Below are 72,089 nucleotides of genomic sequence, written 5' to 3'. Positions count from 1 at the left end.
CATGGGCAAGCAAAAAGTATTGGGTTGTTATCTTCCAACCGTAGCTATATCTGAATAACCATATTAAAAAAAAAAACGTGTGTAAACTACATTATCAGTGCTTCCAGTAGTTGCAATAACCTCTTGCTCACCCTGCCTATGCCCTTGTAGACTGTCACAAGTTTTGTCTGAGAAGTTTCAATCTTTCCTTTAAAACTGACCCAGGAGTGAGTGACAATACCTGACTTTTATATGAACAGACTGTTGTCTGCCTTGGGTTAGAAAACACTGTCTGAATTTTATCTTGGTTTTTTTTTGTTTTTTTTTTTTCAGTTAGAAATATGGGTCATTTTTATCACTCTTCCTTTGGTTTGTGGTGACGACATTTGGGGACCTCTTGTTTTTGTTAAGCATTGGCAACTTCTTTTCCTTCATCCACAGGTCTCGGGTTCTCAAGTCTGGTAATTCTAATAAGTGACACTCTCTTTAAGAAAAAGCTGTTATATTGTTGATGCTTTTTTTTTTAACCAATTTCTCTAGAATTTATCCTGCATTTTCTCCAGGTACTTGTGACCATAAAAGCCAGGATGTGTTATACTTGCATTGATATAACAGACAATTAAAAAATTGAGGCAGTTGCAACTTGTAATCCATTATCTATGACCTTTCATGGAATCCCATCTTGGCCAAATTATGATGAGCCTTTGTTATTCAGCAAATTCCATTCTAACCCTGTATTTAAGATGAAAATTGATCAGAGGATTGCACCACTGGTAGAAAGATTCATCCTATACAAACTCATTGAGGGGGTTTTGTTCTTTTTCAGATTTAAAAAATAATCAATATTTGTTTCTGTATCTTCTAGAAGGGTTTTTTTCCATGCCAGTTGTATTGCCCCTGAGGTTCAGCCTGACAGGAATATGAAACCAGCAGCTGCTCAGGTACCTCAGCATGGAATGGTTATTTTAAAGGCTCACCTTGTCTGCAACTTCCTTTTGGTGCTCTGATAAATTTTCCAGTGAATACAAATTCTATGTAGTTTGTTAATCCTTTCCTGACATTTGGTCCCTGAGATGGGTAACACAAGGCTGTCTCTCAAACTATGAGAATAATAAATTTTACTTCACAGAAGCAGCCCAGAGATAATCAGTTCTTCTAAATATTCAGATCAGAGCATTTTGATAGCTTTTAACAGTTGGGCTCAGTTAAGGCTGAAGAGAAAAATGGGAAAAAAATTACTACTAAGAATGGATGTAACACTTCTGGATCTCCTTTACTGAGTTGGTTCTACTCAGAGTAATGCTTTTTTTTTATTATTTCAATAACAACATTTCTGCATTTCAGAATGCACTCAGGGTATCTCCCACTATCTTTCTGTCTTCATCTTGTTTTTTCAACGGTGAGTTATTTTTACCTTAGGAGAAGTCTGAACTTATTCAGTATGATTTTGACAACTTAGCTTTCTCTTGGTGTTAACAGTTCAGCACAATGGAATTTATGCCAATGTGTTATCTTTTGCTAAAAACAGACAAAGAACTTTAGAGAGTGCTTATGAGATTTAAGAAAAGCATTCAAATCCTGATCAGCAGAGAAGGTCTAACCAATGCACAGAGTTGATAGTTTGATTCTGCAAAATCAAAGATTCCATCCAGATTCACACTGGATCCCTGTTGTATCATTTCAGGTGCTATTTTCGTCTTCTTGTGATGTGATTCAAAGTGTTTCAGACATGAGAGTTCCCATTCTGTTTACATTATTAAAGAAGCATAGCCTTTGCTTTTGACACAGTGTTCAGACTCATAATGCCTCTAGTAATTATCTTTCACTGAATACCAATATTTATTTGGAAATTTAAATATGGCAACTCATCAGGTACAAAATCCTGCTTTGAAAATACATTCAGAGCCTCAGTGAGAATTGCTCCCATGTGATCACAGCTTTGTTCTCAAGCTGTTTGTTCAGATGTGGCTTTGCTCTTATAGCTCAACAAATTTTCCTGTGTGGTGCATGTTTGCATTACATAAGTAAATCATATAAAGTGAAGAAAGGTGGTACAATTTGTTAGAAAAAAATGCCATAAATGGGAAAGACCAGCTTTACAATGTTTCTTGGATTGAAATAAACAGCAAAATTGAAGCTGTTTGGATATAATTATTCCAGTTTAGTTAGACACCATTGCACCCCTTTTCATGGAGCAGTTTTGAAGTATTTCAGAATTGCTCCATATTTTTAAAAACCTATTTGTCATTCTTTTTACCTTTTTGTTTTCTACAGTTGCACCAAGGTGCACATTTCTAAGGACTGCAGTTCAAGTCTGTACTTTTGGACAGAAGAATTTTTCAGCAGCTCTCAAAATATTTAGTCAATTTAATGCAATTGCTTTGGCCTCTTTATTCTGTCTACCATAAATATTTGGCAATATTTTTTTGTCAAGTATTAACGTTGATCAGAGGTGCCTTGAAATACCCTTTAAAAACCACTGTACAGCAAACAAAAAAGGTGCCATCTCACCCCTGGGATTGTTGCAGTACTTTATCCTATGACTGATGGTTGAAGAAGACATTGTTGGCTGCAGTGGGTGGAAATGAATAAAAAAATCACAATATCCTGTTCTTTCTCTAGCTCTGTAAAGTCTAAACTGCAACAGCCTCCAGAGAGAATCAGCCCAGGTGCTCTCCTGGTCTTACCTGGCCAGCACAAGGCATAGGCTGATTTTCAGACAGGACTTGAGGAACTTGGAGAACTTGAAAGCGTGCACAGCTATGGCACATCCACATCTCCAACACCACACTGCAACCACATGGAACATCTGAGGACATCTGAGGAAATCTGGCCAAGTCCCCCTTTAAAAACAAGCCCCTTTGTCATCAAATTCTGTAAGAAATAGATTATAAATTACACCTCAGATTTTTCATCAGAGGAATGAAAGCTTGTGCCCCAGAATTTACCAAAGTTTCACATCCTCAGTTTAACATGTCGAGAGGGGGGAGTAGGGGAGAGTATTCAGCATTCACAATACTGTCAGTCTCTCAGAGAGGGGCTCATTACAGAATATAGAAACTTTGGATTTTTCAGATAAATACCTCAATTTTACTATAAAGGGTCTCACTGTGTGTGTAGGAAAAAGGCCTGGAGTTCCAGTAGTTTGTCAAAATTATTTTGAAAGCAAGACTATAAGTCTCAGGGAGTTTAGTTTTGTCTATCCAGAAAAAAAAAAAATCAGTCAAATCCATCTCCAGAGAAACTCTTTAATTGTTGCAAAAGTCCAGTCAAAAACATTAGGTGCAGGATTATATCATTATTTTGACCTTCCTAAATGATTCTGAAAAATGAAACAGAAATCTGTACAACACTCCCAGAAACCCATAATTTACCCTGATGTTTCAGAACTGCACTGTGGAGACCATGAATTGTCTGTAGTTCTCAAATATCATCTATGCCAATTTTTATTGATTGGCAATTGTGTTACTTCTAAAGCAGGCCATTAACAGAGTCATGCTTTTCCAAGCAGGACTATGGATTCCAGGAATAGCTAGGAATTAAAAATAACACTTTGGAAACAATGATTGGTAGATGTAGTGCAACCCTCAAGTTTCGTCCTCTGTTAAATTAGATAAAGCAACAATGCTACTGCAAAATTTTAAAAAAAGCTTGACACAGTTGTTTAAAAACTCCAGATTCTGAAGTTCTGTATGAACAGGGCACCTACCAGATACTTGTCATTTAGGTATTCCAGTATATTTTCTGTAATAGGGAATTTTAGCCTAAAATAGTAATAATTTCATTTTAGAAAAAAAAATTGTTATCCAAGCCAGAGAAATTATTTCACGATAAAGTAATTTGTAATTGGAAATATGGGGGAATTACTCCAGACTACGAAAAGTGAAGTGCTATTACCTGTGTTTACAGTATCATTAGTTTATCTTTGTTTACTTGTACTATGAGTCCAGAGACTCAAATCAGTCACTCTGCCAGGCAGTGCTCAAGCAGACTGGACGTGGAATTCCCTCCCCAAGGCAACCAGGGAAACCTTGTAAGTAACAACAGAAAAGGAGTAACTTCAAAAGGAGCTGGATGGGGAGTTACCCCAATAAAGACAAAGGGTTTAGGCCTGAATTTAGAATCAAATTGCGCTTGTTCTTACACTATGGCTTTTCCCCTATTGCCCATTTCTTTTGTTCTGCCTGATCTCATGAAGACACAAAGCTGAATTTGCAAAATCACAGCCATTCCCATGGCAACAGATGTGATGTTATGATGTCCTCTCTTGGAGCAAGCAAAACAAGCAACGAGCTGGATTCAGGAACGAGTAGGAACACCTTATAACCCTAAAGATGCACTTCTAAAATAATTTTTAGCTGATATCATACCCATTCATAGACATCAACTACCACTTTCCCCGCAGGCCTGATTCTTCACAGAAGATGAGGAGTTAAAGGGCTCATCTAATAAAGTCAGTGGAAAGTCCCCTGCTGTGTTTTGAGGAACAGGACTGGACAGGAGACCATGTCCTATGAATGTCACATAGGTAAGTATTGTTATCTTGTTCAAATGGGATAAAAAATAGCTTAGTGTCATGTGATTTATCTAGAATCATGGACTAGAAATCAGGAAGATCTATCATGGAATCGATAAATGACAGAAAAAAATAAAATGGATTTGGATTTATTTTTTAAATTAATGATAATCTAACATTAACATTCTACTGACCCTTCAGGTTTGCATCAGAAAATGGAAATAATTCTACTTAGAAACAGTGAGATTCTCTTTTTTTTTGGGAGAGACAATCCCTTTCTGTATTGTGGGGTTAAATTTAAAATTTGATTTAAAGTTCAAAGTTAAACACACAGTGAAGTTCCAAACAATTATTTGGAAGGAGGGGGTTGGTGAACAAAGAGGTGAAAATGAATTGTGCCTCATTATATTAGGAACTTGCTTTACTATAATATTATTTGTAGAAATATAAACATTATATTTAAAGCCATGGAACTCAGTTCTGCTGCCATTGAAGCCAATGGAGATTTTGTTTTAATCATCCCTACTGCCAGGTTTATATTTAAAAAAAAAATTATTATAAAGAGCTATATATTTTAAAAGTGTCCCTTTGATAAATGGCAGCAGCAGAATGGAATCTTTGAATAAGCTCTTTGAAGCCTGCAGTTTTATGAGTTCAGTGCCTTCAGAAGCTTCTAAAGTAGTTATAGACAAATGGAGACAGCCAAGGCTTTGCACGCCTACTTCAAACATGAGTGAGTGACTAACATAAAATTGTAGTGGCCATTAAAACTTCAAAGGAGAAGTGTGACCTGAATATTACTTGTCATCGTACAGGATTTCTGACTGGAAGATCTAATCAAGTTTTTATAATTATAGTATCTCCACAAAATGCCAAGATCATGACTTAGATAAATTATTCTGCCTCAAATAAAATTTTATTCCTGAGATTTCTTTTGCAATACCAGTGGCAGCAAACACTGGCTGAAGAGTCACATGATGCTGGCTCCCCCTCCTTGCTTCCAGTTAAATCTTGTCTCTGTCTTACTAAAGCTGCAGTCCTCATGATCTATTCCACCTCTTCCTGCCACTCCTGCTGTCTTTGCCCAGAGACCCTTTCCTTCTGCTGCAGGCCATAAAACCTCTTTTCTTACAACTTCCTCTTCATAATGCACAGTATTTCTTTGGCTATGGCCAAACTTCTCACCATCTTACAGACACAATCATACAAATACTTATGATAATGAGGAAGATTAAGAAGTCACTGTTACCAATTCCTCTGTTGGCTATCTCCCTTCCACCTCAGTATATTCTATTATTATATTGTCCCTCCTATCAGAAATGTGGTCACTTCATGTGATTTGATAATCTTTTGAATAAATCAAGTCATTTATTAATCTTGCATATATTTATCTTCCCTGAGGCTTCATATACAATGATTTCTATAATTATATGTGTATATACAAAGTGCTATGTACTGGTGTCAATATCTCAACAGTTTTTCTTCTTTCTCTGGAAAACAATGAGAAACAACTGAAGACTTTGAATGCTTGACTTTTATATATATGGAGAAAGAAGATAATCTGGCCTTTTACTTTTATTTGCTTTAATTGTAACTTTTAATGGATCCTCTGTTTACGGATTAAAAAAATATTACTTGTATTTTATCCTCTCTTTACCTTTTCAGCCTCTGTAGTGAAGTTGGACAATTATTTGCATGCACAGAGTTGGATGATTGATAAGCAAACCTTATAGTTAGTCTGGGGCTGTGTTTGGGGTTTGTGCTGGAAACAGTGCAGGTAATACAGGGATATTTTAGCTCTGGCTGGGCAGGGCTTGCACAGAGCCCAGACTATTCCTGCTCCTCACCCCATCCCAACAGCAAGGGGGTGGCACAAGAGATTGGGAGAGGACAAAGCTGGGACAGCTGATCCCAACTGACCTGAGGGATATCCCAGCCCATGTGGCATCATGTAAAGCTGGGGGAAAGAGAAGGAACAGAGAATGTTCAGAATGATGGCATTTGTCTCCCTGGGTCACAGCTGATGCGCTCCTGGAGATGGCTGAACACCTGCCCATGGGAAATGGGGAATTCATTCTTGTTTTGCTTTGCTTTAGAGTGCAGCTTTTGCTTTGCCTTTTAAATTGCCTTTATCTGAACCCATGGGTTTATGTCACCTTTACCCTCTGATTCTCTCCCCCATCACACTGCAGGGGAGTGACTGAGAGCCTGTCTGGGGCTGAGTTGCTGGCTGGGGTTAAACCTCCGCAGCTGCACACACTGTTTTGAAGGACTGTGTTGGGAAGCTAAAAGTACAGAATACGTAATGGTTTTGTAGTATATAAGGCTTGTTATTGCAGACTTTGGCTCCATTATTGCAGGAAGTGTTCAAGGTCAACAGAGGACTTAGAAAAGTTTTGAAATCTCCAACCCTCAATTTAGAAAATATAAGTTGTCTTTAGAGCAAAATAGAACCCTTCTGTCTTCAAGTGAATCTTAGTCCCTCCTATTAGCTGTAAGAAGCCTTTCAGCTTGCCAGAATACCTGCAGAAATGTCAGTCACAGTTCTTCTGGGCACAAGCAATGATAAATGAACACATTTATCTCATTGTTTTAGCAAGCAAGGTTCCCTATAATCAGGAGAATTCAAATGCAGGTGCAATGGCATGGGTCCCTAAAAGAATAGATGAAAGTATTTTAGATGAAACACTCAAAATACAAAGCTTTTCACCTATGTTACTGATCTATGTGGACTGCAGTAGAAAGATGTAATGTGGGTATTATGTTATGCATGTAATAAAATAGTACTATAACTTTAAAATGTTGTTTAAAACTCTGCCAAGTGCAACTCCTGATTATTCCACTGATATTAAATAATCCCTAAAACTTAGCCATGAGTCTCATGTTCATTAGTCAAGAACAAAAAACCAATCTCCAGGGAAACAGAACTAATACATAGTGGAGATGTGAGCCACTAAAATCTCATTCTAATCAGACTAAAATCAAACAAACAAACCAATAAGCAAAATAATTTAAGAAAGTAACCCAAATTCATGTTGGAAATCTCAGGAGACAAAAGGAACAACTAGCAGACTGGGGATGCAACTACAAGTAATCTTTGAAAAGAACTGTTGTGGGGGAAAACACAATGAAGCCAGTCCCTTTGGCTGACTTGTTGGAAAGTTCCTAAGTGAGAAGAAGGAAAAGACTCTATGCTCAAGGGGAACTGGACTGCTCTGTAACTCTATTTTCAATTTGCAGTCAAGAAGCTCACCTTCTCCTTTGCTGGAACTTCTGCATTACTCCACAATTTGTTTTGCATAATGTCCATAGTAAATTCAGATGAAACTGGCAATCCTGGAATAGATCATTGCTTCTCTAGAAGAAACCCCAAATCTCTAAAAATTAATCAGAAGTGAGCGTAATGGCCTCTGTGGTATTCTGCCAGGAGGCAGTTTCATGGCTCTTATCTAGAAGTATCATCTGTAATGGAAATCTGATATAGTGAATATAAATCAATGATCCAGTGAAAATAATGGAGACAACAAATGGACCACAGTTGACTCCTCTAAGTTTCACATGAGACAGTAAGGCATGGAAAGGAAAATTTGGAAAAAAATTCCTAATATATAATGAGGATGGAAAGAATTTTGAAGGTAGTGGAAACTTCTTTGATATTGCTGAAGTGAGTACTTAGTCAAAGTACAGCTCTACATTATAAATAAGTTTATTGCCTTTTCACCAGTCCACCATGATGATATATTTGGGGCATCCTGCAGTGACTAATCCAGCAGAGAGTGCCAAGAACATAAGAATTGCCAGCCTGGACTGAATGAAATGTCTCTTCTGTAGTTCGGTCTCCTGATTGAGGCCAACAGGAAAAGTTCAGGTAGTAGTAAGGATAGACAAATGCAAATTCCCTTTAGAATGGCATTGGCGATCTCTTAAGAAAAAAAAAAAAAAAAAAAAGCCAGTTAGGGAACAGGAAGAAAAAGGAAATACAAACTCCAGTTATTCATCAAATATATGCTCAAAAGAGGGTACTTAAGTCCCTGCAATTGACTGATTACACACTTACACTAAAGGCATTAACATACCCATAATTAGCTCACAAAAATAAACCAACAGCCAGAAGATTTTGTAGAACAGGCCTACTATTAATTAGTCTTTGAACTTTTCCTCCCCCTCTGCCCTCTCCAGGTACCTCTCAACACCCCCCAGCAGTGTTTACCTGAAGTCTATGAACAGACACTTGGCCATGTCTGGTTCCCTCTCAGGAAGGAACGAATTTTCATGGAACAGGTAACTATTGTTAAAAAACCCTGTTGTTAAAAATCTATTGTTTTCTAGAGAATCCCTAAGGAGAAGAATCAAGGGATAATATCTTACTCTGGGCTTCATATTAATCCAATTTGTGGCCCTTTACACCTCCTTCCTTCTCAATACAAGAACCCAAAAAGAGCAAAAACAGCACCACATTTTATTGGCAGCATCTCTATGACAAAAAAGAAATGTTGATCTTAGGAACATAATATATACTAAAGTCAATTAATTCCTTGGCCATTTAGAATTAGCTATCAGTTCCAATGATCAACTGAGAGTTATTGCTGTAATAACAAGCAAAACCTCATTTTGTTTTAAATTTAGGAAATTATTGTGTTATTTCAATCACTCACCACTTGATGCCCCTATTTACCTCTGTCTTCTCATGCCGAAAGAAAAACTGCCTCCACAAACCTCCAGAATTAAAGGAATTTTATGTGGAGATTTGTACTTTCTGGATGCAGAAAGAGCTCCTTTCCTTTCTTCCATACTCTTTCAAATATTTCTGTAATCGTCTAACAAGAACACATGCACATACCATGGGCATTGTATTTATATGTGTGTGCATATACAGACACACAAGCTCATAGCTGTGTAAATGTACATGAATATAAATGTACAGAGATTGCCTGAGATACTGCTTGGGCCATGCACAGTAGCTTGTGTTGATGTATAATGAAGCACCACTAGACAGAACAGTCACTTGTGGCAGGTAGCTAAGAAATTTCAATAAAGTAAACTCTCAGTATTATCAAAATTATACATTTGGGGCTGTTAGCATGGCCTAGAAAAAGATGAGGACAGGCTCATCTCATTAAATGAGAAGAAATAGTGGAATTAGCTTGAATCTAATTACAAGCCACACTATCTAATGCAAAAACATGACTGTTTTTTCACTCCCATTCATTTTGGCTAGTAATTAGTTTTGGCCTCTAAAATGCCACCCTTTAATCATCCAAACACAGATGTGATTTGCCGTGCAATTTAATCTTGCTTTAATGAAGAACTAATGGACGCATCGCAAATTACTTTCCCTGTTGGAGAAAAATTCTATTTCCTGCTTTTCAAAAGATCAAGAGTATCTTGTGATAATAGCCCAAGCGGCCCTGGCAGCCTCGTCGCACAGAGCAAACAAGCTCTTTTACTCAACTCCCAATTCAATGGAGAAAAAGAGGCTACAATTAGCAACAAAGCAGGGGAAACGCGGCATTACAGCCGAATCACTTTCTGCAGCTCAACCCCCAGCAACCACTGCCTTGTTAGAGCCAGGTCTAAAGTGTCAGGAGCGAACAATGTGCTGTGATAAATTACTCTCTTCAAACAGCTGCACTGCTAATTTTCAATTATACACACAAATGGCTCTCAGATTGGAAGAAAATGGAGTGCATGGGGAGAACAGTAGTAGATTTCTATGTTTGTTTGGTGGTGAGTGTGGAGGCGGGAGAGTGACATCCTGAAAAGAAAGCTGTAGCATGTGGAGTCAGTGTTTCAGCACCAGATGATGAGCCCTCCCAAATCTTAACAGAACCTGGTGGCTTCCTTCTCAGATCTCTGCTAGGCTGATGAGAGAAAGAAGCAGGAAGGACCCATTAGATCTGTTTTTACAGTAAAATCTTGGCCTGTTTTTAGAGTAAAATCTATGACTGTTGGATGCATTAGTAGCCTTGGCAGGAGGTGCAAAGCAACTGAACAACTTGGAGACACAGGTTCAGATCTCAGAAGAGCTGTCCAACACACAGGCAGTGGATTCCATCTGCCTCTTTAGACAGGAGATGTGCTGAAGCACGAGAGCTCATGATTCTTGTGGACTGTGAACCTATGATGTGTTTTGGTGGCTGCAACAATTTCCCCATGATGAGGGCAAAACTCACTGCCATACAGTCAGCTACTGTTGGATTCAGGTGAAAAATTCTACAATTTGCTTGGAAAAAGGTGATAGTGCAAATGATTAGGAGTTTTGTTTAATTCATGATGCCTCTTTTTAAGCATTTGGAATGAGGAAGGCAATATGGAGCTAGAATTAGGATTACTGGAAACAAAATGTGGCTCAGTTTCCATAAATTAAAAAGAACCGATAAGGATTTTTTCCTTGCCTTCACAAATTTCCCATTGACGTCAAGAGCTATGCCTGAATTTGACCCAATATAATAAAGCTATCACTGTTGTTTCCTAATGATTTGTTTTCTAATAGATAAGAAACAATTAACAGAACTCTATAAAATCAAATATGTTGCACCAAGGTTGAACAATCAGTTCAGTACAAGCTCCACAAAGAATAGGAGAAATGTAGCTGATTTTCCTTGCAATGTTTTACTTGCCCTTAATTTTGATGAATGGGGGATAGGAGGGATGATAGTGGTGGTTTGTAAACTTTTTGCCTGGCCAAACTGAGATAACTTAAACCCATCCTTCTTTAAGATTTGATACTCAGAAATCATTATTTTATTTTTGCTATTAAATCTGATGCCCATAACATAAACATTTCAAATCCTTTCAACACTTTGGGAAATGTTTACATTTTCATGTAGCTATGAGAGAGAAAAAACAATCTTGGCTGATGGGAGTGGGGAATCTGGAATTTGAAAATGGCAGTACATTGTCTAAAGCAATGACAGGGTTCCTGAAGTTCTGTATTTGCTGCAGAGCATCACCCTTAGCCAGAAATGGCCCCTGACACAGCTCTCACAAAGGCACAGGAGAGAGAGGCCCAGTGTGTGCAGAGAACAGCCAAAGAGGGATTCCCAACAGCTCCAAGTTCATGCAGTTCCTTTGACTGGACTTTGGGGCAACAGCACTGTGATTTACATTCTTTAAAGTTCTGGTTCATAATGTTTTCTCTTCGCACACCTTCCTATTAACCCTATGTTCAAAGTGAGTTTTGAAACAGATTTCTGGTAATTGCAGTCCATAGTATCCCTGAGACAGTCAAATATGACACTTGCTATTAAAATGTTTATGGAAAGGGTTGGCAAAGTCATCAGATTTGTTTTATAAATAGCTATCATTTCAAATGAAATGGGCAAAAAAAATCTAGTTGATTTTAATACTTTTCAGCTGAGCTTTTTTTCTACTTCTAATAAATGCTGGCATTGTGTCTCCTAATTATAAAGCACATTACCATACAAAAAGGATTATTTTTAAATTTAAAAATGCCAGTCACAATTTAAAATTACTTTTCTCAAATATGGCTCCTCAGAGAAGCTAAAGAGGGAAGAGAAAGTAAGGGGGGTTGGAATGAGAGGGGGAGAGAGAGAGGATGCAATATTGAATTGTAACAAGACACTTTTATTTTTTTGCTGAAGTGGGATTTCACTCCCTCTAGTTTATAATCGTTACAGAAATTTAAACCTCAAACCATTTCAGTCCAAGCTTATACTAAGCTTGTTAGTGGTTTCTGATGCTGCATATGATAGTGCTACAGCATTACCATAAATCAGCAGAATTAACTATGATCTTCAGAAGCATGCCTGAAAGTGGGTGACAGAAGTCTGCAATTTGGTGCTCTGAATATTATGATAACATTCTATATTAAATGTTTATAATCTACTTAGAGCTGAGCTTCAAGTATATTTTATATTTGTGCTTTACCCAATATTAGAAATTATGGGCTATTATGGCTTTCCATGCCTATGTTGTTTGCAATATCCAAAATTAAAGAAAATATAAAAACACAAAGTGAGCAAGTGTGTTTTCTTGCCAATGCAATGTTATTAATATTAAGAAGTTAAAGTTTACCCACAGGTTTGAAAATTTAAATGTACCTTGCAATAAATATACTTCACCTTTTTCCATTCATATATAAAATAATCTACAGCGCTGACCGGATTTCAGAAACTCCATCCTAATACAATTTACAAAGTCTCTGCTGGTGTTGGAGATACAGACTCAATTTTCCTTCCAGTCTTCGTAAAAGTAACATATCTAAATTATTCATCTAAGAGTAAATAATGATGACGATTTGTAGAGACTAAAAATTACAAACTCAACAGTTTTGATAGCCAGTAAAAAAATCAAGGTTGCCACATTACACAAAGAAATGTTCTGATCCTAAGCAAGCATGATCCAAAATCTAAAAAAAATAGTGCTGCCTGCACTAGGTGCAGGATTCAATTTCTGTCCTTTTCCAATTGCTATCATCTCCACTTTAAAAAAATATAAAAGATTTGATTAGCTAGTGTTTTCCTACTTAGATATATAAATACAACTGACTGCAGGAGAGCAGTCACTAAGACTTCGTCCTCACTAAGACAAATCCACAGATCTCTGTGCACCCCAGCAAAAGGAGGTTCAATCTGCATCAGTCAATAAGCTAACAATTAATTTTCAAGTAATTCTGACCATGGGCTAGAAAACAATGTAGGGGTTAATGTTAAAATTATGATTAAGAGTAGATTCTTAGAGTCTTAGAGTAAGACTTCAGATTTATACTTCCAGAAATATGAACAAATTAGGTAAATTTGCTTTCTTTTTTCCGAAAGAACCACATCCATACACAAATCCACAGGCTGAACTTGCTGTGCTAGTTACCAAACATGGAAAGTGACACAAAAGCAGTTGACAAATTTTGTTGTGTAACAAAATGATTTAATTCTGATTTGAGGAAAGTTTTATAATTAATGGACAAGAAAAGCAGAAGCTCACAAGTCCCTCCCTGTTTGTGAAGGATCTTTGGGCCCCAAATTGCCCTGGCCAGCAGGACTGAAATGCAACCTCCACCTTCACAAGGCAGGTGAGTGGACCAAAGGAGGCATGAGGAGTGTGACATGTTTGGGGAATGCTCCTTCAGGGCAGCAGGCAGGAGTCCCAGGGATTCAGGCTTTCTCCAATGAACTAAATTCTCTTAGCTCACGCTGAGCTGTTCAATACGGACAGGGTTTTCATGGTCACAGAAATGACCTTTGGTTGCTGCTAGGATGGTACAAACAACACTAAATATCATGACATAATTGTTAAAATGCAGAAAAAGAGGTATTAGGTGTAAATGAGTCGGAAAATTGAAAAGCAGCATTCAGCATCCTGGGTTGGTAACTGCTGAAAAGGAAATGGTCTTCTGCAAAGATCGCTTCATAAATTCTAACAAGGCACTAACACCTATTGATGGGCTGTGTAAGTGCTGGCCCTGATCCAGCTTTGCAGCCTGCCTCAATCCCCTTGTTCCTTCACACAGGCTCACCCCACACTCGCCTCTAACAGCTGGGAAATTTTGCCTGAACTTTTTCTGCTACTTATGGTGTTACACTCCAGCCAAAGTAAACCCATGGATCTTCCTAGCCCATGCATCTTCAAAACGGATTATTTTTGAAAACAGGGAAAAATCGATGGAGCAGCATCTGTGGATGAAGTTTCCACACACACATCATAAAATGAAAAAGTACTGAACAGGAGTGGTGTTTGTAAACAGTGTACTTCATGTTTTCTACTCAATGTACTCTTTTCTCCCAGCCCAGGCTTTCTGCTGGGGAAGTCCCCACAGTCCCCACTTGGAAATGCACACAGATGCTTCTGCCTAAAGGCACTGCCTTTTCTCTTTCTTGAACAACACTTGGTAAAATTGAGTTCATTTTACTGTGGTTCAGTACCATTACCTTTAGCAAATGACCAGGTAGGTGCAGTTTCACCAATTTTTAAGAAGAACTGCACCAACAAGGAAACAACTGTACCCCATAATATATGACAGGTAAAAGAGAAGAAAATGCAACCTGTTCTTTCTTTATTTTAGTTCCCTTCTGGACTCTCTTGAAGCCTCCTTACATTTTATTTTTTTTAACTCAGAATACAATGAAGGGTAGCTGAACACTCCAGCAAGTTAGTTTGCTCTAAGTTTTATTAGAGCTTTTAAGTTTCTTTAAGCTGCAGCATTTTCCAAGTGAAGGACGAAAGCAGGGATTTACCCTCACGACATCCACTGAAATATATTTTTTGTGCTAGTATGAAGTCTACGAATTAGCATTTTGTGATGTTCCTGAAATTAGAAGCCCCATGAACTAACCATTTTATGATATTTATGCTTTGCTTCATAATGCATTCTCCACAGATGAATCAAAGGGCCAAATGCAATTGCTGTTGTGAGATAATAAAGCATGAAGTGGTGTGTTTGGAATTAAATTTACATAAGACGAAGGATGGTGGGCAGTTTGTGATGACAGTAACAATCAGAGAACACTCCCTGGTGCTGCATTCCCAGAAAGTGCTGCACAAAACACCGCATCATCTGCATGAATAATTAAAGCACTGTCTGGGGAGTCAATCAATTTAAAAGGGGAGAAGAAAACTTTTCCAATATTCTTCCTGAGCTCTATGATCAGAGCTATGTCTAGGACCTCTATCAGAATGATTTCCCCAAAATAAGACTCATAACTTCGTGTGGATTGCTGGTTTTGTGTTTGCTTATCTCTCAGAGATGTGTTTTATAGTTAGCAAAATCTCTGTTGGATTAATCTGGGCAGAACACAGCACAGAGCTCTTGGGTTCAGCTGAGCCTACAATTTCATCTGTCAGCTTTCTACTCCAGAAGGGAGACAACCTTGTGTCCCTGACTGTGCTCTGCTGCTCCAGGGAGCCACCAGAGAGAGAGAGTCCCTACCTTGCAGAAATTGTCACTGAATGTGTTCTAGAGTGGTGCAGGGACTGCTGCCTGTCCCACTGCACAGCACTTTGTGAGCCCCTGGAATGGAAAAGCATGTGGTAATATTTAATATCATTCACATATTCAAAGCCTCTCACAGATATTAGGGAATTAGTATCCCTCTTACCCTCCTGTCACAGGTTCTGTCTCATTCTGCTGGAACCTGGGGGAAACTGAGGCATGGAGAAAAGGAAATGCTTCAAACTCAGCTTTTCATTTCTGGAACATGTGAGGCATCTCATTTCAAAGACTTTGCAGGCTTGTGGTTTTAAGCTGAAATTGTTTTCAATTTGTGTGCTCAGGCCTTTTAAAGTCATGGCTGCTTAGGCACAAAAAATTAGGATGTTGCTTCAAAAAAAAAAGGTGACATCACCCTCCCTGCCACCTCTGCCTGGGGTCTTGTGCCACTTTGGTGGAAGAGGGAACTTCAGAATTCAAGATTTCTCAACTCTTAAATCTACTCAGCCATATAACCTACTCAATGTAGTCATTAATATCTAGTAATGATACTTTTTCAGCATCGTTCCTGATCATGCTGAAGCCAACTGGCCATGGGCAAGGACTGATGAGGGAAGGAGAAAAAAAGGAACAAATTCCAAGGAGTTTTAAGAACACTGTTGTGTTTAAATCACACAGAAGCTCAGTGTTGAGGGGATTTTTGGCCTGAATGTTGCTGTCAGTTATTACCCTGTAGAGTGCCACAGGAGGGTGGGCACCATCAGCTAAAAAAGACAAGGGTTTCTTCTGGCTGATGAGATCAAAGGCAGACTTTTGCAGGTTTTTACCCTGTGCCCAGGTTACACAACCACTAAGACAATGACAAAACTTCACATCTTGTTCATTAAGGTCTTGCTGAGTTCCAGAACACTCTGAAGTTGGAAAATATCTTCAAATGTATGTTTCTTAAAAAGATTAGAGAGCAGAACTCTAGTTAGCTTTTGTCTGGCTGTTTTGCTGAGGGTGTTATTCTAAGACCATGCCGGAGATGAATGATCTACACTGAAAACCTTGACGCTTCTTTAAATGCCTTATTTTCATTTTTTAAGAAATATGACAGCAAGAATTAGTACTGGCTCTTCTATTTCAATAATGGCAGTCATGTTGAAATGACAACAAACATCATTACATTTATATGCACATTTATGTAGACAAAAATTGTCATTACTTATTTCAGTGGAACATTTTATAATTTGCCCTATAAACAAATAAAATCTGTATAAGCTGTTTTTAGCCTTCAGCAGTATGTCAACACAAGCAACTTAGAGCTAGACTTACTGACACTCACTGGTATCTCCTTGCGTTTTTAAAACGCTTAAGATTAAAAATATAGTATTTATTTTTCAGTTTTTAATAATACAGTGAAAATACTTTTTGATTGCTGGCTGCAAATAAAAAGCAGAAAGTCGAATGCCCTCAAATATTGTATATTAAATGAAAATGGGGGGAAATAAAGCCATATCCATGTGCCTGTTTTGACTTTGATGTTCTGAGTAGGGAATAAAATATGACAATAGAAAAGAAGATGCAAACTGAGAAAAATGTACACCTTCTTTTAGTCCATTTGCAATGAAAACCTACTCTGATGTTCTTCCACCATATTAGCTACTTACTCTGTTCTCACTTCTGTCTTTTGTTGATTCTCTGATCCCTGTTATAATCAAGTTAAATACTTTGTTCTACCCTACAGAAGTCTCACAGTTAAGGCCATAGGTGCTGAAGCCCTCACTATACAGAACTGTAAAGCATCACAGGTAAATAACAGAATCACAGCACTGCTTGGCTTGGAAGGCACTTAAAAGATCACCTCATCCCAACACCCTTCCATGGGAAGGGACACCTTCCATCAGAGCAGGTTTCCAAGAGCCCCATCCAACCTGGCCTTGAACAATTCCAGGGATTGGGCAGCCACAGCTTCTCTGGGCAGCCTGTGCCAGGGCCTCACCACCCTCACAGTCAAGAATTTCTTCCTAATACCTGATCTAAATCGGCCCTCTATCACTTTAAAGCCATTCCCCTTTGTCCAATCATTACATGCCCTTGTCAAAAGTCCCTCTCTGACTGTCTTGCATTTATCAGAAGGCTGCTAGAAAATGGAAATATTATATAGAAAACAGCATTTCCTAGCACTGAAGGAGTTGAACTGGCTTTTCTAAGAGACATTTGTTTGAATGTACAATTGGATGGTGCCAGAAGCCTCAGGAAGTATCTGGACAGTCTATAGAATATCAGGGCAGAACTGAGGATCTATTGTACAGGCCTTCTATAGAAATTGGCTTGGAGCAAAGTTAAAAAAGGAGGGAGATAGCACTGGAACAAACTTGCTGTTATATTTGATTGGTCAAAATTTTTCACGGAGGGATGTTCTGGATCAGCTTTCCAGTTGAGAATGTGGGGCAGAGAACCTAATTTGCTTTTCAGATATTTATGGTCAGAACTAAGTGACATATCTTGAACTTCCTGCAAGAAACAGATTTAGTGGTCTAAGATCCTCCAGAAAGTCCTGACCTAAGTTTCTGTGCTAGGTGTTAGCATCACATACAAATTACCACTGGTCAGTTTACTTGTTAGGAGGGGTGGCACAGAATGGGGAAGGACTGGTCTGGGATAGGGACATACTTCTGTCCCTGTATTTCAGCTCTCCTGTGCCAGCAGGAGCCAGATCTCAGCAGATGCTGGCAAGGTGTCCATACACCTCACTACAGAAATTCCAGGAGGTTTTCTATTTTTTCAGTTACTTTTTTTTTTTTTTTTTTTTTACACATTGGCAAACAGTGGCAAGTGCACCAGAGAGGGACTTAATGAACCTGAGTACATAAAGAGCCTTGTGACGAGCCACTTGAATATTACCACTGGAATTCTAATCCTTATGATTTGATACACTGGCTGAGTCCATGGCCCAGCAGAGCCAAGCTCTGTCCCTCTTTGTGCTGAGCACTGACTCAAGGAAATCCATTGACTCTGGCAGAAGTATTTTGGTCTGCCTCACCATGGCCAACGCCAGCATTTCCCCTGAGAAAAGAACTTATGGTTCTCTTTAGTATTAAGCCTGTTTTCAATATTGGTTACATTGGGTCAAACTCAGCTTTTTTAGCAGAGCACTACATACCCAGATTAGCTTTGCTGAGGTAAACACAGTCATTCTACACTTATACCCATGCAGTTTACCTCAGGATTTTATTTTCCTGTTCTTCAGGGCCTTTGGTAGTCAAGATAGCTCTGTAAAAGTACTGACTGTGGAGGACAATATAAACTTTGCTATCTAAGAAAACCAATAAAATTGTCATGTAATATAAAAAAGTCATGTAAGTGTGACATACATGAGTGCTGATAGAAGAAACTGAATAAACAGCTTAAGAACAGCTGGACACCGTCACCTCACATGGGCCAGGGCTAAAAAGGACTATCTCTGTCACACGACTTGGGTCAGTGCTATTGGTTCCAACAACACAGTCATATCTTCCCTCTTTTTTGAAATTCAAATGTGAACAAAATATATTGCAAACTACAAAGTTGTCACTAAAAGCCAATACAACCATTGAAGAGTAGCGACTGCTAACACCCAGTAGCTGCTACTATTGCTTCTTGAATTTAAAAAAAAATTAAAAATTGAAAGTTTTACCTTCATCTATATCATAAAAAATATTATATGGGATAGGAATTAGCACGGCCTTTTATTGTTTCTTGCCTCAGAGAAAAATACTGTTTGGCCAACGCCATTTATTGTAAAATAAGATGTAAGAGTGCAAAAAGACTTATGCAGGATGTACCTTTGGGTATCATAATTAAAAACAACCAAACTCCTAACAGACTTCTATGAGGTAAGAAAAAGAAAGCTGCATTTGTTTAAGTCAAATGATTGCAGCATATCTGTTGCTGTTTTAAAATACTCTGAATGATATGTGGAGAGATTCCAAATACATTTCTGTTAACAAATAGTGAAAATACAGCAAATAGAGAAATATGTGGTTTGCTTCTCTCTCCTTATTTAGATTATAATAACACTGCAATACATTTATTTAGTTTTAGTATTGTTTTCTTCATAAAAATCTATCCCCTCTCAAGGTGATACAGGTGATAAGGAAGGCACATACAATAGATTTGGTATCAAGGGTTGAAATAATATGAGCAGTAATTCAGGCAGAAGCTTTTTTTTCAGTCTTGGGAAAGGGTAAGGGAAACATAAAACTAAAACATATTCTCATCAGGAGAAAAAAAAATCATTTAAAAGCTGGTCGTAAATGAAAACAATTTACTTGTGCCAGTGTCCTTAAGTGCCACAAACTCTTCTGCTTCTGCTGCTACATTCTCTAATGATATTACTGCATATAGCACATCTCATCTAATCTGTTAGTAAAATCCTAAAGTCACTTATGTCAGTCTCTAATGCAAGCCAAATGAGTCTTCCCAGTAATAAGAAGCTTCGCAGAATTAGTTTTCGTTTTGCAGAAAATTGCCATTGGGGCTGGCACTTTTATCTAAAAATTTCACTCGTGCATAAGCAAAAAACTCATATATTATTTGGTTACATTCCATCAGTATGAGAAATAACATTGTGAGAATTCTATGCATGCTAATGATATATAGAAATCCACCTGCTTTCAGATAAAATGAGTTTAATTTTCTGTTGCCCACTGCCTGGTTGGCCTTTCATAAATTACTTATGCACAGCTATTATTAAAATAGAGGGAAAGCAAATTAGAAAGTCCTCATATCTCTCCACTGGATTTAACCAAGGCAGGGCTGTGACAGCTAGAGTCAGCGTTTTTGAAAAAATTCTGCTCTCTTGAAAAATTTTGCATCTCTATACAATTCTATGCCACTGTTGTAAACGTTCTGACCTGCCTTCTTACCAAATTAACCTAAATCCTTTCTATTTTTCAACATTAATGGAATCCTCTAGAGTCCTGCTGATATATATTAAAATATATTTATTGGTTAATTTGAATTCCAGCATTTTGTACCTCATTTCCCAGTACTTCTGTTATATCTGAACAGCTTGGAGCTTTAGCATTAAAAACTTACAAATTAAGATAAATACATCTGACAATTATCAGATCAAAACAACTTAACTTTCATTGGAATATATGATTGCAAATTTCCCTTCCTGATGAAAGAGAAAATGAGGACTGTCTGCTTGAAACAGTTAATTGGATTTGAAAGTACTGTACGTTTCAGCAATCGGTGCAGCTTTTGGTTGGTCAATGACTACTTGACCTCCTGGTTTTCCAACAGACAATTGGTTTTCATTTCTTGAGGGTCTTTTAAGTCCATAGTTCATGGTGACTTTAAGTTTAATTTTCTGTTAATGATATTATTTTGCTCTTTCAAGATAAAACTTTCTTGTGATGTGCTGAGCAACAGTGGCAATCCCATTACTGCATGAGGAAGGACACCTTCTCAAATTGCATTATTTTAACATTGTCTGTACTGTTATGCTATTTCTAAATGTCATTTTAACACTTTGGAGTTGTATTTCTTGTGCATTTAAATGGATGGCTGCTTTGCTCCTTGAAAAAAAATACAAATTAAAAAAATTTAAAAAAACCAAAAAACCTCAAAATGCCTTTGTGGTCATCTGCCCAGGCAAAGCTCCTTTTTAAGTAACAGGGTCCTAATTCTAATCAGCCACTGGTTTAATACCTTCCACTTCTCTGACTAGACTGACTCTGCTTAGAGGTGGTGTGGGTTAGTTTGGGCCAAGGACTTGCCCTACAGGTTTCAGGCTCAATTTCTCTATTTTCAAGCCCATTAAATTTGCATCCACACCGTATAATATTGCATTAAGCCCATCCACACAGCAGGCAATTTCCTAATGCTAACAACAACTCGGCCCAGAGCTGACATCCCCAGTGCTTGGCTAAACCCAGCCACTCAATGCTGGTCCTTCTTAGAATAGTCTCTGTAGTCCTTACACTAAAGCAGCTTTCCTAATGACTCAAAGCAATTATTTTTTGAGGAGTTTTCCCCTAAATTTACCTAAAATGCATATTTATTTGTTTTCTGCCATAGGTATTATTTTATTTTACACTGCATTCTCAGGAGGGACATAGAGACACACAATGCTGGCCAGCTCTCAGGCTGATGTTTCACACCACAGCACTGAAAACCCAACAGCTCCCTGCCACCATGGGGAGCCCTCCTGCTCTTCCTCTACCTCCAGATTTCAGTTCACAGAAATAAACCAGGAGAAAACCATCCAGTTTTTGGGTAAGGTTAGTTTTCTGAGAACTGAGGTTCCTTATCTAATTGGGAAGATGCCAGAGTGGAATAAAAGCAGAGAGAGCATGTGGCTGTCAGTAAAGAACAAATGATTCCATTATGAAGTATTTCAAAAGACCATTCACGAAGAAAAAAAGGTTATGGATAGACAGCAGAATGAAAAATTATCAGTGGGGGTAAAAATAGTCATAGACTGCAAACAATCTGCAGCGCTCTGAAAACTCTGCTGGGTTCATTACAAAGCTGAAGAGAGAAGAATCAACTGAATAGTTACTTTATGTAAATTTGGATTCTGTTTCTACATTTCACGTGAGCACAGGGTGAGGAGGTGCTCAGCACTGGGTTCTCCCCCTGGCAGGTGGCACAGAGTGTGGTGATCCCTCTTTGGTTTCTAGACCATGCAATCTTGCCCTGTGCTGATGTGAGCCCCTGGGCCAGCACTCAAAAACTTCAGCTGAGTTTTAAGCCACTTCTGTGCATGGCCAGCAGAAGTCCTGCCTGTGGAGAATAGTTCTGCCTTCATGTGTTTAAGCTTTATTCACATCAGTAACTTTTGCCTCACTCAGGATAATCATGTAAGAAAAGCCAACCAGAGTGCTTGGGACTGGGATCTCAGACAAGAACTTCTGATCACATCCTCTCACGTGTTTCTCACCCCTAAGGTAATCCAGTTTTAATTTGTGGAAGTGTCTCCTCTCTGTAGTGGTTTTCAATGCAGAGTGAATCACTGGTTCTATTCAGTAATTCACAATCCTTATGTAGATCTATAAAAGTGAACTAAATTGAACAGATCTCATGCATGGTACATTTGGATAGAACATGCAATGCAAATACATATAGTTTTCACTACATTCCTAGCAAAAAGTACTTTTGTAGCTGCCTAAAATGTTTCTAGAAGTGGATGATGTAAAAGCAAACATATGAATCCAAGCTTTATTGTATATTATACAAATTTAGAAATCTCAGAATTAGCCAAGAAAAGTTGAAATCCTTTCTAATATGGAACTTCCTCAAATTCCTTTCCACATTAATTTTTGAATGAACACATTTTCACTTGTTTCTTATTATTCAGTTATCTAATCAAGAGAACATGTGGCTAACTGATTAAACACCTGCTTTTACCAGCATCAAAAACATTTAAAAATTCATTACTCAGCTTCTCCAAAATCAGTCATTGTTTTAGCTATAATTATTGCAAATAGCTACAAATACTTCAAATCTTTCTCTGATATTGAGATTTTTACACTATTCATTTTTAGACTATATCACTTCCAGGGTTAGAGCTTTACATCCACTTCTGTCCACTCTTCAATGACATTTTCAATAGATTCCCTGTGAATTCAGGAACATTCTTTGTTGGAAACTATATGCTGCAAAATTTGTGGCAACAATTTGTGGTAAAATAATGATTTTCACACAAAAAAAATGCTCATTATATGGTTGTATTTTTGGACAAATTGAAATGTGATGTACTAAACATTACAGAACACTACCGCTCACAATATCTGACACTTTTCTCTCCCTCCTGACAATTCCATGTGTGTAAATCACTTTGATAGAATTCTCACCCTGCACTGCCAAGGCCTAAGCTGTTCATCTTGAGGCCTCAGTGGAACACACATAATGTAAAGACTAGAGACACTGGGGTACAAATGATGTGGCATGAATGACTGGAATTTATGGCTTATTTTATGGGCACACATAGGAATTCTGGTCAGGACCCCTCTGTGGTTGATGGCACACAAACAGGGGAAAAAAAAAGGTCATCCTTCCTGTCAGAAATTTGCAATCCAAATAATTTAGACTTGTAGACGTATCTATGAGCATAATGCACTCTGCTACACAAATCGCTGGTGAGAAACCCATTCTCCTAAAACAATGACAGATGGTTTTGAACAATCATGAGCAATTGCATTAAAAAGATTTAAAATTCTGTTTCCAAACTGTTCTTGAACAGAGTTAAAGTATTCACTCTGTGTAACTTACCCAGATGCAGCAGACAACACTGAGTAAAAGCCAATCAAGAATTTAAAAATGTTCTGAACATAAAGTACACCAAAAACTATGACTTCTTTTTATACTCTCTCAAGTACAGAATGTCCTGTGCACTAGTAGAGGACATACTATACTCTAAGTCTGTTGAAATGCTATAATTAAAGGTCTGTCAGAGTTTCCATTAAATCCCTGATTTTCAGGGTTTAATTAATAATAACAGTGAAAATTAATGTGAGTAGAATTAAAGCCAGTGTCATAGCTCTGCTGCATATTAATTCCTGATTGTAAGTCTCTACAACATGTGGGACTGATCCAGCTGCCTCTCCTCAGTCAAAACTCCTTCACATCACAATGTAAATGCCTCATTGGAGACAGTGGATATTTGTCTGAACATAGAAAGTGTGATCAGACTCTGAAGTACCTATGGCACCCATACAGTAAATTAAATGAACATTTCAAGAAGGTCAACTAAATTGCATAAAGTTTTGGAATAAATGCCTTAAGTTCAGTTTAAGCTCATATACCTGAAAACCAGTAAACACTCAAAATTTCTCAGTGAATTCCTTCCCAGAAATCAAGGTAAGTTTATCCATTTATTTGTGGACCATTAATAACTATAATTAATTGCATTTTTTTCTAAGTAAGAATTAAGAGGTTGACTCCTTAATGGAAGATGGAGAACATATGTAAATATTGGGGAATGAACTTCCCCTGGAACTGCAAGAGAATATCAGATATTCTGTTACTGAAACAAAGGCTCCTGGCATTTTGGATTTGGGTGCAAATAATTTAGAACACAGAACATTCCATGAGATAATTCCCTGGAAATATGCACTGGTATCTCACCATACAGCACAAGAAAATTTAATCTTTCACATAAAAGGATCAAATAAAACTACCTCAGTGTGGAAGTCTAGAGAGGGACCTGGCAGAATACTGGAGGATATTCAGTTCTCTTCAAAGTAAATAGTATTACAGCTGAAAAATGTGAAAGCATGAAATTTTCTCAACACTGCTGTGAGAAACAGACCCAGAAATCCCACATATGCAAAATACTATAGTGAAGGGTGGAGACAGTACATTCAGAAATTGTTAAAAATGTTAAAAACACTTTGTTTCAGATAGAAGAACCCATTTTAAAATACATTTTTGTCCAGATTCCAAAATAGGTGGAATTATTTCATCTTACATTAAAACCTATGTTGTAAGTCAATATCACACATTTCAGAGGTTAATAGATAAAGAGGATCAATGCTATTCACTGTTAGGACTGCTAAGTAGGTCAAGGAAGTTCACAAGTAAGAAAATTTCATGTAATAAAGAAAAGTGGGAATTTATATGGTTAATGAAATCAATGCTGTTGCACTAATGAAAAATGAAGTCGACTTAATTAAAAAGTCACATGATATCATATATAATGATAAATATTAAGCTGGAAGCAAATGACAGAGAATATAATCTGTTTTCAGTGAAGCTGGATACATTTGCGGCAATAAAAATGCTCTGTGGTGGTCTTGTATCTGCTCTGTCTTGATATCTAAATGTGGGGATCCACCTTGATTGTAACTGTCACTAAATGAAACTGTCACTTGTGGCTGCAAGTCACTAAATGAAAGTCTTTGATCTTCAGAACATAAAATCTAAACAGATACTTTGGTAAAAATGTTGGAAAAGGAAGAATTATCTTTCAAAGTGTTGGGAAGGAAAGAATTATCATACCTTTATCAATCTGGAATTGAGGCTGTAGTTCCAGAGCAAGCTAAAGCAGAAGTGTAACTGCCAGGCCCTGCCTCTCTGTGTGCTCCTCAGGCCACTTGCTGAGCAGTCCTAATTCACTCTTCCAGCATAAAAATATTCCTTCAAAACCAGGCACAGGACGGTACTGACACAGATCAGTAAAGGAACTGGCAAATACCTGAGGCAGCAAGAGACAAAAATGTGTGTCCAGGTGGGAGAGGATGGAGGGGGAAAACTCCTGCTTTGGGATAAGCCATACATGGAGATTGAGTCATTTATCCAACTTCACTTGGAAATTCTACAGCGTGCATCACAGAATTTTTCAATTATGAGAATAAGTGGCTATAAGCACTCTGGATAAGTTTGGAATGGACATTTCAGGAGACTTTTTAACATCTGAAGCACCCAAAGTTTGCATCAGCCATCTTGTGAGTTTAATAAGAGCAAAAATTGTAAGAAGATTTTAGATGAAGCTTTGCACTTCATCTGAGTATGAGATGGTTGACAAAGGTGATAAAGGGTTCCAACTCGAAAACTCTAAACTGTCCTTTCAATTCTATGCATTTTGAAATGCCTCAACTAATTCTTAACTAAAATATGAAAAATTTTCCTCAAGTACATTGTATTGGAGGCAGTTAAATCAAATGACTGCTAGTGCTAAAACTAGGAAAAATATACAAATCTAAATCTAAAAACCTTAGAGGTGGAGAATAATGCTCTTTATGATTTCTAAAATCACTAACCAAGGTCTTCATAGAGGCAAATTACCAACCAAACCAGAGTAAACTATGCAATTAATCTGGAGTATATCTTGCTCTGCTTCCACAGCCTTTCAGAGTTTAAAGAATTGAAAAACCAAAGCAAAACCTGGCATGAGGACATAGTTTGCTGTAATGAATATCATGATAAAGCGAGGAATTTCTCGAAAAATGGAAAAAGCCAGTAACTGTGTATCTCTATTGCTGAGCTATGAGCCCTTGTGTTAGATTTAAGCTAAGTACCACACCAGTACATTCTCCTCTCTTGTGTTCTCAAATGCTGAAGTCACATGGCAAACATCTGGTGATCAAAGTGAAATCACGAACTGGATAATTTCTATTTGGATGTTACTTTTTGGCTCCACTTGTCCCTGCAGCTGGAGCATTTCCTCCCAGCAGCTCTATGCTGTTTTGGGAGCAACACTGGAAAAATGCCACAAAATTATGAAAAACTTTGATGGGGCTTAGCGTTAAAGACTTCTGCTTCCCAATCAGTGCAGCTTGAATCAATAGCACTGCTGCTAAACGTAAACAGGCATAATGGGAATTTTACAAAGCAAGACTATTTGTATGTAACATCAAAACCAGCACAAAGTCCTTTCTGTAAGAGTGCAAATCACATTTAGACTAAGACCAGAGAGAAAAGCAAGATTACTTTGTGATGATTTGCTGCAAAGTTCACTACACTCTCTGCTTGATAATGAATTTCACTCATATTGTCATGTACTTCAGGCTTCATCAACAGAGTGCTCAACTGCCAAGAAACATGATTTTAGCACATCAGAACAAAGGTGGAAAAAAATGAAAAAGAGCACACATTATTATTTGATTTTCTGCAAGTAATGATTCATAAAAATATTATTTTACTATAAATGCTGCCTAACCACAAATTCCAAAAGAAGAAAAGGGAGAAAAGATGGAGGATGCTGCTGGAAGGATGAATGTGGATTCAGGTATATGAAATACTGTCTTATTACGTAGTAAGATTTTGCTTCCATCAGAAATAATAAATGGGAAGAGATTGCTAAATGCATTTCCACTGCAAAGTAAAAAGCCTTTTCTGGTATGTCGCATTTGCAAAAATCCAAAAATTTCTTTTTTGGTTTGCCATTATTTACAGTATCTTATCTAAATTAGGGATAAATACAAGACAAGCAGCATCTTTTTTTGCCTCTCAAGTCATACTTCCTGGCTGCTTCACGTGTGCTTTCTAACACCTGTACACACTGGCAGCAACTGGTGAGTGGGTTCAAGCAGTCTTCTCCTGGCTTCTGGACAGGTATAAAAGCATGGCCCAATCGTAAATAATTAAGGGGTTTACTGGTCAGGTCAGGCTCCAGAAGCTGTTGCACAAAACAGAGAACAGCCAGGTTTGGTTCCTCAAGTTCCCACTTGATACAACAGTTACACAAGTAGATCTTTGTCTATCTCCTCTCTGCTTACATTTAGTCTCTGGCTGCTTCTGCTCTTACAGCTGCTCTTCTCAAGCCCATGGATATGCTTTTGAGTTATCAGAAGTCACTGGATAAGGTGGCAGAGGACAGTTGCTTTTGCCAGAGCTTTTGTAAACAACTTGCTGGGAATTCTTCTGGGGAATCAGTTCTCTGAATTGAAACTTTTCACCGGAGTTTATCCATTTAGCAAAACTCTCAGAGAGAAAAGTATCTCAAGTCAAGATTTGTGACAAAGCAAAGAAAGAGATGCATGGCCAGCATCCAGGATAGAGGTACCAGCCTGCAATGTCAAAGATAAAGTGTTCAAGTGAACGTGAGGCAGCATTTGTGAAGCTGTCAATACAACACTGTGCTTATTTGAGCACCTACATTTTGCAGACTGTTGTCAATACAGAAGTTGCTCAGGTGCATGAGACTCCTGGCTAACAGCTCAGGTTATGTCCTGTACAACACTGAGCAGTCCATCAGGAGCCATCTTTCCTGAGATGTGCAGTGCTGGATCAGTGCCCAGCCTGCCCAGAACCCTCAGCCTCAGGGGAGATGTAAATAGGAGCTAATGGTGAGCATTGAGGAGCAATGACTGGAAAGTTGCCTAAGGACTCTGAAAGTGCTCTCCCAACATCCATTTGATAATGAAGTTATGCCAACGACTTTGGTGAAATTATCCTTATTTTACACAGGAGTCAGAGGAAAATGCAGCTGCCTCAAACCGTAAAAACGTACCTTGTACATCTTATCATGCAAATTAAATTAAAAACCCCCATGGAAATAATCCAGAGAACTTTCTCTGCATGTGGCTGTAAGTCATTTAAGTCACTCAGTGAGACGGGATAATGGCCATCCCTTTTCACTTGGCCAGTTCATATTGTGGCACTGGCAGGAAGACAGTCTGTCAAGTTTTTGTCTGCAGTGTCTGATTTTTCACCACACTGCTCCTGCCCTCCCTCCATTGTGTCAGGAGTGCATTAGGTGTTGGAAGGGCAACAAGAGGCTCAACCAGTGGATGGAGAGGCTGGAGAAGGGGAATTGAATTGTAGGCAGCCTGCAGAGTCTGTCGGAAAGGCTGTGCTGGCTCCCTTTGGGGCTGATATGTATCTGTGTCCCTGTGCCACATTACATGGAAGGGATTAGAAATAGGATTTCTGATATTTCAGCTGACATGACAGGAGTGATAATTTCATGCAACTATGTTGCAAGCTAAATTCAAATATTCCACCTTTTAAAGGGATTGTATATATTTTCATCTGTGCTCTTAGGCTCAGAACCTTTCTCTGGAATGACTGATACAACAATAAAATGTACTTTGAAGAGGCTAATACATAGATAATATCCTGTCTCTCTAAGTGTACCTTACTCATTCCCTAATGACTTAAATAACTACATGAAATGGCAGTAAGAGTTAAAATAACCTCCAAAATCTCTGTGTATCACAGTTTGTAAAAGTTGGGGAGATCCTTTGAAAATCAAAAATATAACAGCATTTTTGAATGGGTTTTTTGTGGGGTTTGGGGTTTTGTTTTTTTGTTTGGTTGATTGGTTGGTTGGTTGGTTTTGTTTGTTTTTGGGGGGTTTTTCTTGTTTTTTGGGTTTTGGGTTTTTTTTTGGAGGGCTTTTCTTTTTTAACCAAGGCCAAGAAAATAAAGAAACAAAGTAACATAAAAACATTTCAACTCTAAGTAGAAGGTATCAAGGTCACTGACTATAAATATAAATAATGCTGCTGTATAAATCTTAAACAGCTTACTGCAACTACTAATATAACTTTACAGTATTTACAAGATTAATCTTTTTAAAGTAAATTACAGGATCATAATATCAAACAAGATTATGCTATGTCCTATATAGCATTTTACTATGCACACAGCAGTAACATGACAGCAAATATGCACTTCAGAGATATCAAGCAGTTACTGCATGAAGAGGGTGACACTGAGTGCCAAATACCAAGCACAGCAACAAGTCTTGGGGCCATCTGATCTTCCCATACAAAATATTTTGTTAAACCCTTGAGAGCTTCATTGCATGTCTAATGGGAAATGCAAAATTTTTCATGCCTCCATAGAAATATGCATTGAGTATTCTTACTATAATATACAGGTAAAAGATTTTCTAACTGCTGGGTGTTGAAGCAGAAGAAATACCAGGGATACTATAATGCAGATAGGATCCTTGGATCCTGTCCTTAGGACAGAATGAAGGAACTTTTTCTAGGTTATATGCATTTCTAAAGCTCTTGCAATGGCATTTTCTGTGTTGAAATCATGGAGCTCACAGTCTGCACCAGTTAAATTTTAGTACAGGTCTGTTGGTTCAGGTGAACCCTGTGCTCACCTAGCTAAGGATCTTGTTCACTGTAAGATTTTTCCAGCAGAGGCAAGCAAGATCACCACAAGAATCCAGTTAGTAATTAGACCAATAGACACCCTTCTGGAGCACTGAATAGTGATAAAATTTTTAAATAGAAAGCTTTGTTTGCTAAAGGTTCTAGGTAGTAAAGAGAACCAAGCTTCCTTTCCCTCCCAAAAGCCTAAACCCACTTGATTCACTCCAGTATTTCAGTATGGCCCTGCACAACAGCACAAACACACTGAAGAGAAGCCCAGTCTGGGGCTGTGATTCCAGACCTGAGTGTACATCAGGGTGCTGCTCTCAGAAGCTCCACCTCATTATGTTGCCCTGTGAGTAACTTTCCCTGACCCACCTATAGATGGTGTTTGCAGTAAAGGGACCATGAACATGTTTCTGTGCCCTGCAACAAAAGCCTTTGCTTGGTTCTCCAGAAGATGTTCCTGCCCCTTCCTCTTTTGCAGCTCCCCAAGCAAAAAGCTGTTGCCTTGACAACTCTGGGGTATTCTCTGGCTCCACGGATGCTGGCAGGAGGAAGGCCAGTTTCCTTCCACAAAATACAGAACTGTTGAGGAATAAACAATTAGAAGTGTTCTGATTCCTTCAGTAGCACCAAAACCAGAAAGAAAATGAAGAAACTTGCTACAGACACAGGATTTAAAAGCCAGAAGCAGCAGGATTAAAGCACTGAGAATTCACAAACACAAGTAGGGAACAGAAGAAATTGCAGTTACTTGAGATTTCAGCAAAGAGCTGGGAATGGCTGTGGCTCAGGTCAGGCAAAGGCTCTTCTCTTTGATCACCCTTCTGTAGCTGGAAGGCCTCTGGCCTTCCATGGCACTGCCCTTGCTTTACCATTACACTCTTTATAAAGAAGGTGATAAAAAAAAAAAAAGAAAACAGAATAAAAACAACAGTAAAAGAAATTTTAAAAGGTTTGCAGTTTGCAATGCTTTTGCATACAACCTCTCATAATATTAAGTAGGAGTAACTTCCTTTATTTCTAATTTTGCAGCACATTTTTATTTTTTAACTTCAACTCTACTTCAAATAAACTTTTTTTTGAAACAAAAAAGAAGACAAGAAAACTGACGGTCAGGAAAGAGATCACAGTAGCTGCACTCCAGTAGAAAGGACAGAGGTGCTGTTTGTATGTAGCACAAAGGAAACATGGTGCCTTGAAGGTCTGTTTTTCTGTGTCCTGTAACTGAGCTGAGGGCTACTCAGCCGTGGAATACTCAGCTGTGTGACCATTCTGTCACACCTCACTGCATCCATGAGGAACATCACACCCATTGAAAGGCACAGCTTGTATGCAGAAGGACAAATATGCTGTTGTAATCTGTAAATTCCTCCTTACCTTAAACATATATAAGTACAAAAGCTTTTGGCATTTCTCATTTATCAAACCTTCTCCTCCTTCAAGGGTTAGCCAAAGCACAAGCTGTATGTACTGCCAGCAGATACCTAATGATAACAGATTATGTGCATCCTTTACAGAAAGAAATTATTTTGGCAAGTATCCATTAGTAATTAGAGCTGGATTTTCAGAGCCAGTAGAAGCTAAAAGTACAGGAGAAGCTACTCACAACTTCATGATGCAAATAAAATCTGTAATAAAAAGCAATGCGCTCTGTATTCCAAAAGGCTGCAGCATATCAATAGAAACATCTGACTAAAGCACTTAACATCACTGATACTCTAGCATGCATTATTGTATTTTACTCAAGGAAAACACAGACAAAAGCTACTGGAGCAACCTTTCTGCTAACAGTTAAATTTAACATGCAACCAGGTATGACCAGGCTTCATGATACACCAACCTGCTAGTCAAACTAATAGCACTTCTATTTTAAGCTAAATGGAAGGGGATTAGGGTAAGAAAACTCCCTCTATTGACCACTGACATTGTTTATTACATAAAAGGTAATTGCTTGGAGAAGATTCCATCTCTTTTTGCTGCAGAAAATGTCTTGGTTTGCTGTTAACCCTTCTCCCGTTACAGTGCAGCCACATTCGTGCCACTGCTCACAGAAGCATAGAGAGCCTTCTGCATGATTGAGGGCAAGAACTTTGTAATGCACTACCTTTATCTGTCATATTTTGGTCTACAGCAGTAAATTTTGTATGCCTCTACTGACTACTCCCTGGAAATATGGTAAAGATGTGGCCTTTTATACAAAGATAAGGTACACAGAAATGATATCCAGAGAAAATATGGTAATAGAAAAGAACAGGCTCAAACAACAATGAAAGCTCACAGTCAAATCCAAAAGCATTAGAAGATTTCAGGCTGTGTTGGTAGAGTACAAATCCATCCTGGATCAAATTATTCACCCATTCACTGTGGTCCCTCGCTTGGCCTGGCAATTAGTTCAACTGTGGAATGCTACTTATGAGTACATTCACAATCCCTGCATATTCTCTACAGCACAAATGGACTTTGGGAAGGAAGAACTGGATACAGGCTACCCATTGTAAACAAAACATTACTTCCCCAGAGGTGCTAAAGCTGTGCCTGGAAATAAAGCACAAATTAAAATTTCCAATTTCCTACTTGGTATTCTGGGCAATATGAGGGAATTAACCTCTTCATGCTTCTGTTTTGTCACTCTAGAACAAGGAGCACACTACTGCCTTCACAGGATCACTGCTATATTTTTGGCTCTGACAGGGCTGTGAATTTTTCTGATCTATGTAACATACATGTGGAGCTTGGTAATTCTGTGCATTCCTGTAAGACAAGGCTCTCTTGTTGTAGGCCATGGACAAAGCTCATCTTTCTAGCAAAAAGTTTTGTTAGCAAAATTCATTCAGCAAAACAACATCAACAAACAAAGAAAACCCAAATCTGATCTTCAACACATTCTTGAGGAACTTACCTGCACAGACAGAAAGTAGAAATTAATGTCAGTGCATGGACCTGATCTGCAGAATGAGATTTTTCCATTCCGTTTAAGTAACAACGTGTGGAAAAAAGCTATTTTTAGAATTACAATTTGAAACTCCTGTTGGGAAAATTATGAAAAGCAAAAGTATATTTTTCCCCCTTTTTATACCACTTGTGATTTATCATTGCATGACACAATTTTTACAACGTACAGTAAAATACTGAAATTGGTTTAATCCCTTAGGGATGTAAGCTACTTGGTACATGCGTAAATAAACTGCTTTATGCTAAGCAGTAAGTCTCAGTCTCTTCCCCAAAACTGTTTAAAGTAATTTGGGATATAATTAGCAACCCCTGAGAATGCAATTAGTCTATGACTGGCAATTTTTCAGTAACAATTCCTCTCCTGTCACATGGGTTTTACGCTGAAAGGTCATTTTGGATAATAATTTCTATGATTTTACCTCTATTTCCCCTCAAAGTTCAAACTTGAGTTAACTCTTGGTGTCTTATGGAAAAGGAAAATGTTTTCTTGGAGTGTTTTTGAAAGGTATTATAACCTTGACCAACATGAAAAGCTTTCAGGGGTAAAACTGTAGTTTTTTTCTCAGAGTAAGTCCTTGGCTTTACTCCCAAATTCCTCAGAAAGCTGCTACTCATAGCATCAAACAAAAGGGTGTTTTTTAACAAGTTTTGTGCTTGAGTCTGTAGAATTTTTTCACCTAATGTACAATGCTGCATTTTCCTTAGCATTTGTCTGCTTTCACTCAGTGTAAGCAGGCCCTCAGTGACCCTTCAGCTGACTAGAGTCAATGATAATCACAATACATTTTTATTTTTCGACCACTCAAATCTAAAGGCAAGTTAGCTCTGTACATGCATGCACGCACACACAAATGTAAGTAATATGTGAACATTTCCAAAGGACAACAAGTCCTTTTGGAATAGTAATGAATAGAGAAATCATCTTGTGCCCTGCATGAGATAGGTGCATTTCAAAATTTCCCTGTATAGCTTCCATGAAAATTGGCCCCTAAGCAAGGGTGTGAGTCATTGATGAATACAGCTCTGAGGCTTCACGCTGTGCAGCAAGAGCTGTAAAAGGCATTAGAGGAACAGAGGGGAGGAGGAGGAGAGAGAGAGAGGGTTAGGAGGTTATTAAATAAAACCTGGTAATGGTTTTACATGAACGTTTTCTGAGCAGTGTTTGGGGAAGGCACACCCCACCCTGCCGGGCAGCGCCTTTGCCGGGGGGGGGGCACGGAGAGGCTGCTCTGCCCCTGCACGGATCACTCCTGCCTCACCAAAGGCATTGCTCTCACAGCTGCCCTCCCAGTGCTCGCTGAAACTCGGCACCTACAAGTAAAATAAATTACCCTATGGCATACTGTCTTACAGTAACTTTTCAAATGGATATTGCAGCAAAAGGACGGGGTTTTTGTCCTTCATGTCCATCTCCAGCAAACAAAGGCCACTGCACTGTACCAGGCCCTACAAGTAAAATAAATTACCCCATGGCACATTGTCTTACAGTAACTTTTCAAATGGACATAGCAGCAAAAGGACGGGGATTTTTGTCCTTCACGACCGTCTCCAGCACACAAAAGCCACTGCACTGTACCAACAATATTGCAGCTTTTGCAAGAACAACTATTCCAAAGTGTAGACCAGGATAAAAGGAACAAATGCAAGCTTCCTCAAACTTCAAAAGTATTTGATTTTGGTTCATATTTGTCTTTTTTCTTTTCCCAGGACCAATGTATTAAATCACCATTAATTTAATCATTCACCGGTTAGTGATGGAGTAAACATAACCGGTAACACATCAGACCTGAATTACAAGCAATTCTCCTTTTAATGCAATTGTGCTTCTCCTTCCCAAGTCAGGAGGTCCAGGTTTTAATAAAGCATTGGGCTTTTAGTCAATACCTCAGTCATTACCATGCCAGATCCTCCATCCTTCCTGCATGTCCTGATCTCACACTCACTTGTGTGGTCCCCTCAATCTCTCTTTCCTATTTTTGCTTCTTCCATTGTGCCAGCAGCCTTAGTGCACCCATCTGAAAGAGAAGATACAGTGTGGGCCATTACATCCTATTATCAAACACCCTGCCACTTGCAGGTTCACATGGGAAATTGATTATCAACAATGATTAACTGACACCAACTGGGTTAGTTATAAATAATCCAATAATCCCTTAAATGAGTCTTTTTTCAGAGGATGGCTTAGATGTACAGTCAGGAGTATTACTTTCCCATATTTTATATAGCAAAGGTATCATGTATTAGAAAGAAATCCATAATTGAAATCTTTATTTTCACACAGATAATTTTTAAGGAGCTTGGGCATAAACAAAGAAAAATTATAGGTTTTTAACAGCTACAAGAGGAGCTTAGAGTCTCTTTAAGGCCAGAAACAGAGGTTTTACACTTATGTCTTTTGAACAAATGGGCACAGTGGTCTACAAAAGTGAAAATTCAGCCCAAAAGGAATGTTAACAGAAAAACAGTTTATCATGTTACAAGAACTCCTGTTCCTCTCTACCTTTAAAAATAAGAGATATAATTTAAAAAATAAAACAACCTTCTGTGTGTATATATATATAAGAACAGGAATTTCATATTCCCTTTTAACTGAAGAGTCGATAACTGACTGGTGCTATTTTAAAAACAGACACCAACAAAACCCCCCTGAATCCACAGACACGCAGCACCATCTGGTGGATTAGCACGTCTGGCAAACAGTTCTGCATTTACTGAACACATCTCCACAGGCAGAAGGGAGAAACCATACGAACAAAAGGATATCATAGAGATTTGTTTAGTCAGCCTCAGGCAAGAGAAAGTGAGGAGGGTGGAATTCCCATGAAAATTGTGAAATAATACTCTATACTCATATACTTTTCATATACTCATATATAGTCTATACTTTATACTTTTCAGACACTGTGTATAAATCTGGACTCAAAAATCTGTGAAGAGTACACTTATGATGACAAAAATTCAAAAGTTAGGTATGTAATTTAACTAATTGCATCAAGATTTATTTAATTTGATCTCTTTCATGCATGCACTAAGGCACGTGTTTATAAATTACTATTTTTTCACTGGAACCCTTGCTTAGTGAACAGGACTGATTGCTCACCTAATAACAGTTTTCCAATAATTTTCTTTCTTCTTCTCAGGCTCTATATGGTCTCATGCTCTGTCACACACAAACTCAGCTTGCATAATACAAGATGATCAGATGCTCATCATTGCAAAGCCACAATGAATTACAGGTGTCACTTCAAAAGCCCTGCAAGGCAAGTTGCATTTATTCTTCACACATAGTGAATAAAAGGAGCTTCTCATTTTGGTAGAAAAGGAAAGAGGCCCTAATATGTACACAGGGATGTGCCATTGTAGTCTCTGCTGTCTCTCTAGTAGCTTGTAGTGTCTTTGGAATTCCACCTTTCCATTGAGCCGGGTCACCTTGCTGCACTCTACAACAGGTGGCTCTTGGCACATGACCCTTGAGGGAGTCAAAAGGCTCAGTCCTCCACAGGCCACGCACTCACCCGACACTGCCCAAGCAGCTGAGGCTCAGCTGAGGCTCCCTCCTTGTCATCACACCCCTGCATCACCTCTGCACTGATCCCTTTGTGCTCATCCCCATTTCTGACACAGTGCTGAGAGCTGCTGGTCCTAAGATTTCATTTTGAAAAGATACGGCTACACATGTCCAGCTTCTAGAAGTCACCTCCATGTATGCTAGAATCAGGAATATATATATACATCTTAAGTCTGAATTTTCTGCCTATAGAAGTTTCCCTTCTTCTTAATGGCCATATATCTCAGCTGTCTTTCTGCATCATCTGCATCTTTGTCTTGCCCACATTGGTAATGAAGGTGCAGTCATCCCACGTTCCTCTGGAAGACATTAACTGTACTCAGCACATCTTTCTCACAATCAGACACATCATCACTGAGCTGCAGACTGGGAAAGTTTATAGCAAGATCTAAACACAGGACACTGGCCATCACAATTTCATACATCCCACAGGGCAAACAGGAAGGTGGCAGCAGGCTGTTTGCTGCCAACTGCTGTCTCAAGACACTACGTTTTCCTTGCTTCTTCAAAAATATTATTCAGCACACCTTAGAAGCATCCACAGCCAACCGTGCCAGCCAAGAAAAAAGACATGACATCTATTCCTCATGATATCTATTTTTTTTTCACGGGTAGATTGAGGCACTGAGCCTTGTACCATTCTTTTTTTTTTTTAAAGAAAGTGTTGCCCCTATACATTTTTGTTTCTTTTTCTTTCAATACTTTAAGAATAATACAGGACTGTTCTCAGAGGATGATGAGTGAAATGACCAGCAATTATCTGGAGAACACTTCAAGTCACACTTTTGGTGCGTCCTCATCAGGCCTGACTTTTCACTGTCCTTCAGCACACTTTTGTTCTCTAAAAATATCCCATAATACATTTATAGATATGTAGCAAGACCAGTGTCTTCTGTGGTCTGTGTTGATAGTCTGCCATGGGCCCATGTTTGCAAGAACTCTCACTGCAAACTCCTTGCTCCTCCAAACCACCTCCCGAACATTTGTCAGTGCTTATTGCTGTTTGGCTTAGGCACCTTTGAATCACACTTTGATTAATTCCTTTAACGTCTTTTCAGATGCTTTAGCCAGACAATTGTCACCAAGGGAGGGTTTCTGCATCAAGGCTACTCTTTTTAGGGACTTTTTACAAGAGCATGTAGTGACAGGACAAGGAGAAATGGAAAAAGAGAGTAGGTTTAGATTAGACATTAGGAGGAAGTTCTTTCCTGTGAGGGTGGTGAGACACGGACACACCTTGTCCAGAGCAGCTGGATTCCCCATCCCTAGAAGAGTTCAAGGCCAGGTTGGATGGGGCTCTGACAAACCTGGTCCAGTGGAAGGTGTCCCTGCCCATGGCAGGGGCTGGGACCAGGTGATCTTTAATGTCCCTTCCAACCCAAACTATTCTATGACTCGATGATTCCTGCCAACAGTGTTGTGTCTGTCTCGGTCTGCGACGGTGGAACTCAGTGGCACAGGGTAATGTGCAGCCCAGAAGCACAGGTGGTTTCAAAAGGCAACAGGCGAGTTCACAGGGACATTGCATTAGTGTCTATGGTCACCTGAACGCAGCGTGGCTCAGGAAATGCACCCGTTAGTTGTGGAGATAACGCCAAAGGCGGCACAGGACATGTAGAGTGTACCTGTACCTGTCGGTGTCTCCAGTGGCAGGGGGGGTCAGCCCCAGCCCGATCTGGTGTCCCCAAGCCGCCCCCCTGCCGGCCGCAGACCCGGGCTCCGGCAGAGGAGCCGGGGGCTCTGAGGGGCGGCCAGCGGCTCTGGGGCTGACCCGCTCCTCTGCAGCACGGCCACGAACGGCGCAGCCCCGAGCCCGGCCCGCTGACCCGCACAGAACCCGGCCACGGCACCGGGCCCGGCCCGCTGACCCAGAGACAGCCTCGGCCATCGCACCCAGCCCAGCCCGGCCCGGCCCGCTGACCCAGAGAGAGCCTCGGCCATCGCACCGGGCCCGGCCCGCTGACCCAGAGACAGCCTCGGCCATCGCACCCAGCCCGGCCCGCTGACCCAGAGAGAGCCCCGGCCACGGCACCAGGCCCGGCCCGCTGACCCAGAGACAGCCTCGGCCATCGCACCCAGCCCGGCCCGCTGACCCAGAGAGAGCCTCGGCCATCGCACCGGGCCCGGCCCGCTGACCCAGAGACAGCCTCGGCCATCGCACCCAGCCCGGCCCGCTGACCCAGAGAGAGCCCCGGCCACGGCACCAGGCCCGGCCCGCTGACCCAGAGACAGCCTCGGCCATCGCACCCAGCCCGGCCCGCTGACCCAGAGAGAGCCCCGGCCACGGCACCGGGCCCGGCCCGCTGACCCAGAGAGAGCCCCGGCCACGGCACCGGGCCCGGCCCGCTGACCCGCACAGAGCCCCGGCCACGGCACCGGGCCCGGCCCGCTGACCCAGAGACAGCCTCGGCCATCGCACCCAGCCCAGCCCGGCCCGGCCCGCTGAACCGCACAGAGCCCGGCCCGGCCCGGCCCGCTGACCCAGAGACAGCCTCGGCCATCGCACCCAGCCCAGCCCGGCCCAGCCCGGCCCGCTGACCCGCACAGAGCCCGGCCCGGCCGCGGGGGCAGCGGGGGCGGCGCCGCCCGAGGCCCCTCCCGGCCGTTGCCGCCGTTGCCTGGCGCCCGCATCGCCTCAGCCCCGGCCCCGCACCGCCTCAGCCTCAGCCCGGGCCCCGCACCGCCTCAGCCTCAGCCCCGGCCCCGCACCGCCTCAGCCCGGCCCCGCACCGCCTCAGCCTCAGCCCGGGCCCCGCACCGCCTCAGCCTCAGCCCCGGCCCCGCACCGCCTCAGCCCGGCCCCGCACCGCCTCAGCCTCAGCCCCGGCCCCGCACCGCCTCAGCCCGGCCCCGCACCGCCTCAGCCTCAGCCCGGGCCCCGCACCGCCTCAGCCTCAGCCCCGGCCCCGCACCGCCTCAGCCCGGCCCCGCACCGCCTCAGCCTCAGCCCCGGCCCCGCACCGCCTCAGCCCCGCACCGCCTCAGCCTCAGCCCCGGCCCCGCACCGCCTCAGCCCCGCACCGCCTCAGCCCGGCCCCGCCGCAGCCCCGGCCGTGCGCGGCCCTCCGCAGCCATGGACAGCCTGTACGGCCCCGCCGCCGCCTCGGTGCTGGCCGAGCTGCAGTGGGAGCCCGGCTACGCCGTGCCCGTGGCCAACGCCGAGAACAAGGCGCTGGAGGACGAAGTGAGCTCGGGGCCGCGGCCGGCAGCGAGGGGAGCCCGCCGTTCCCCCGGGGATGGAGGGATGGAGGGATGGAGGGAAACCTCACGGGTTCCGCGGAGCTGCCCGGGGAATCAGGAGGGCGATCCCCTTGGACCCGCGCACCCGCATCCCCGAGCCCCGCAGGAGGAAAAGTGCGAGTTGTCCGTCTCCTTAGCAAAGCTCCGGTTCTTCTCCTGAAATCCCTCATTTCGCTGCTTTGGAGGAATGTAGCTGCCACTTCTTACGTTATATTTTTCATTAATAATTACAATGGCTGTTTTTATGTAGTTTAAGGTAATAAGCGCTCAACCACAAACAGTAACTTGGCGATTCTAACTCTTGAACAGCTGCTGAAGATGCAAAAGGAAAAAGAGAACCTGCAGAATGAGTTGACCAACTTTCAGGAGCGTATAGAAGCAATGACGTCTCATTTGAAAAACGTGAGACAAGAGATAAGCTTCTCTCAGGTAAATCACCACCTCCAGCAGACCCTTACTGTCAGACAGACCTGTCACTTGAGTATTTCTCTGTGGCTGGCATCTGTATCTATTTTGCCAGCTTTGTTAGAAATTTATTAGGTCTTTATTCTAGGATGTCCAGAGGAAAGAAAAGTTAAACTATGTACCTCAGTGATATTATTTGGTGGTCATTAAGACCATCCAAATTCAAATCACTGTACCTAGAAAAACCCAGGAAAGGTACATTTTAGAATTCTTCCTGAATGGAGACTTTTGTAGATATTAATAATAATTAAAGAAATCATCAAGGAAAACACTAGTATAAGGGGAAAAATTGTAATCTTTATAGTGGTGAAGAATTAGTTGTGAAATGCTGGTGAAGACTTAATTCACAGACATGAAAATGAAGTGAGATGGTTAAGATCTAAGTCTTTACCTACGCTCTGAATTAGCTGACCAAAAGGGCTGGTCTAGATTTCTAAAGAGTCTTGAGACTCTTTAGAAAAGAGACAAAGATTTACACCTTTCAGATAAAATATCCTAAGTGAAACAGTCTTAAGGAATGGAACTTCCCTGCAGCTGAAAAGCTTCTTAATTTTTTTTGCCAGATTCAAGCATTAATTTGAATTAAAGGAAAGAAAAGTTACTCAATCTCCAGACACAGGTATAGGCCAGCAGGGGCCTATGTTCTATGCTGTCTCAGCATAGAACAATAATTTTTTTTTGCTGTACCTCCTGGATCTGATGTAAAGTCACTGCTGATCAAGAGACTAAGGTTTTGATGTTGAAATGTAAAGATTCTGAATCGTGGGTGAAAAAAATCTTTGAATTGAGGTTTTAGGGCTACAGAAGTTTGATCTGTGGATACTTGATACAACGTGTATATATATATAAAAGAATATGTGTATTTGAGACACTAAAATCAAACCAATAAAATTTCTCTAAAAATTCCTTCATTTACATGGTGAAACCATCTCTGACTTGGGATTCAATTGTATTAAAAAGTTTGTTGATGTATGCCTTTTGTTGATTGTAAAATACTGAACTCTATTATTCTGCAGTCTCTTTACAAAGCCAAAGAGAATGAAATTGAAACTGAGCATCACTTTAAAGCCCTTGCTGAGAGAGAATATGGACGTCTCAAAAACGACATTAAACGACTGAAAGATGAGATAGCTTCCTTGAGACAAAAGGAAAGCATTCAAGAAGTAAGGTTTGAAATTTTTGGAAGGGAACACCTATACTGCAAAATCTTATGGCTTGCACATACAGCTACAGTAGCATAAGTCAAGAATAGCTAATTATAATTAAAGCTTATAAACTGTAGGAGATGATCTGGATGGGCTTTTCCCTTTGCAGGCAAGTCGAGTGACACTGAGGATGTTACTGCATAGACTGGTCAAGACTTAGCAAATATTAATTAGATATTGAAAGAATTCTGTTCTTAATGCCAGATACATAGCCACACATCCATTTCACTGTATTTCTAATTCTCACAGGTATTTTCTTAATGGTTTAAAAATCAAATGGTTGGTGGGAAATCTTCTCTACATAAAATAAAATTGGGTCATGTGTTCAAGATCGAAGATTTGGTTTAAGTTACAAAGTAATCTAATGCTACTCTGTAACAGGTGGTCTTCTGGGTTTGGAACTGTCTTCTTTCTATTCATTATTCAATTATTTAATAATATTTAATTATATTAATAATTTAATTATTTAATTATATTGCTTTTAATTTGCTCTTTTTTTTCTTAAGTCTGTTTGTAACCTCCAGTCTCTCAGAATGGGCAGCAGAGTGAAGATATTCACACTGTTCAGCTGGATCTAGATTCTCTCATTTTTGTGTCAGGAAGTCTCTTCACAGTCATGTGAAGAGGTCACATTTGAAAATGGATATGTAAGATAAGGGCCTAATAACTGGGCCTTGATGAGTGAGAGAGAAACTTCATCTTTGGAAGCCTCAGATCAGTTTATTACATGGAACAAATACCCTGCAGAGGGTATATCTTGCCAGAGGCTGACTTTTCTGTTTAAAATTATTTGCATTTTAAATTTGTGGCAACCTGCTGTCTGTTTTTTGTTTTGTTTTGTTTTGTTTTTTTCTTTAAGACTAGAATGTCCAGTAGTATTCCTTAAGTATAATACACAAGCAATAAAAAGGAAAACTGTCAGTTCTGTGGACAGGAGGTGGGTAGACTTGTTACAGTAGCTTGAACTGGTTCCTTCAATAAATATTCAATGGATAGTAGACATTTGATACTGAACCTTTTAATTTCCTCTTCTTTTATTAGAATACTATAAATAAAACCACTAAGAAGCTGGAAAACTTAAAACAACAGATGAACTTGGATGAGGAGCTTCTGGAGAGCTGGCTAAAGGAATTACGTCATATAGATAATGATGCTATTGCAATCCAGAAGTATACACTGCAAGATGAAGGGAAACTAGGAGTAAGTAGAAATGACAGCAATTTTCAGAAATCAAAGGAAGAACCATTTTGAAGAACCACTTGAAGACCTTGTTATGTTATCAAGTCAGATAAAATGAAGACAAGATTTTGTACAACACTGCTTTGAAACTGGTTTCCATTTAGCACAACAGTGCAATGCTATATGAGGCTCATTTTGAAGTTGAGAGAACAGGTTTTGCAATGAGAGACATAATTGAAGACATTAATTGGCTTATTAATGTGGTTAAGATATAAGTTTAAATTTTTTGAGAGGGTGCACAAATAGATAATAAAGTGTAGAAAACAATGCCACTGAATTAAGAGGAGTTTGTTCAAAAATTCACACCAAGTATGGGCAAATAGTGTAGGATTTCCCTTTAGAACTGAATTTATTAATATTGCAGAGAATAAATTACAGCTACTTCAGTAAAGCTACCTGAAATAATGGAAAACATAATCATCTATAGCCACATAAAGAAGAATTCCAGTCAAAAGTTCAGAGTTTATAAGGGTGAGTTCCCAAGTATATTATTAATGTAGAGATAAGTAACCCTCATTATTCTTTTTAGCCTTTAAATAGAGTGAGGAGAAATTTGATTTTTACTCATTAAATACTTAACCAAAAAAACCTTGGTGTACACAAACACTCTCACTGCTGTATGCCAAGGGCACCACACACACATTTACACACAGTGGAGAGTTCTTTTGGCCTTGCTGCAGTTTGGTTTTATGGCCACTTGTATTGACTGAAAATTTGGGAGACTACACTGTCAACTTGTAGTTGACAAGAAAATTGATACCTAAATAGTTTAACCCCTGATTGTAGCAAGGCTTTAAGAATTTATAAAATGTGATCTATTTATTTTCAAACACTTCATTTTCAAATATTTTCATATCCTTTCATTTTAGACATTAACCCTTCAAATAGAAAAGTTGACTGTGGAAGCAAACCAGAAGCGCAGAGCTCTGGATAATGAGCTGACAGAAACCATGACAGCTCAGGTTTGTGCTTAAGGTTCTCAAAGATCCCTTGTTTACTTGTGACATTTTTAACTTCAGAAATCATGGTGGTGCTTTCTTTTAAACAGATGGAGCTTGACAGAGCAGCTGAAGATTTTCGCAGGGTTCATCAAGAAAGGCAAGGAGTGATCAGGCAGTGGGAGAATGCAATTCATCAGATGCAGAAAAGAGATCAGGAGATTGATCAATGTGCTTTGGTAAAACTGCAGTAACTGATCCATATCTGGGGTTTGGGTTTGATGTGGGGGGTTTTTGAGGTTTGTTGTTTTTTTTTTTTTTTTTAAACATCAAAACTGCAGTATAATTTTCTGGGTAGCTAATGTTTTATTTAACCTTTCAAAATGCACAATTTTCACTGAGTAGCTATAAATCTGTCAGGTAAAGTAAGCGTCATTAATGCTGGTAATTTTCCTGTTTAATTTCATCTGGTTCAAGTCCACCTGAAGTTTTGCTTAACTGTTTTTTTTCCCCTCAATTCAATCAATCAAGAATTATTTTATTTTCCTAAAGAGTTTACAGTGTCTTTTTGTTTTTAAGTTATTGGAATATTTCAGAAGTTTCCAGTCCAAAGCCATTGTAGTGTTTGGCGTGATGTATCCCTGGAATAAAGTAATTTTAAGAACGATAACTGAGCTGTCTCAGAGCAGATAGTAATCATAATAGGAATTGATCTTCTGGTTGTACCCTTGATTAATCAAACACATCTTAACTAATGCAAGCAAATCTAAAAAAGTTCTTATCCTGATAGCTAATTGCAGAAATAAAACAGGAGATCCGAAACAAAGAAATTTTGCTGAGAGAGAAGACTACCTTTTTGGTAAATGAAACTGTTAATAATATGGAATATGAAAAGAAAATCCTTTCTGCTGAGCGGGAAGCAAACAACCTCCGAAAGGAGTTCCAGGCTCAGGATACTCGCAGGACTCAGCTGCAGGATGAGGTAAGGGAAAACAGACTGAAACTGTAACTGAGCACCAGATGGAGGAAATACACAAATAGCATTTCCTTTTCTCTGGTTTTATACTAGCAACAAAACGTTGCTTTTCTCAGCCAATGCCTGTTTATTGGGATCTGAACCCTCAACTAGATCCTGTCATTGAGAGTGATGAAAAGATTGGAATGTGTTCTCTGTTGTGTAGGTGTAAAATAGATGAATTTTCTCTTAAATGATCTAACACTGTTAGATGCCTCAGGAGGCGTCTTTCCTTTAGCATATAGACTGCAGTATTGTATAAAGAGAGAAATCTCTTCTAGACTCCAGACAGTTCCTGTCCCATGTTCCCAGAAGTGTGTGTTGATGGCCTGGTATTCAGGTTACAATTCCTGGGGAAAACACCCAGTGCTTTCCCCTGGCTTTCTAATCAAGAGGCAGTAGGACAGGGCTGCCCTCTGAACAAGCCATGCTTGATACTGTCCATACTGAATCTACACTTAAATCTGGGAATGAGCTGCACTGCTTAATTACTTAAATGCCTGTAGAAATATTTCTAAGAAGTAATTCAAGTTTCATGGCTTTGCTGAGAAGGAATTCACTTGTATTACCTGAGTAAGTTTTTTCTTAACAAGAAAATGGTAACACTGGGGTACTCAGCAAGCTCAGTGATTTTTGAAAAACCCTGCCTCTGCTGTTGCCTTAACTTTGGATAGCTTTTCTGTAGCAGGTGGTTCATAGATTGATCTCCTAATTAAACTGTAGGTACCTCAAACAAGGTGTAGGCTATTAGATTACTCTATAATTCATGCAAGCTTGAGGGTTTGTAGAATTAGTTGGTTTTCATCTCAAGCTGTGAGATTCTGGCTTGAAGTTTTTTCACAATTAATACTCTGTGATGGCACAATAGAATAGTCTCCCCTAATTAGAACATCTGTGGGATGCATGTGAGAAACAAGGAAAGAAGAAGACAGTTCAGCCAACAACTTTTGACCTCTAAGAAACCTGCTGTACATGCCCTTGATCAGTTTTCTTCATCTGTGAGAGTGAAAACAATTGAACTTAGGCTATTAAGAGATACTGTGAAGATGAAAAAGCTACTGATTGTAAAGTATTCCTATCCTATTTAATGAGTGTATGCTGTCATGTATTTTTTTACCATATTAAATATCTGTGTATTTTTGCCACAGTGATATCTTAACCAAAATAATTTTATGTATCCAGCAAAGTTTCACATAGATAGAAATGTTTATTAGATATATAAGGTTATCCATGCAAACTCAGCTGTGCATTATAGAACATGGTTCCACTCATACAGATGCTGTTGGGCAAGAATTACAGCTCATAACACCTCCATAATTCATTCTATGTTCTTAATTATTATTATTTTTTCCCAGTACTCACACTGTGTAATTAGTCTATTGAATTTACTAGCTGGGCAAATTTACAGTTCTTCAGAATTTGCAGCACTCCTCATTTGGAAAGCACTGTTTAAAAGTAATGGAATACTGTCCAATAAATAGGAAAATATAATTTAAAATATCTTAACATGTACCAAAGTGAATAAGAGCTTGCTTGCTCGATTCTGTAATTTATTAGCTGCAGGCCTTGAAATCCATTGTGAACAGAACTGCTTCTGATCTAGAGTCTCTGAGAACAGAAATAACCATTCTGAAGAAAGAAATTCAGGAAAAACAAGCCAGGTAAGAAACAGACCTTTAAAATAACATTTGTAAGGATTAGTAATACAACCAGATCCCTGAGATAGAAAAGGACCTTAAATAATGTTAATGACTGAAACCTCCAACTTTCTGTTCTTTGTGTCCTGCATAGATTAGGCACTAGGCCATTTTGGCAAAATACTCCTGGTAATCCTTGTTTTTACAGGGTGGTGGAAAAAAATCAGGGCCTTGCTTTACATAGGTTGAATTTTAGATTGAGCCAACTGCTCAGTCAGATTTGGTGTTTCCTTTTGGTAGCATCGTCTAGGCAACCTACATTTAACTTCTGTCATTTTGTGTAGCTTAAAACTTCTCAATGAAAAAAATGAAAGTCTTTCTTGTAAACTGAAGCTTGCCATTGAGGAGACACTCAGTGCAGAAGAGAAAGCTTTGAGGTTAGAAGAAATATTGAAAGAAGAAGAAAAAAGTGTTGAGGTAAAATGTTTTTCATGGTTTCTAGAAATGAGGAGTCATTTGTATTTGCAAGCTTTATGTTTTAAAATTATCCCCCTTAATTTTAAAATTTTCTGTTAAAATTAAATAGAAGTATTGAAATTACATTTAACTATTTCATCAAATACTGAAGTAAGTGTGAGAAAGTGAGAAAACTGTGCTGAGAAAACTGGAGGAAAATAAATGATCCTAGTAATTCCAGCTGTATTAGTTCAGGATACTGATACCCATCAATAAGGTTTTTAAAGATTGAGAATACTGTCAAGATGGCTTTTCAGTATCACTGCCACCAAAAACTTCTTGACTCTAGTAAAACACCACCAAAATTTGTAAACCTGCAAAGAGCAATTTTGGCAAACAGTTTAAAAATATTTAGAAATCTTTTAATCAGATTTGGCTGACCTGATCTGCTCCTAATTTTGTTAATTCTACTGAAAGATACTCTGACACATCTAACTTGTGGACTGTTAAATAATTACTGGCTCACTTTAGATTAATTTTCTGAATAAAGATTTTGATCTGGGAAATGGCATATACAAGCTATACTAAGGTGACTGTTTTTTTAACATGCCTAATAATACTTCTACAAAATTAAAAACCCACTTCTTAGGTTGCAAATTAAGTATAGGGAAAAATTCATTATCATCTGCTTAGCTGTAAAGAGCTTTTGAATAAATGCAGTGTTGTAATGCAATCTTCTGAACTTTCCTACATTTTGGGAAATGCTTTTACTGCTTTGTCATTTTGCTACTAATTCTCTTAAAGTATTTTCACTACTTAGCTTCTGACTGATCATGACAGAAATATTCTTTCACATTTTGCTGGAAAGCTGAGCACTGGAGATGCAGAGGCTTTCATTGCTCTAGAATGACCAGGTTAAATTAATGTGACAGCAGGTGTCCCACACGACTGACAACAAAGCTGTACCTCTGCCTGCTCTTTCATACCACTGTATGCTCTTTCTTTTTCTTCCCTATTTTGTGTTTCCTAGAGCATGCATGTGAAATAATGCCTTGCAGTAGATTGAATGTAATTTTTCAAACTTTTTAACTCCACAGGCATTAATGACACATTTATAATATACTTCCAGAAACTAGAGACGAGATGTCTTTCCTTTATAGAGAGTTTCTTAAATTACAGGCCTTACTGTTTTGGCTTTTCAGATAATTTAAAAACAAGTAATGGTGTAGCATTTCATTAAAATGAAAACCTTCTTTTCTTCCCCTTAAGACAGTTTCCAGGGTGGCAGAAGCCTTAGCAGGGTTTCTTTGCCCATGTCTGTGGTGGATAACCTAAGATGACATTGAGCTTGGCAGCTCCACAGCTGCAGGGGAATATTTTAGCTAGGATGAACTGTTCTTGAACAATGTCTGTAATGTATTAGTCAGAAGCCTCCCTTCCATCACCATTAGACACACATGGCTATTTGCTGCATCTCTTAATTTACTGTGAAGAGATATTTACAGGAACAATGTGGATGAAATGTCAATGTTTTGCTCTCTAGTTCTGTGGTACTTCTCCCTCTTCAGTTTGTGGCAAAACACTGTTGCACAGTGAGGCTTATTGAATATCTTATCTCTGTTAATAACCTTACTTAAAGGGAGAACAACCATTTCTGTTAAATAAATTAATTTAGATATGCAATAAAGACACCATGAAGTGAAGGTCAAATCATGATCCAGTGTCAGTGGATGAATTTATCATTGTCATTAGCTTCAGAAATACAGCTCAGCATTTGGCACGTGCTTAAAACCCAGTTTGCTTCCAGAAGAAAATTCTTTTGTTCAAGCATGATGCAAAGCCAACTGACATGTGCCACAGTCCATAATAATTTCATATTAAACTTACACTTGGCCTTTTACATCCTGAGTTTTCAATTTGGAATTGCACTTACAACAAGTTCAACTACAAAAGGATTCTCTTGGTAGAATGTGCAATGTGATTACAAACCCTTAGAGAAGGCATTAAATTATCTTTCACCATTATTTAAGCCAGCAAAATGGTTACATACATATTAAATCCAGAATAAGCACATTGTTAATATCAGTGTAGAGAAGTGAGTTCTCAGGTGTTTTGCATATTGATTTAAATGTACATCTGTACCAGACTTGAGCTAAATGTAAATGAGTCCTTTTGAACAGGAAGGGGAAATCACATCGCTTGTTTTAGGATGTACCTCACAGGAAACTGGCATGCTAAATGGCCTCAGCTTTGGAAGGTCTTTGGCTACTTGCGTGGGAGAGGTGGAAGAAGGAAGGAAAATAATAAAATCGTTTTCCTTATTAGGATTATAAAAAGAAAATAATCTCAATTTTCATTGTTTTCAGTCCATTTCAGTTTACCTGAAATATTCAGCATTGATTTTTATCCTACTAAATTCCCATTTCCTGCACTGATTTAGATGTTAATGGCAACTTACCTCTGAGAAAAAGGAAGTGATTTTAGAAAGTGTAATTTTTCAGAGTTATTCCACCTTAGATAAACACACATGTACATATATGTGCACACACAGTGTAACAAGATTTAACAAACCATTGCAAAGCTTTGCATTATATTCCTCAAATATTCACGGATCCTGGAGGCAGGAAGGAGGTTTTTCAAAAAGAATGACAGGAATTTAGTTTTCTGAAAGGCTGAAAAGAGTAACATTCCTATAACTGGGAAAAGAATTCATGTAATTGTGGGGTTGGATTAGATTTTTTAAAAATTAATAAAAAGCATTACTTTCTCTTTAAGTCAAATACCTTTTTTTTGCCAACCATTTTGAAAATTTACAAAATTCTGGGTTCATATTAATGGATATAGTAATAACATTTTTTCTATATATGATTAATAAAAACATATAATGTCTCAGAAATTAGTTCTGATGTGATTAATTACTTCTTTCTTCTACTTGATCAATTTGTCACCAGGAAAAAGAAAATGAAATGAGACAGTTAAAGGAGCTACTTTTCAAGAAGTCTCAGGAGTTAAAAGTGCAGAGTGATAAGGAGAAGATTGTTCTGGCAGAAATTGAGGGAGGTCAAAAATCACTTAAAAATCTCAAGAGTCGACTGCGCAAACTGGACACAGAGCTGTTAAAACAACAAGAATTAATATATAACCAGGTAAAATATTACTCTATGTTCATACTGTGATTGTTTCTTGAGCCTACTGATAGCACATTGCTTAAATTCTGTAACCTTTAACACTTTTCCATTTTAGAAATGGTATGCAAGATCATTTGAAGTGTGCATTTATTGCTGTTTCTAGATGTACAGATAAAATTGAAATCACTGAAACTTGCCAAAGTATCACGTACATTTTGCACTTGTGTGTTTCATTGTTTTTTGGATCTGCTGCTTTTCCCACTAATTCCTAAAATCCATTCTTTACTTTGATCCCTCTGAACCACAGACACCTCAGGGTATATTTTTGAAGCAATACAAGAGGTACATGCCAAAATCCTGTTATTTACTAATTGGATTATATGCATATTTCCTATGCACCACTTTGAAATTTTGCTCTTTTATATCAGCATCCACTGGTAGCAACAAGATGGCAACTGCATTGTAAGCCTCCCTCCAGCAGCCTCCAGTGCTGAGTGTGCTTTGTTACTCTTCTAGAAGATTACCCCAAACCATCACTGCTCATCAGTCATCTAAGATATTTTGCTAATGAGGTCTAAAAGCCAGAAACTATTATAAAAACAATAGCTTAATTGGGTGACTGTCCTAAAGCCAACATTTAGATCCAAGTTTATTGCTTATCTCAGACTATTAATTCTCTTCAAATTTATTTTAACAGGATTTTTATATTCAGCAAATACAGAGACGGCTGTCACGGTTAGAAGGGGAGGTTAATTCAGATGAAAAAGAAGTTTTGGAAGGAAAAGTTGCTGAACTTAAGAAAACCTTAGAAGAAAAGAAAAAGGCATATGATGTGCTACAGTCACTGTACAAGAAACTTCAGGTAACTTCCTTAGATTGAGTCTTAGTAATTAAGAATTTGGTATTAGACTAAAGGGAATCTGACCTTTGTGTAACCCATGTGGAAAACTTCATAAATTCCCTATAACTTCTAGAAGAATGGATTATTACTGCCCAAGTGAGACACCTTAGCATGAAGACAAGCTTCCAATGTTGGAAAGACAAGCTGAGCTTTCATCAACATGTGACTCAGTGCTTGCAGATGTCTGAGTTTGTCATTAGGCCCATGCAGAAATAGGAGAATGCTGTTTTGTAAAGCTATTACTTTTATAGTTTTCATAAATTTGTAAGTACAGTTGCATTTAAAGCTGTCCAAAGTCCCCATGCAGCACTCTGCATGAGGTCATGCCAAGCAGTTTGCAGAGCAGCATACTGGACATATCATGATGATGGTTCCTGGTTCCAGGACTTAAATATATCTAATTTAAAATTAACTGGTAGCTTTTGTTGCAATTTACATTCACTGAAATAAGGTCAATATAACTTATTTTGAAACAGAATGATATCCAAATCACCAAGAGAACAATTGATAAGACAAGAGAAGAAACAAGTGGTTTGATAGTGAAGATAGAAGAACTAACTCTTTTCAATGAGAGATCACTTCAGGAGTTAAGAAAAGCAAAACACCTTAAGCAGGTACAGTATTTTGCAGCTTTACTAATACAGGCCACTTGTTTGTTTGGAGTGTCATCTTCCACAGTGCTACATCATTACATCCATAAGTACACTTTCTACAGTTTGCTAATTTACACTTCTTTCCTAAACTTTGAAGTCATCTTCCTCACTATCATCTTACTAGGAAAAGTGTTGTTTCTCCTCCCTACACAGCATAAAGTTTGATGAAGTATCAATTTAATCCCTCATTAGTTATACCACAATATCCACCAGGTCAGTGGATGTTGGGGTTTTTCCCCTGAGAAACAATTACCTTTAAAACAGAAAATATATTTACTGTTCAAGGATGTCTTTACATAACACCGAATTTTTACTCTCAATCTGTGATGCCTACTAATAAGTTTGGCACAGAATTGCTATTAAACTGTAAGCATTTTTTTCTAACAGATGGCTGGAATTGATTTCTGTTCCAGTTTATGGAATTCGAAACAATGTGTAAATCCTTTTCTCACATTTTTATAAGCAGAAAAACACAGTTGCCACTCCTCCAGTTATTGCACAAGTTTTTTTCTGCAGTAAGCTTTAGCCTTCCTAAAGGAGGCACTAACACAGAAGAAAAAAGCAGAGTCTGAGTAACAGGGGAAAGAGTTTTGCCTTTGACTTAGCTGGTGCAGTTCCTCCTCAGTGAAAAGCCTTTCCCTAAACATGGAACTTTTTTGGGGGAATGAAATTCAGGGGAACAAAAAAAAGCTGATGACCTAAAAGCACTCAGATAAAAATTGATCGAGTTGGAATCATATGAGACTTTAAAAGAATGATTTAGGGTATTTGCATGTTAATGAGGTTCACCACTTGCTGCTTTTCATAAGCTTTGCTATATACAATTTTTGCTCATGTAAGAACATGATTTTCAGACAGAATCTACAGAATCCATAATATACTCCAAGACAGTTTCAATGGTTCAAGTGAGATATTAACTGCTCCAGAAAGCTTCTTCTAAGGTCTCTTATTTTATTTGAAACCACTTAAACTGAAAAAGTTGTAGAAGGAAAAGTCTAATAACCCAAAACTGAGCCTGAATTAGAAATTCTGATGAATTTGTATAACACCATTCAGGAAACAATCTACTCCTGTCACAGTCGCTGTATGTTGGCAAATGAGAAAATGACAAGATTTTTAAGTGCAGAACAAAATGAGTCTTACAGTTGCTTATATATTAAAGGTAAAATAATGAATAAATATTAACTTACTAAATTATTAACGATCTTAATTAAAACAATAATTTCTTATTTTGATACCATTTGGCACTTACTAGGAGATGATGGTTGAAGATAATCTCTTAAAAATAGAACTGAAGCGCCTTCAAAATACTCTGTGTAATAAAGCAGAGAAAGTTCTAACACTAGAAAAACAACAATTGGAGTTAAAGAAAGTCATAGCAGAAAGATCTGAGGAAATCAGGATCCATAAGGCAATGCTGGATTCCCAGATAAGACTGCTGGATCAGGAACGACATCGCTTGAGGTAACTGGTCTTATGGAAATTAAACTTGCAGCTTTGATGGAGTGCATTTTTTATATGGACTTTCTAAAAAGAGAAGCTTTTTACCCAGCTTCACCATTAGAGAAATGGAAGATTAAATAAATCTTGCTCAAAGTTATCTACCAAGACAGTTGAGGCCAGCGAGACACCCATCTGTGACCCCCAGGCTTTAACCCCTTGGTGAAGAGATCAGTGGCCTTGCTGTGAGTGAGGAGCCTCAGCAGAAGTGGGAGGAAACCTCAGCCACAAACATCTTCTTACAGTAAACACTGTGTAATTCTGCCTTTTCTAAATAATCTGATATGTGAAACCATGTTGTCTGGAGGTATGCCAAAGTATATGAAACAGAAAAGTTGCTTTTGGAAGAGAGTTTACTCCCAGCTGCTTGATAAAATTGTAATTTCTTTGATTCAAACAGTAAGACTGGTTTGCTTTGTTTGCTTGGGTTTTTTCTTCTTTTTAACTAATGAGCTTTCCATTATATATCCTATATAACAAATTGCATCTTACTAATTACATATGCATCCTCTTATAAAGCAATGACATAGAAATAACATTTCCCTCCTGTAATAATCAAAGTATCTGGGATGGTTTTAGCCCTAAAATGCCAGTATCTAAATTCAGCCAAAGATGAAAACTTCAGCAGCTGTCTTGCCCTGCTGAGCACACCCCTCACAGTGGGAATTAGTGATTTGGTGTGGCTGAGAGCACAGACTGTGGCCCTCTTCCTTTGACATCACCCAGCTGCTGGACACTTCCACACTGTGTGATCTGGGGCTGTTCCTGCTGTCCCTCACACTCATCCTGCAGGGGGAATCAGCAGGGGCAGCTCTGAGAGTGAGTCCAAACCTGGGACTGTGGGGAAAGGACTGTGGCACAGTGGTGCAGTGATTTGTGATGTGCAAACAGAATTGACTCCATTTAGAAGGCACACAGGTAACCAGAACAAGGGATGTTTGTGGCTGGGAGAACACACAGAAAAAACTACCAAGACCTGTAGCAGCACAACTCCTGGTACAGGCTGCTGGAATAACACCAGAAATGTAAGCTGCCCACAAAACACTACCAGACCAACACTTTCTCAACCCATTTATTTTCTCCCCAAACAAATCAGTGCTGAATTCCAAGATCGCCTATGGAGAATTGATAAACTGAAACGCAGATACGAAATTTTTACTCTTTCCATGATGCCACCTGAAGGAGAGGAGATGAAAAGTCAGGCCTACTATGCAATTAAGGTATTTTATCAGTATCATTCATTCTAATTTAATTATTAGAGCTATAGATTTCCCATGGCTCTTAGACAACCTCCTTGCCTACTGCCTACTTTGAGTCTAATTGTTTCATGTTATCTGACACCATTGGTTATTTAAATGTAATAAAATAATTTCACAAGAATTTATGTGGAGCCTTAATTCTGAGCAGTTTGAAAACTTCACTTTAGTGCTCATTAATTCACAAGTACACAAGAATTACTGGTCAAGTGATAATCCACTATCAACTGGAATTTCACATGACCTTAAGTTCTTCTACCTGTCAGAGTTATTTTCAAGTATTCATTTTACCATAAGGGGTTTATACCTTGAAGAATGTCTGCTTTCCCTTTTCACTTTACAATCACCTATGTACACTTCAGCTTTTCACAGGAAATAAGAGAGAATCAGTCTTTATCCAAAATGCAAAACCCTGGTTCTTGAACAAAAATTTGTTTATTTTGATCTCCAAAAATTCTCTGATTTCCTGTTAAATCAACACACTTCCAGCTCAGAGCTTGGCTCTGAAGTTCTTCTTTTTCCTACTCTTAAATGTTAAAATTTCTTAATGATGGTATTTATGCTACTGTGAGATCCAGGACAGCAGAAGACCCTCTGTAGAAGCCATGTGGTCATTGTGGGTATATAAAATAACCCCTAAATATTGCTGTATAATAAATATTTTCTGTATAATCATCTTAATATTTTCAGTATGTCTGCAGTCACATTAAATATTGGGTTTGCTTTCAGGCTGCACAAGAAAAGCAAGCACTTCAACAAGAAGGTGATGATTTGGATGCAAAGATCTGCAAAGCTCAAAAAGAAATCATAGCTATGGAAAACAGTTTGTGTGTAGTTAAAAACTGGAACAAAAACTACAAAAACTCTTTCAAGGCAGCCCCTGAGACAAGTATGTGAAGTAGAAATTAGATAGAAAATAGAACTTAATTCTAAATAATACTCATTATTTACCTTTTGTGCCCTCTGCTGGCTCTGGAACCAGTAGCTTTTAAATCATTCTCCCCCATGAAGTCTGTTACTTTTTCACAGTGATTTGGAATTAGTAGGAGAGTATTTAAAAACCCCTCAGACCTTGAGGCACTGAAATACTGCCAACAACAATACAGTAATATTCTGAAATGCTGGTATATTCAAGTGAAAATTGAGTTGTTTGCACAGCAATAATGCTGCTTCATTGTTTGGGATCACAGGTGAGGAACTTGAGGAAAAACTGAAATTAGAACAGAACAAAAAGGATGCTGATGAAAAATACAGAAAAAAGCAAAGACGGATCAAGGAACTTCAGGAAAATCTCCAGGTAAAATACAAGTGAGGTTCCAGTCAGACAAGACTGCAGCTAAATCCATGTAGCTAAATCCATGCAAGTCATCCTAGAGGAATAATTGGAAATTGTGCTACAATTTTTTTCTGCCCTTTTATGAAGATAGGATTTTTAGAAGGCTCTACATCCCCTTTTAAAAATTAGTGATTATTTGAATCTTCTTGAATCACACCAAAACTTCAGGTGTTTAGTCTCATACAGCTGGAATTTTCAGAATCCCACATGCACTGACAGCTGCTGTTCTGGCAGCCACTAAAGCAGCATGTGCAGCACTCCACCATTGTACCATCCTGGCCAGCACTGCAGATTAAAATCCACACAGGTGGGGACCTCTAGCATCTACATCTCAGGATTTTTCTGGAACAGATTCATTTTTATTAGCACTGAGGGTGCTTCAGTTAAACAGGATTAAATTAGCTGACTTGCAATTTAGAAGGCTGAGCACTAAATGTAGACAAACAAGAACTTGTGTTTTCAGGCTCCATAGCAAGGAGTCACTTACGGCTCTGCTGGTTATCAAAAAGCCACTTGGACCTTAAGAAAGAGGAACACTTATTTCTGATATGTGATATTTGTTATAATTTTATTAGGCAGAAGAAAGCAAAGGCACATGGTCATATTTTACATGATTGTTCTAAGCCCTGAGTCACTGCCTACAGTCAACAATCATTCCTATTGCTTTTTCTAGCAGCACAGGACATAGCTCTTATTTCAGAGATGTTATTTGTTAAGGTAAAGGGACACAGATCTTCATCAGGGAGTAAGTCCTGGGATATAATAAGGTGTTAGAGCAAACCCATTCCTGCCTTCTAATTTTTTTAAGTTTTATTTATTTTAAAAACCCAGCTGCCCTTATGGAGCTGATTTTATTCATTCCAGTCAAAGGTATCCCTCTTCTCCTACAGGACACAATGTTGGGGTTTTTTTAGGATAGCTTGCACTAGTATGTTGGTAGGATGCCAAGTAAATAGTTTGTAGCCACTGAGATACATCTGAAAAGACATACCTGTAACTTCATTAACAGTACCTTTAAGAGATGTAAATTACCTGGAAGTTTCTTTGTCCAGGTCCGTATCCAACAAACAGTTGGACTGGCAGAAAGTTTCAAGTTAACATTAGCACTAATTGCTTGCGCTACATTTAGAAATAAGTACTAATGACAAGAGACCCTTCCACAAATACAAAAGGTGAAAGGATACCAAACCTGCTTCATAAACTAATATTACTGTTCAAATGAATTTGCAGACTATGCAACAACACTTCGATATAATACAGAAGCAGCAGGCCCTCTTTGAAGAGCAGAAGAAGGCAAAACAAGCTCTTGTTTTTCAGCTGAAGAAAGACATTGCAGAACAGAAGCCAAAACTAATGAGGGTCATAAAACAGGTTTGTGTGTTTATTGATGAGAACTTCTAACTTTATAGTGATAGTCAGTAGTGTGGGTTATCTCCATGGGTTAAACTGTGTGGTTTTCATGTAGCAGGTTTCTGAAAAAGTGTTGTATTTTCATAAGAATAATGCTTTAAAAATATCTGTGTTAAGTGTTCCAAACTATCCAGAGAAATTCTGGCTCAGAGAGAGGATGGGGAAGAAACAGTGGAAGACAGAGACATTCATGTTCGTGAACTGAAAGGCTTCAACAGAACCATCGACCAAGTGATTGCTGATGTTCTAGAAGCAAATCCTGGTTTAACTGCAGCCTTTCAAATGTACTTTGACAAGGTGAGCTTTCCAGTTAACTGCCACCAAAATTTTGAGAGAGAATTCCAGCCTGTTTCCTGAGTGTCTCTCCAGGACAACACACAATATGGGAAAACAGGGAAGTGTTCACCTGCTTTCAGCATCTCTTCAAATGCCAAGAACTATAAATGCTCCTGATATCCCAATGCTATTATACAACCATCTGATCAACTTGTTTCTTTTCGAATTTTCTAGTATGATTTGGAGCTTCCTACACCTGCTTCTCCCAGTAAAACTCCTCAGTCCTTACAGAGCTCACTACCTCCTACCAGGTAAGTTCTAACATTCTTGGGTTGCTTTGAGGTTTTTTAAAGATCAAGTTTAAACAGCAAAATTAGTCCCTGACTGGAGGAATTTATTCTTGAAGGTCATCTCAACTGTCTTTTTGCTGAACTCTATAAAAACTTTCTCCTTACTCTGTACTTTAAGTTACTACATTTTACTAGCACATGAGGAAGTTTACTTCAGCAGCCATCACAGTTTAGCAAACCCAATAATTACAGAATAATTACATTTACTTTTGTTTACTGTGCTCTAACTAAAAAAAAAAAGGTGGTTTCATGTTATAAAAGCATGATTTTGAGCCACATTTTACACTTGGTAGTGTGAACATCCCTTCCTAATTAAATGAAGAAGATTTTGATGCTTTTACTGGTATCATCTTCCCCTGTTCAAGGAATTCTCAAATAGAGCCTGTGCCATGCTGACCCAGTTATGACCCAACATCCCCTGGGGTTACTGAAGCCATTTAGTGGTGGTGGCTCCAGACATCTTTTTGGAGGTTTCACCTGGAATGAACATGGCTACTGTGTGGCTTCCTTCTGAGCCACCCTTGTCAGCTCTGTTTTAGATGCAGAGATTTCTGTATCCCAATTGGTAAATTTTTGTCTTTCAGATGCCTCTGTAGAGAAACATCAGCCTGTAGTCAGGCTTCATCAGCCAAAATCGTGCAGCTGACCTTGCCTATGCCCACCCCGGAGGAAGCAGCAGCTCTTGGCTCACAGCCATCCAGCAGAGACAGCACCTCTGGCATCTCTACACGCAAGAAGCCTTAAGTCAAGTTTTGAAGGCCACACTAGTTGAGATTTATCAATTTTTGCAACTTGTATTCCACGGAGTTACCTGGAAAACTTGCAGCTGAAGTACAGTGGTCCTTGTGTAGTTCTGCCACCCACCTTGGCAGATCTCCCTGCAAACTGTGTAACCTTTTCTTCAGCAACACAGCTGCTGCCTCCAAGTGCTTCTAAAGCAAATCCCCACCAAAGCTCAACCCCACGTGAGCTTACCTAGACAATAAATGGTGTTGCAAAACTTGCTCTTCTACTTCAAGTTGGGTTTTTGGGTGTTTTTTACATTACTCTTAGAGAACATGCAATACACTTGCCTTCACAGACACGGCAGGGTTCCATGGAGTAGAGAGCATGTGTAACAGTGCACCAGGATAAAACATCCCAGCAACATTCACAAAAACCCAGACACAAAAAAAATTTAAAAAATTAAGAAAATTTAATGATCAAATGGGCTATATACATTGATGGCACATGACTTCAATCTGTTATCCCTTTTCTATAGCTGGAAGTTAAGTTTGATAGAAGAATATCAACAGTCAGTAGTACCCCAGGGACAAGGAAAACCAATTGTTGAAGTGTGTGTTTGATGGGAGCACAGCTAACTACACCCAGGGGTATCAAGGGATTTCAGCCCATCAGACAGAATATTGTACAGGAACACCTCAAATTAAGAGCACAGGAAACTTGTATTTTAAATAACTAATATTTTATGTATGATATTCTTCCAGCTCTTGCCATCATATGATCTTTTAGAATTCTTTAACGTTCTGAAATGCAGAAAAAATTCTGCACTTCTCTCACTCTTTGCGTGTATTTTCTCACAAGATACTAAGTTAAAAGTTCACATAACTACACTCATCCAAGTAGTGTATTCTCAGATACTTCACTGTTTCTTCTGCTTACTTCCTTTTTCCCTCTCAAACTCAGCTATCTGATTGAATATGTTAACTAAGTTCTGAGGCAGGTTTCTTTTACCACCACTTTCTGCTTGTTCTGTACCATTTAATGACACTTCTTCCTCTGGCTCCTTTGTTTTATCAGTCTCTTCATAACTTCTTTTCCTACTCTTAGACTCACTTTCATTTTTATGCTGCCTGTCACTATCATAACCTTTGTCACCTTCATGTGAGCAGCTGCTAGAATATGACCGGTACTTCCCCCCTGACCTGCCAGAATAGTCAGACCCTGGGGACATGTAATACCTGTCTTGACCTGAGCCATATCTCTTAAACTGCTCTCTTCTCCATTCCCCATCCCTTTCAAATCTCCTGTAATAATGCATTCTGGGTTTATAATCTGATTTATGATACGAACCTGAAGGACCCCTCCAGCTGGAGAAAAATCTCTCTGGTTTACTGTATTTTTCAGTTTTGCTATGACTTGGCTGACTTCTGGAGCTACTGTACGAATCTCTTGAATCTTCAGACCTACCTCCAAAAGTGTCTTCATCATCACCTGAAGTCCTCGAAAAAGAACAGTGTCTGTCTTTCTCTTTTACCTCCATTTTTGAGCACGCTACGCTGTCCTGCCTTTCCAGCAGCTTTTCCACTTCAAAACTTTGGTTAAGAAAGGAAGCAGAGGTATCAGCTGGAGGGGAATACCACTCCTCCTTCCTATCCTGATCTTTATAATGGGAAGAAGCTCTAGATGAGCTTTTTTTGGAGCTGCGAGCAGACTCAGATCTATGCCGACGCTTTTTCCTACGTTTCTTGTGATCAGAGGAAGAGGAGGAAGAAGAAGCTGATACATCTGATGATGAATCGCTTGATGATGATGAGGAGGAGGAGGAGGATGAAGAAGAAGAAGAAGAGGAGGAGGAGGAAGTCGATACTTTCCTTTTCTTCTTCAACCTAAAAAAAGAATTAACCTGTGAGATAACCTTCAGTGTCAGGCAAAAACTACACATAGAAAGCAAACCTGCATACCCCAGCTTGGACTCTAAGGTGGGAACAGAAACTGAGCCTGACTGGCAAGACAATTTCAAATGTCATTTCTTCATCAAAAAATGAAGATTAAATTTGCAATTATGTCACATTACAAAGTAATCCTTATACAACTTCTCTTCCACACACCTCTCCATTAAAGGTTATATGAACTAAAGGACACTATCCACAAAAACATTCCGAGGGAAAAGCAGCTTACCCAGGGAGTTTTCCCCAGCTTACTGTTTGTTGAAATGGATTGCTCACAGTCTCATCTGCACTTATTGCCACACATAACCAGTACACTGAATGTAACAGTTACCTTTTTTCTTCTTTTAAGAGCTTACGCAATTTTTCTGCACTTGTTTCTATTTTCTTTGCTTTCTGTCTCTCTTCTTTGGCAGCTTGTTTCTCCCTCATTTCCAAAGATTTCTTTTTTGAACCCAAGCATCATAAAAAAGATTACATTAGTAGTGTTAACATGGGTATTAACCCCCATTCAACCCCATCCAAATGTATACACCAGGAATGTTTCACCAGGATTCCCAGACCAAAAATGAATATTGTTCAGGAATTTGGTATTGGCCATTGTGACAGGTTTATATTTAAGGACCATATTGCAGTTTTTATTCCATTAAAAAATATATTTGACCAGTCATTGCAGTGATACCCATGATCCAGCACACCAGGAAGCATAGAGCCCAACAGTTACAGATACAACACGAAAAAAATCCCCAGTATTACCAACATGTAGAAAAATACGGGAAAAACCCCCAAACAACGGAAACAGAGAGAAGAGTTTGAGGGAAGTGTCATCATTATTGCAGTTTACAAGAGGAACACGGCAGAACCAGTTGAAGATGAATTCAAGTTGGCCATGTTTGAATACAAACCGTTTTGTAACAATTTCACCGAGCAGTTTGATGCATAGTTTACGTAAGAAATCAAGTTCCAGGGGTTTGGTAGTGATGAGCAGCACCAGGCAGCAGGCACAGCAACAACAGTTCCATTCAGAGGGAAATGCATTGGAGAAAAACACATAATCAGTATTACAGGAAAACACACTGCAGTTGTTTCATCCATTCAACACAGCAGAGAGTATCAGATTTATGTACTAAGTTACAGGTAAATGCAGGAGAGCATCTAAGCAGATAAATAATCCAGAAACTACTTAAGTCCATAAGAGATCAGACTTCTGCCACTTACAGCTCTACAGAGTCACTCTATTGAGATTGAGCAGGAAGTCTGATTACAGTTTTCAAAACTCAGCAACTGTCTTAACAGCTATAATAAAGAAAACCCTTCACTGCAGCCAAGGCCATGCATAGCAACAAACAACAGCTGTCATTTTCTTTATCTGCTTCATCAATGACTGCAGGAGAATGTCAAAGGAGTAACATTTATCTCCTACTTGCTGAGAATATTCATCATTTTAACTGGCACCTCTTTCTGAAGCACCCGAATGCAGGTACTGCTCAAATAACATACACCTCTTTATCTCTGGTGTAGCTCAGTTTTGTCAGATTGTCCTCTCTCCTCTTCCCCCTTGTTTCCACACATCCTGTCAGCATTATGGCTCCACCAACTGAAGAAGTGCTGACTAAGGCCATCTACCCCAGCCTGTGAACATCCTCACATGCAGAAGCACAGAACAACACAAGCCTCAATAGTTCCTCAGTGCTCTATTTTGCTCTTTGACCCACTCTGGAAGACAACACAAGCAAAGGAGGCAAATGAAAGGGAAAAGATGACAACTGAGATTAGCACAGAGACCCAGCAGGCTCACCTGGGAAACATGCTGCGTGCAAGGGAAGAGAAAAAAAAACCAGCAGACAGGAGAGGAGAAAGCTGAGATATTCAAACTGTCTGCCCACCCACCCTCCACCTCCTGCTGTTTTCCTTTAAACTACCTTTTAATTTCCCTCTCATGTAAGCTCCCTGTGCCTCAGCTTTGTCTGGTGTTACTCTCTCTAACTAGCCCAAGGACCAAGGGTCTGGCCAGACTTACAGTAACTGTTTTTATTTGGCTTGTGGAAGTGTTTCACACTTTAAACATTGATTTAAATTAACTTAATTTATCATGCGGTGTGATGGGACATTCTTATCCCTGCTTTGCTCTTTCCCAGTCTCCACTCTGGCATTTCTTTACTATCCCAAAACAGTGGGGTCACCAAGAGGTACCTTTCTTCTGGTAGGTACAGCCATAATGCTCACTAGAAAACATTTACTGTGGAGTAGGGAAGCAGAGAATAAGACAAGCCATCAATTTAACTTCCCTCTGTTCAAAGGATTTAATATGGCTTTTCATGTCAATTTATTGTCACAAAGAGCACCATATGAAAAGAAAGTAAAGAATCACCTGTATGTGCTTACGGAGTTTTGTTAAGGCCTCTTCTGCTTCCTGAAAAGTCTCATCCAAACTTAAGGCTTTTTTATAATAACTTTCAGCATTTAGCAGTTTCTCCTCCTCTTCCAACCTAAAATTGAAGTGATAATTCATATACAGTTAGGACACGGATTTTGACAGCTATTTCTTACTTTAGGGCTTTCTTATTTGCCAGTATTTATCTGCACCATGACACTACCACTGCATCCCTCTGAGACCCTCTCTATCATCTCAGCTCACCTCACTAACACCACAAAACAGTATTTCTGACCTTATCATCTCGTAACTCTGACCTGTACCACTATTCTTTGAAATATCAATTCCAGTTTCAAAAATACTGTCTCTCTCTCTTCTTAACACAGGGCTTAAAAGAAACCTATTTCCTGAATATTCAAAACTCAAATTTTGCATTACAGTGGCTCACAACATTTCAGCAGAGTAACAGAACATAATTTTGTTACAAATTAAAAAAAAAAAAAAAATAATCCTCAACCTTTTGGAATATATTCAAACAATTCACAGGACTTTATGCAAGCCTGGTATCCTAGAAGTGAAGGGGTATCAAGGATTAAAAAGGATATCGAGGATTAAACCTCAAATATTTTGTCAGGATTTTAACTGGGATAGAGGACAAAGTGTAAACCAATTACACAAGGATGGATATTTCCAAGGACTTCTATTTTTTTTTTTTTAACACATAGCCAGGAAGGAAAGATGCCATTCTGTGTCCTCACTAGAATGGTATTAAAAAACATTCTGAGAAAACTTGTTAACAACCAACCAAACTCCTAACCCCAACACTTACTGCCCTCCTCTTTCCACAAGGGTCTGGCACAGGTATTTCCTCGCATTTCTATGGGTAGGACAATTTTCTAAAGCGATTTCAAAATCCCCTATGGCTTTGTTCAGGCTTCCTTTGGTTGCATACCTAGAACAACAGAAAGTTGCATATAAAACAGGGATGCTTCTCTTTCTCAGAAGGGGAAAAAAGTGAAACAAGCAGACTTACAGAGCTCCACGTGCTACCAAAGCTTCAACATTCTGTGGATCGATTTCCAAAGCCTTGTTGTACTCATTCATGGCTTCCACGTGGCGCCCAACCTTAAAATAATCCACCCCAGCCTTTACACTGCAGAAAAAAGTATTTAGAAAATAGTATGTACAGTTAGTCTATGCAGATTGTTCTGTTACTCACAAATTCCAAACAAGGGACAGGTTAAAACTTGATCTTGTTACGGTGTACTTCACACTGGCATTTCAGTTAGGTGATATTGACCTAATTCCACAAAAATGTATTGTCTTTAATCCAATATCTTAGGGCACTCAAGGGCATTTCTGCAGACGGTGCATATTACATTGTTTTTCATTCATGGAATCATTGTTTAAGCAATTTTCTGCACAAAACTATGTGTGACCTACCACCATTAACCTTGAACAAGCTTAATTATATCCAAAGCTAAAAATCCCCATTAGAGCGATGGCACAGGGTGATTTGGGCAGATGGTGCACACTCAAACCAGCTCATCTCACACAAATACCCTGAGGTTTTATATTTCACATTACCTGAACATTTCTTGCACATTTTCCAAGAGATTAACTTATTAGAAGAGGATTGATATAAGTTGATCTTCAGAACAATTCATTACAGATTTAACAATTAAAATTCAATTTAATAATATAAGCAACCTTTTCTACAATTAATCAACGTTGCAAATACACTGCATAGTGTAAAATCAAAAAGTAAATATCCAGGGCTGCTGCTCCATTTAGCTTTCCAAAGACAGCAAGTGCACTTGTTACATATACAGTCTGAGGCTTAAATGACTTGACAAGTATGAGTCATTCAACACTCAATTATAAAATAGAAAATTGTGTTTGGTGTTATCACAAATCTTGATCTCAACTCTAGCATGGGTCAGGATATTAAAAATATTCTCAGAACAACTCCCTTAAACCTGACACACATTTTGTAACTGAACCTCAGGACTTTATCTACCACATTCCCACTTGGCAGATAGGTTTATTTTCAATAAGATCTTGGTTACATTGCTACACATGCAGTGGAAGAACTGTTTCAATGTGTGTTTTCTTTGCAGAAATATAATCTGTAACCCAATAAGCTTGGACAAGAAGTATCACATACCATTTCAAGGCCCAAGATGCAGACTGCTGTTTCCTCAAGGCAGGGGCATAATCTTCTTCACTGAAATTTTTACTTTAAAGAACAAATAAATAAAATCATCAAGCTGGATGTCTAAGTCTACAAAGTTAAGCTTACAGTATGCAGCGCAGTTGAAATAAGCTGAAATATTTTTTGTCCATGCCTTTCTGCACTCTCTCAGTCAGGTCTGTTCTTTCCTATTTCTGAAACCAGTTTTTCCCAAATCCTTCTAAAAGTGCTGAACTTCTACAGCTGTGGAATGTACAGTTGTAATATATTTAACAAAAACGTACAAAGTCCACACCTGCTTTGAGCCTAATATATGTAGGGATTACAAGTTCAATCATTGCATACATTTGACTTTTATTTTATAAAAGGGGTCAAATCTATTACTAAAATAAACACTGTGAATAAACATCTGTCAGAAGTCATTAACACCTCAGCACCCTGGATTTCAATCCATTGATGCTCACAAGAGCTACACAATAAATTCCTTAAGTATCTGATCAAACACTGTGTGTGGTAAGGTATCTTGCTTATTCAGAGCAATAGGATTTCAAATGCAAATTTCTTACTTTTAAGGAGCTTGCTTTTAAATATTTAAGGACGTGTCGCCTGCAGTCATGGAAGTCAAAATGTAAAATTTTAAGTATAAGTGGTCTAGGAGTCCCACTCACAAGTCTATTTCAGTGGATTACAATAATCTCCACAGAGCTACGGGAGAGGAACAATGTAAAAATCACTTACATTTGAAGACTCCTCAGCAAAGACGGTGGATTTGACTCACTTAGTCCCAGTTTTTCTGCTAAATATTCAACTAATGATGGATTAGCAAATCCTGGGGAACGATGCAAAACCTCTTCAAATGTCTCCCCTGTGTTGGCAACTTCCAGGCTTCTCCTTAAAAACAGCACCAATGTACACAAATGAGACCTCAGGCTCTGTACTCATTTCAGCAGCTTATGTTTAGAATAAAAATGTCTATATGGTATCACTGCTCACAAACTGTTCTCCTCTACAGGCACATATTTTCCTGCTATTCACTGACCCTTATGTCCTTAACCCCAGATGAGCTTCTGAAACCTATCTGGACATCCACCTTCCTATCACCAAGATATAATATGAATATTAAAAAATTGCAAATATTACAGACAGCTGTGTCTCCATCTTCTAAGGGGAATTTTAAAATGCTAAGAATTCCAGTCTCCCAAGGTTTTGGGGTTTTTCTATTTGTTTGTTAACATAGTCAAAAAGCAACAGATATCTCACCCTGCCTTTTGCTTTCCTTATATTTTTGGAAAGAAATTAAAAGCCAACCACATCTACATATCCAGACATAATTATGCTAGAGAGAGGAACAGCAAGGAGGATGTGATCACCCAATAAAACCAGAAAGCCCACTGAGGAGTTTAAGGGACAGCCAGCCTGTCAGAGATGCTCTTCAGACAGCCTGAAAGCATCCAGCAAGTGCAGGCAAACAGCACATCCTTACTTATAATGCAGTGGGAAGTCATCAGAGGTGATCACGCCCAGTTTTGTGCTGGAAAGGTTGGGTGGAAGAGCTGAGCTGTAAAGCGACACCGCCAGCTTCTCGTGGTAGCGGTCAACATCCTTGAGTGCAGCTGCAGAAGTAAAACAGGGCAGGATAAAGTTACTGAAATGGCTCAAACCCGAGACAAACCAACTCCTGGCAACTACTTCCGCAGCTACTCACCTCTAATGAGGTCTCCAGTTTGATAATATGACAGAGGATCTCCATGGTTGCTTTGAGGAGGCACATCCCTCACAGGACACAGGGCCTGCAACAGAACAGAAAAGGAATGTCAGAAATGAAGCTATAGGCTTGGGGTTTTTTTTCCCTCTCCAAGATCAAGACAAAAAAAGATAATTTTAAGCTTAATGCACATCAGAACTGCGATTCTTAAAATATGGCTTGGCTCAAGTAAAAATTAATGCATCCACAAATTATGAGCTTTTCAACCCAGTAATGTGGGTGACAGCAAGACGTGTTCACTGGCTGAGCACAGTATAACAAGCTCCCCACAGAGTCAGACACTACCTATTATCCCAGAGCTGTTTCACTTTACACATTCCACTCCATTAAGAGACGCAAGAGGCAACAAACAGATGTCAAAAATGAAGTATTGACCAAAGCTGTATCTTACAGTGATTTCCAAATCTGCAATTTCCCGTATGACACCACTTCCCAGACAAATCAACACCATGAAAAAGCCAAATTCACGGATAGACGTAATCCTCCCAATCACGATGTCGCCACGCTCGATGTCACGGAAGAACAGCTCTCTCCTCTCCTCCCTGGGCACCTCCAAGAACCTCTCCAGGGGTGGCATGACAGCGTAACACTCTGCAACAAGGGCACAGCCGGTTACAAACGGCCAAGCTACACCCCGGGATCATGAAATATTTGACGACAGCAAAACACGTGAAAATATGATATTTTTTTCTTTTTTTGGTGCTAACAGGGAGCTTATGCACAGCCTATAAAAATCAACAGCAAAAATTTCAAGCCTGCTTTTAAAGATACAGGCAATTCAAGTGCTTCCAGAGTGACCCCCACCAACCCACACACACACCCTCATTCTCCTCGATGGTGTCCTCGATCGGCCCGTTGGGTTTCCACGAGTGCGCGAACAGCAGATCCGCCTTCTTGGCGATGAAGCGCTTTATCTCGGTGTCGATGCTCGCCCTGTCTTTCCTGGGGGAAGGAGAAGGCGGTGAGACGCGCCCCGCGGCCCCTCACGGCCCGCCCGGCCGCTGCCCCGGCGCCCCTCACCAGGCGGCCGGCGGGGCCCCGCGAGGCGGCTCCGGGGCGGCCCCGGGCGGCGGCAGCAGCCCGCGGAAGTCGGGGTTGTCGTGCTGCTCGGCGCGGAGCAGCGACAGCAGCGCGGGGCCGTGGTGGCTCAGCGCCTGCCGGAGCAGCTCCCGATCCATCCCGGCGCCGACGCCGCCGCCTCGCCCGGAACGGGAACCGCCGCTCGGCCAACGGCGACAGCGCAGGAGCCGCCGGCCGCAGCGCCCCCTGGCGGGCGGGAGGACCGCGCCGAGCGGCGGCGGCGCTGCCCGCCGTGTTCGCGGGCCCGTGTCTCGTTTATAAACAGAAAGTAATTAAAAGGAGAATAATTAAAACGCACGGCGTTAATTACACGGGTTTTCCCCACCGGAACCCCGCCCGGCCCGGCAGCGGCAGCTCGTGCAAGCAGCGCCCGCAGCGGCGCTGCCGGGAGAGGGCGCTGCGCCCCCGCCAGCCCGGCCCGGAGCGCCCGAACCGGGGTGTCACTGCCCCGAACCGGGGTGTCACTGTCCCGAACCGGGGTGTCACTGCCCCGAACCGGGGTGTCACTGTACCGAACCGGGGTGTCAGTGCCCCGAACCGGGGTGTCACAGGGCCGAACCGGGGTGTCACTGTACCGAACCGGGGTGTCAGTGCCCCGAACCGGGGTGTCACTGTACCGAACCGGGGTGTCACTGCCTCGAACCGGGGTGTCACTGCCCCGAACCGGGGCTGTCACTGCCCCGAACCGGGGTGTCACAGCCCTTAACCGGGGGGGTCACTGCCCCGAACCGGGGTGTCACTGCCATGAACCGGGAGTGTCACTGCCCCGAACCGGGGTGTCACTGCCCCGAACCGGGGGTGTCACAGGGCCGAACCGGGGTGTCACTGTACCGAACCGGGGTGTCAGTGCCCCGAACCGGGGTGTCACAGGGACGAACCGGGGGTGTCACTGTCCCGAACCGGGGTGTCACTGCCTCGAACCGGGGTGTCACTGCCCCGAACCGGGGTGTCACTGCCCCGAACCGGGAGTGTCACTGTCCCGAACCGGGGTGTCACTGCCCCGAACCGGGGGTGTCACTGCCCCGAACCGGGGGTGTCACTGCGCCGAACCGGGGTGTCACTGCCATGAACCGGGACTGTCACGGCCCCGAACCGGGGGTGTCACTGCCCCGAACCGGGGTGTCACTGCCCCGAACCGGAGTGTCACTGCGCCGAACCGGGGTGTCACTGCCATGAACCGGGACTGTCACGGCCCCGAACCGGGGGTGTCATAGGACCGAACCGGGAGTGTCACTGCCATGAACCGGCGGTGTTCTAGGGCCGAACCGGGGATATCACTGCCCTTAACCGGGGGTGTCACTGTCCCGAACCGGGGTGTCACTGCCCCGAACCGGGGCTGTCACTGCCCCGAACCGGGGCTATCACCGGCCCGAACCGGGTTTCTCCGGGCCCGGCAGCGCCGCCTCGCCGGGGCCGCTGGAGGAGGCGCTGCCTGAAGCGCGCTCGGTTCCGAGCCCGGGGCAGCACGGGCGGTGTCGGCCGGGGCCGGCGCTGCGGTGCCGGTACCGGGATACGGCAGCCGAGTGCAGAGGAAGGGCACGGGGCTGGGGAAGGGGCCGGAGCACGAGTGCGGTGAGGGAGCCGAGGGAGCCGAGGGAGCTCAGCCGCAGAGGAGCAGGCTCAGGGGACACCTTCGCACTCGCAGCTCCCTGACAGGAGGGCGCAGCCGGGTGGGTCAGGCTCAGCCCACAGGACACGGGGAAACCGCCTCAAGCTGCTCCTGGGGAGGTTTAGGTTGGGGGCTTGGGAGAATTTCTTCCTAGAAAGGGTGGTGAGACATGAGAATGGGCTGTCCTGGTGGTGGAGTCGCCGTTCCTGGAGGTGTCTACAGAAAGATTGGACGTGGCGCTTGGCTCTGTGCTCTAATTGACAAGGTGGTGTTGGGCCACAGGTTGGACTCGATAATCTCAGGAACCTTTTCTGGCCCGGCTGGTTCTGTGGTTCTGTGAATAAAGGAGAGAGCGTGAGCCGGCGCGGGGCTGGGGCTCAGTGTTCCTGATCCCCGTTCCTGCGCTGTCCCTGGCCAGGGTCCCCTCGGCAGAGCCCACAGGTGACACTGCGGGCAGGGACGTCCTGGCTTTACTGGAGCTGGGAATACGGGCCATTCCCTTGGGACAAGGCCATGGGCTGGGGGCACAACCAAACTACTGCCACGGGCCTGGCGCCGGGCTCGGCCGCCCTGCTCCCCAGAGCTAACTTTAGATGCTAAAAAGACACTTCATTCAGGAGGCTCTTCATGCTAATCACCTCTCCAGCTAATGGAGAAAGGTGCTTAAAACCAGCTGGATATAATCCAAGCCTATTAGAAGGATCGCGGTTTTTCAGCTCCCAAGAATAATTTGTCCCTGGCATCGCATTTAATAATTAATTTTAAAGGGGGAGGTGGGTGGGGGAGAAAACCCACTGCAAACAGCATAATGTCACTTCTCCCCTCAGTACAGTGCTGAAGAAAAAATAGTAATCTGGCTGTCAGCAGATCAGGGACACGGGCTCCTCTAGGAAGCAGCATGACCGAGAGGGCAAGGATCATATCAAAGACTCTGGTCTCAGAAGCTCAGTTCAAAGCCAGCAGGGATATCGCTGGTGTAGCAGACTTGGGGAAGACACTGGAAGGGCAAATTTATATTTTCGTTTCATTTCATGTCCCCCTGTTTTAATATAAAAGAAGATAAAGGAGGCACAACACTTACTATGTACCAAAATGCTGCCAAGATTTTGATTTCAAGTCTTCCTGATGTGTATGAGACCAAGTGTGCTCTTAGATTGCTGGTTACCATGGTGGGGAAACACCATTTACACCAGATGGAAATTTCTAGACATTAAGACTGACTAGACACAGTTTGACATGGGAAGGTTAATACATCTGCATGGATCCAGTGCAAACAGGAGCCTTTCCTGGGTGAGTTATGTGGCAAGTGCAGAGTCCTGAGCTGTGTGGCACAACTGCAAATAACGGCAGTTTTATTTGAGGGAATGGTATTTTGAGTAAGAGTTAATTGAGGTTGCTTAGCAAATTCAAGAGCTAAAAAAAAGAGTTGTTTGAAGCATGAACTCTGCTTGTGTAAGCATTTCTCCAGTCTCATATGCAGATACACACACAGAGTGTACAAGAAATTAGGCATTATGAGTAAAGACTTCCAGTGTGTTACAACTTCTGGACTTGAAACGGCAGCAAAAATCACTGTGAAAGCACAACCACCTACAACAACAGATTCTTCTTACAGACATTTTCTTCTTTGTATAAAATCAATTGTGTTTGACGAAATTCAGTAATTCATAACACAATAATACACAGAAGGCAGATTTATTGTCCCTGAATATGAGGGCTAACTTCATATTTAAAGTGACCCATTCTTTATCTGGGCCAAACACATCCTGAAATTATCTTAATCAAGCAAACTAAATTACCCCAAATAATTTCATCTTCAGAAACAGCTTTGCCAGAGCAGAGTATGTAGCCATGAACTTGTAATTTTTGTTCCTATTTTTCAGGTTATATTAATGAACTGAGAAGTATTGCAAGACTCTGGACATACTGCGCATTGTTCCACCTCATCCAGGGCACACACAAGCTTTTGCATACTTTTCTCTCACAGGATACTTCCTGGATATTCACTGTGATTCTAAAAATATCTCTCCATCTTTTCAGTGGTGGAAGCTTTCTGCTTTTCTTTTCATTCTTTGCTTGCTTTACTTCAGTTGCTCGATAGGAAATGCTTTTGATAAAAGAGAATAGCAGCCACCACAGTTCATACAGGAATAATGATAAATGGAAGAGTTTGGAATAATGCCAGGCTGAGGATGGGGCATGCTCCATATGCTGTCAATCCTCTGTTCCATTGATTTAGGAACTGCCTGGATGAGTAGTGCCTGATCCCATCTGCTAAATAAACACAGGGTGGGCAGGAGTGTCCTGATTCTGCAGGAGAAAGGGACACAAGTCAACATCTCACCCCGCTGGAGGAGGAACACTCCAGATACTTTGAAACCAGACGTGTCTGAGCAGGCTCAGTGTAGATCTGCTGACAGTTCAGGTCAGTGCATACTGAAAAGCAGCTCATAAAATCCATCCTGCAGCCTTTAACTCCCACAGTAAAAAGATGATGAATTTACACCATGCCAGCTTTGAACCCAGGGTCAAACTCGCAGTGACATTGCCCCTGAACAACCCAAACACTGGTAGGCACGATAGAACTTCAAAGTGAGTATGTGAAATACTGAGGAGATTTTCATCCAAATCCAGTGAGCACAGCTTGAATGCGACAAGGTCAAGCTGCTTCTCAAATGTATCCAAGTACCCAATATCACCGGTGAAGCTTACAAGAAAAATCTCGTGCAGGAAAGTATTTTGTGCCCAGAGCCACATTTTATCACTGACAAAAAGATTAGATTCTCCAAGATCATACATGTTGAATTATTATTCTCTGTAAATTATGGGCACATTTGAAGATAAATTTTGGCCTGCTGCGAACGGGAGTGAAATATTCAACTAAATATGTCCTTTGGGCTAAGAAAGAGGAAGCTAATAGTAGTAATGAAAATGAACATGAAGAGTTGTACTTCCAGCT

At 40.2% G+C, this 72,089-nt stretch overlaps 2 protein-coding genes across 2 annotated transcripts; one reads left to right on the top strand and one right to left on the bottom strand.

The window, feature by feature from the left end:
* Positions 1–39,989: 39,989 nt before the first annotated feature.
* CCDC39 (coiled-coil domain 39 molecular ruler complex subunit) lies at positions 39,990–58,609 on the top strand. Its single transcript, XM_066325784.1, has 19 exons — positions 39,990–40,103; positions 41,156–41,302; positions 42,386–42,544; positions 43,453–43,545; positions 43,632–43,760; positions 44,312–44,503; positions 46,094–46,197; positions 46,518–46,650; positions 49,581–49,775; positions 50,455–50,619; positions 51,135–51,272; positions 52,567–52,775; positions 53,908–54,031; positions 54,797–54,956; positions 55,258–55,364; positions 56,634–56,774; positions 56,931–57,110; positions 57,324–57,400; positions 58,024–58,609. Exons 1-19 carry the CDS (start codon positions 39,993–39,995, stop codon positions 58,181–58,183), a joined length of 2,724 nt encoding a protein of 907 aa, XP_066181881.1. The 5' UTR covers positions 39,990–39,992; the 3' UTR covers positions 58,184–58,609.
* Positions 58,610–58,615: 6 nt separating this feature from the next.
* TTC14 (tetratricopeptide repeat domain 14) lies at positions 58,616–67,639 on the bottom strand. Its single transcript, XM_066325786.1, has 12 exons — positions 67,462–67,639; positions 67,262–67,383; positions 66,833–67,032; positions 66,382–66,466; positions 66,160–66,289; positions 65,415–65,567; positions 64,650–64,721; positions 63,516–63,635; positions 63,312–63,434; positions 62,480–62,597; positions 60,443–60,552; positions 58,616–60,048 (listed from the first exon to the last, which is right to left on the bottom strand). The coding sequence occupies exons 1-12, from the start codon at positions 67,617–67,619 to the stop codon at positions 59,082–59,084; spliced, it is 2,358 nt and encodes a 785-aa protein (XP_066181883.1). The 5' UTR covers positions 67,620–67,639; the 3' UTR covers positions 58,616–59,081.
* Between the last annotated feature and the right edge of the window lie 4,450 nt (positions 67,640–72,089).

The sequence above is a fragment of the Sylvia atricapilla genome, chromosome 10 (assembly GCF_009819655.1).
Source record: "Sylvia atricapilla isolate bSylAtr1 chromosome 10, bSylAtr1.pri, whole genome shotgun sequence".
Lineage (NCBI taxonomy): Eukaryota > Metazoa > Chordata > Aves > Passeriformes > Sylviidae > Sylvia > Sylvia atricapilla.
Note: the sequence above shows the minus strand (reverse complement) of the source record. Positions and strands in the feature narration are given on the sequence as shown.

Excerpts from the sequence above, each read along its gene's own strand:
- CCDC39 (XM_066325784.1), top strand. The coding sequence starts at position 39,993 with ATGCAAAAGGAAAAAGAGAACCTGCAGAATGAGTTGACCAACTTTCAG. Across the intron at positions 46,651-49,580 it reads AAGAAGAAAAAAGTGTTGAG|GAAAAAGAAAATGAAATGAG; the intron begins GTAAAATGTTTT and ends ATTTGTCACCAG. Across the intron at positions 52,776-53,907 it reads CAGGAACGACATCGCTTGAG|TGCTGAATTCCAAGATCGCC; the intron begins GTAACTGGTCTT and ends CAAACAAATCAG.
- TTC14 (XM_066325786.1), bottom strand. The coding sequence starts at position 67,619 with ATGGATCGGGAGCTGCTCCGGCAGGCGCTGAGCCACCACGGCCCCGCG. Across the intron at positions 66,290-66,381 it reads AACTGGAGACCTCATTAGAG|CTGCACTCAAGGATGTTGAC; the intron begins GTGAGTAGCTGC and ends TTACTTCTGCAG. Across the intron at positions 63,435-63,515 it reads TTGGTAGCACGTGGAGCTCT|GTATGCAACCAAAGGAAGCC; the intron begins GTAAGTCTGCTT and ends CTGTTGTTCTAG.